Source organism: Chenopodium album, chromosome 18, assembly GCF_948465745.1.
Source record: "Chenopodium album chromosome 18, dcCheAlbu1.1, whole genome shotgun sequence".
Taxonomy (NCBI): domain Eukaryota; kingdom Viridiplantae; phylum Streptophyta; class Magnoliopsida; order Caryophyllales; family Amaranthaceae; genus Chenopodium; species Chenopodium album.
In genome coordinates, this window is record NC_137851.1 from 26842200 (window position 1) to 26914288 (window position 72089).

General features: G+C 36.0%; 2 protein-coding genes across 4 annotated transcripts; one reads left to right on the forward strand and one right to left on the reverse strand.

Moving 5' to 3' along the window:
* Positions 1 to 10565: 10565 nt before the first annotated feature.
* Positions 10566 to 10976, forward strand: LOC145592016 (uncharacterized). The gene has a single exon (XM_081648483.1). It carries the CDS (start codon positions 10566 to 10568, stop codon positions 10974 to 10976), a length of 411 nt encoding a protein of 136 aa, XP_081504609.1.
* A 58-nt stretch (positions 10977 to 11034) lies between these two features.
* On the reverse strand, positions 11035 to 39467 carry LOC145592339 (phospholipid-transporting ATPase 2-like). Of its 3 annotated transcripts, none has more exons than XM_081648785.1 (25): positions 39298 to 39467; positions 38877 to 39007; positions 36398 to 36611; positions 33651 to 33767; positions 32774 to 32866; positions 32506 to 32680; positions 29628 to 29794; positions 29396 to 29500; positions 28166 to 28263; positions 27947 to 28089; positions 26559 to 26655; positions 26316 to 26425; positions 26064 to 26228; positions 24970 to 25124; positions 24807 to 24887; positions 20352 to 20472; positions 17978 to 18084; positions 15930 to 16061; positions 15412 to 15565; positions 13637 to 13754; positions 13365 to 13538; positions 12860 to 12911; positions 12396 to 12523; positions 11879 to 12029; positions 11035 to 11752 (listed from the first exon to the last, which is right to left on the reverse strand). In XM_081648785.1, the coding sequence occupies exons 2-25, from the start codon at positions 38999 to 39001 to the stop codon at positions 11420 to 11422; spliced, it is 3315 nt and encodes a 1104-aa protein (XP_081504911.1). In that variant the 5' UTR covers positions 39002 to 39007; positions 39298 to 39467; the 3' UTR covers positions 11035 to 11419. The 3 variants fall into 3 exon arrangements, 2 of the variants coding, with proteins under 2 accessions (XP_081504911.1, XP_081504912.1); XM_081648786.1 differs by having other exon boundaries at positions 11613 to 11752; positions 11879 to 11937; XR_014102363.1 differs by lacking the exon at positions 11035 to 11752 and having other exon boundaries at positions 11890 to 12029; positions 12396 to 12539.
* Between the last annotated feature and the right edge of the window lie 32622 nt (positions 39468 to 72089).

The window sequence follows — 72089 nt, forward strand, 5'->3', positions numbered from 1 at the left end:
GTATGGAAAAGTATTATTTGATAAGAGTCAAATAATGATGACTCTTAGGCTAGGTAGGCTAATGATGTAAGGATCAAGCCCCCAAGTCTAGCTCTAAGTAAATAGGGATGAGCATTGGAAATCCCTTGATATGATCATGGTGTAAGTGTATGAATGTGAAAATGAATGCATTTTTATTATGGCCGCACCTCAATGTGAGGTTGCCTACGTATCCGTTAGGAATCAGGCCAAACGTAGCTCTAGCCGAACCTCGCACAAGTGTATGTATACCTCAAAAAGGTCTTTTTAAGGGTTGTAACGTGGTTAGGCTAAAGGTTAGAGAAGAAGGGGATAAAGGCTCAAGACCCTAGATAAGCCCCCAAGGTGTGCAACCTTGCTTTTGAATCTTTTTTATTTTTATGCTTGAGGTTTCTCATTTTTTGAGCTCTTTTTTTTGTTTATTTTTGCTTTTGCATTTTTTCATATTTGCATTTTTTTTATAAGTGTGGGCAATCCCGATCATGCGGTCTATCACTCACTTGGCATTCATGTTTCTCAGGCACGGTACCGAGCACTCGATAAGAAACGCAATCTGAGACATGTTCTTATCAAAGATATTTTTATATCAAAGACATTGGAACACTTGCTCTTTTATACACTTTTATTTATTTTTTGTATATTTTTATTTTATTTTTTTGAGATCACTCAAGCTTTCATATTTGGAACTTGCATAAGTTACACACCATCCCATCCCAAGGTTAGTAGATGTGGGTTGAAAAAATGAAAGGTCTATCGTTAGACGAGGCTCAAAGTGGTTTATCAAGAAAAAGATTATATATTTGAAGGGTGAAGATGATATGACATGGCTACAAGGGGTGCCTCGAATCATTGGTATACCTTGTGCTTAATTCGACGGTTTTTTTTTTTTTTTTTTTTTTAATAATGCAATGATCATATGCAAGAAATTAAAATGCTCATTTTATTAAAGGGGAACAAAATAAAAAAAAAAAAAAAACCTATGTAATAAATCTAAGATAGACAAAGGGTGCCTATGCTAGACTTATTGGGGAAAGGTTTGAAAAAAGAAGAAGAAAGCATGAAATCTTAGTGAGAATCTTGTCTTGTGTTTTGTCTCATCATTACTCCTTTTTTATTATTATTATTGTCAATCACATGACTCGAACTCGATTCAACATGCATAGATGGGAAGAGATCATGAAAGAATGAAGGGAATTATATGTGTGGAGAAAGTATGTGGAGAGTGGAAAGATGATGTAGATGGAGAAATATGGAAGAAAGTATGTGGAGAGTAGGAAGAAGATGTAGATGAAGAAATATTGAAGAAATAGGAATAGAATGGACCCCCACTCAAATGACGGAAAAATCGACTCATGCATGAACCTAAGACATGGTCATGGTAACATGTACAAAGTGTGTGCTAAGACTAGTGAGTGTAGGTGAAATGTTAAGACTTGTGTCATGACCATGTGGCTAGACTATGTGACTAGACTTAAGCAAAGACTAAATTAAGACTTCACGTATGTGCATTAGACTGGACAGGCTGTGGTATTTTAGTTGTAACTTTTAATCTGTGACTCTGATTGGGACGAAACTAACGCCTAATTAAAGATAAAACTCGGGGCTACAGATCCATAGGTTGTACGACTCGTAGTTCTTCCAAGAACTCCGGCTATGACCAAAACAAGTTGATGCATGTGCAGTATACGGGAATAAAAATCCGGGTTGACTTAAAGGAACTATGACTCGACTTTAGGCTTTTTTTTAATTCAAATTAATTAATTAATTAAACAAAGTCTTTGACTCTTAGTGTATGACCATTGGACTTTAAGTGCCTAAACTCAATTAAAGACTTAACATGGTTTGAACCATTAATAAATTGATAAGCTGATTAGCAGACTGACTCGTCGTGATGACTCGAGCAAGAAAACTGGACTGTCGCCAAAACAACAGGACTGTCGCCACTGTTTAGAGCCTGTCGCCAGTCGACAGACACTAAACCGCAGCGCCACAGTCCAAATTTCTGTGCCATTGCTGGAACATTAATCTGGACTGTTTCCAGTAATTTTACTCTAAATGGACATGCCTAAAGTCGTACTAAGCCGAATTGATTAATTTATTAGCCTTTAATTAATTCAAAATTAATTAATTAGACAAAGTCCTTTTAGTCATTAGTCAATTTATTTAGTCTTTAACACAAGTCAAACAAACGGTTAACACACATATAATATATACAAGCAAGGAGGCACAAGTAGTTCACATAGTCACAATATGATGAGTTTGCAACCTAACCATGGCTCTAGTTCTTTAAAGTTCGAAGATATGGGTTAAGTCAAAAAGGTCCATGGTTATGAATCCATATGCATTGCACACAAGCCTACCGGGAGGGTTGGAGCGAATGGACAGGATTCCGCGAGTTTGTGATGAAATCGAACTCGACTTCATGGTTTGGTGGATTCACAAACTTTGCACGTACCCAAATCTGAACTTTGCACATGATAGTGGGATATTCCATTGGGCAGGTGAAGCAGGAACCCCCAGAGGGTTATTTCCATATGTAGAACGCATATGGGTTAAGAAAAGTGAGAAAAGGACTCAATCAATAAGCAAAATCAAGCCAACAATGCTAGAAATGGTCAAAGCAAGAAGGCAGACCCCTGGCTCGGTATTGGAAGAACTTGGCGCCAGAGTACAGGGATTGTCGCCGCAAAAAAGCTTCTGTCGCCAAGCGACAGAACTGTCGTCAGGCGACAGAAACTTTTTACGGGCGACAAGCCCTGTTTTCTAGACGCTAGTTCCTACATGCCTTGGCAAGTTTCTGTGTTCTTCGAATTTTCCAGAGTTCGCATCATCTTTTCGATTCTAGTCATGAAAGATATTTCTCAAATTTCCTACGTGTAAAATTCCTATGGATTGACTCATAGGGTGCTCCCATGAGGACCTTTTAATGCATATGACAATAATGTTAATCAAATCACGCACATGAAATACTTAGAATTTTTCGAGTCTCATCCGCTCATTCTAAATAATTGCCAAAATTAAATAAATTTCAGGAATATAAATAGAAATCCTCCCCAGTGGAGTCGCCAAAAACTGTAGGGAATATTTCAAGCATCATGATAACCCCAAACTTGAACCCCACTGTGATCATACACTAAAGTACGGTGGCGTTCCAAAGGGAAAGAAAAAGAGCAAAAAGAGTCGCCAACAAGTTTTAGGAACTTGTAAACCCAAAAGACAATCCAAAAGGACCATCAACTACTCCATAAGGTCTTGAACCAAACAGGGTCCGGGGATGAGGGTACGAATCCAATCTACAAAAGAAAGGACCCGCCCTATAAAATAGGCCTCTACTTTGTTCTGCTTGTATTCATGTGCGCTTTTCGAATAACATACAAACATTAGGTTAAACCTAACCTGTTTATCTATATTGGTTGAATATTAATGCACAAACAAAACTATTATTGGTGATCACTTGAGTTAAAATCACATTAGCCTAAACCAAATTATTAATTATCTTATTAAGCGTGATTTCAAGTACAAATTCCCTTTAACAATCATAAAAGGTGTGATCAAGCAATAACAATAAAAAAATCAAGCAACATAATAATAAAGCAATAACAAAATAATAACGATGATAATAACATGATATAATAAAGCTTAAATATAATAGCAAGATCTTAGGCATGATACTAACAAGATTAATAACAAACCCTAGCATGTCACTAAACAATAAAGATCAAAGCTTTAAACCTAACATGGTACTAACATGATATCACAATATTAGAAAATAGTAAAGGCACCCTAAACATGATACTAGAAAGCATAAAATAACATCCTAACATGATACTAGGAATATTAAACATCCTAACATGATACTAGGAATCATAAACAATAATAAGCATGCAATCTACATTGTGAAAGAAATAGGAAGTAAGCTAATCTACTTACTTTGAAGCCTCGTACCTCTTTCTAATAACAAAATACACAAGTTAGTAAACTTCAATGAAAATAAATAAAGAATAATTAAAGAATCAAATTGAAATCAAGTTAAATAAAGTTTTGACTAGATTTGGACCAAACCCTCAGAAATTATCAACCCTTGCACGTCTAGGGCGAAGGCAACTTCGAACTTGGCTAGGTGTTTCAAGATCTTGTGAATGCGGAATATTGTGTGTAAAAAGCTAGTTTAGAAATAGGGAGAGAAAGAAAGCATATATTGCTTAGAGAGAGAATAGAGAGAATTAAGGATGAGAGTTGATGAGAGATCATGAAAGTTGATGAAAATTGAATAAAAACGGAGGTTTGAGACCCTATTTATAAGGAAAAAGTCCGAAAAATCATTGAATTTGATAAGGAATAAAACTCCACTCTGTCGCTAACAAACCGACCTTGTCGCCAGAAATTTATCTTGTGGCCAGGCGACAGAGTCTGTCGCGAGGCGACAAGCCTGTCGTTTGGCGACAGAGACAGTTTTTGCGGATTTTTTTTTACCATATCTTTTGATCTAGAAGTCCAAATAAGTCATATAATATGTCGTTGGAAAGCTCTTAAAGTCTACTTTCAAATGCAACTAGAATCAGATTATAATATTTTGTAGATAAAAAGATATGGTCGAAATAGTGAAAGGGTGTCAGTTTTGGATAGAGTTTCGTATACCTTTCATATCGTTTTCGTTATAGCTCGGATTTAATATTATAATATATCATTGGAAAGATAATTTCAAGATCTATCCAACCATATAAAATTTGGATAAAAAATATGAGGCACGAAAATAATATCTGACTATCTTCGTACATGTTCAAATCCGAATAGAATTAGGAAAGTTTTAAAAAAGGAAAGTTTTATTTAAATCAAATTCCATAATCTTATCTTTTCAAAAAAGGATAATTAAGATATTTTAGAAACTTATAGAAGATTCTAATCAATCCTAATTAGTTTAGGAATAGGATTAAACCTTTGGACCCTCCTCATGATCATTGGGTCGTAGGTAAAATCCGGTTTGGGCCCAGTTTAGTATTTTGGCCATAACTTCCTCATTATTCATCGGAATTGGGCTTATAATATATCGTTGGAAAGGTATTTTAAAGCCCCATCCAACTACACAATTATTGGACCCTTATCATGGACCAAAATAAACTGAATTGGACGTTTTCATAAAATAGAGTGGGTTTTCGAAAATAGAAAGAAGGATTTTAATAAAAACTAACCGCAACACTTGACTTTTCACACTTTCACCTCATTCGATTATGGTTCGACGCGAAAGGTATTCATCACTGGGTTTGGTTTTGGGGAGACACAAATGGGTGTCTACAGGTACCAACATACAATTTATTCTTCGTGTACATAGACACTTACATAACTCCTTTCTCATGCTTAAAGCATCAATAAAAATTATATGAACCATAATAACATTCCCTTTTTATATTCCAATCCAAATTAAACATTTAGTTTAATTAAACATGCTTTTTATCATGCCATAAATAAAAGTGTGGTTCATATTCAACATTCCACACTATTATTTTCCAACCATTAATCCATCACAAACAAATCATGCTTCATAATTCAATCACCAATAACAACCAAATCATAATTTCCATTCCAAATCTAGCATGATACTACTTGTAATCAATAAAACACATTTAGCATGCTACTACATCATCAAAATTATGCTAAGTACGCGAACGTACCTTGAATACGATCTTAATATCGCCACAACTAATAGAAATCACTCACTTCGAAGTCTCCTACAATTTAAAATCATAGAAGAGTATTAAAATCCTCTCTACACAAATTTTCAGCAATATATACTATTATTAAACCCCTCATAATTTAATTAAAATAAGCTGAAATCATACTTAAAACATCATACTTTAATCCCAATTAATGGGTAATTAAAATTCCTTAAAGAAGCTTGATTTTTAATGTACTACCAAAAATTCCAGCACTATATTTTAATGAAAACTTGCTGTAATTAGGCTTTAAAACACTTAAATTAAAGTTTTAAACCATCCTAAATCGTAATCCTTCAATAGTTAATAATTTATAAATCTAGGGTTTTAAAATTGGGCCTTTTTAATTAGAATTAAAATCTGAAAATTAAATTACATACTACTTATAATCAAACATCATAATATTAATCATAAAACTTATATTTAATAATTAGATCTAGGATTAAATCAATTTTTAAAACAAAATATTAATTTTTTTTTTTGTTTTCAAAAAACCGGGCAGCAGCCACGACACCACAGTCGGCTGTCGCCGTGCTGCTGGTGGTGCCGCTGCTGCTGGCGATGTCCGGCGGCTCACCGGTGGTGCGGTGGTGGCCTGTGGTGGTGAAGACCAAAAAAGGGGAAGGGGAAAAAGAAAGAAAAAGAAAAGAAAATAAAGGAGAAGAGAGAAAAAGTTTACCTTGGGTTTTCTCCAATCTGGGCAAAGGTTGATTTGCCCCAAGTGTTGAATATTTATACCCCTTTTCTAGAAACCCTTCTTCCTAAACTTTCCCTTTTTAATCTTTCCTAATCTCTTTCCTAATAAAACTTTACTAAAATAAAACTTTCTTAAATTAAACCCCAACTTAAATAAAATAATTAATTAAACAAACTTTCCTTTTATAAAATATTTCCAAACTTATTTAAAATAAATAATTAAAATACCGTAAATAAAACAATTCAAATTATTTAAATAATTCACAAAATACTTATTTTAAATAAAATACGTATAAAAATAAGGGATATTACAACCTTGCCCTGGCTGCCTGCGTCCCTGAGGGGGTCTTGGACGCAGATGTTTTGCGAGACTTGGACGACCCCTCTTCGTTTGAAGTTGGCGCCGACCGCTACCTTGCTGGCTTCAGGGTAGCTGACTGAGAAAAGAAAAATAAATGAACTTTAGTCTCACTTGCCGAGTAAGAAATCACTGAACCACTTTGCAATTCAAGTCGGTCAGCCATTAGAAGTTGGATCACCCTATCGGAGTAGAAGTGAAGGGAAAGCCCCTCCAAGGTGTATCCACTCGGCCAGGCTGAAAAACAATAAGGTTGTCCGAATGAAAATGAAAAGCACTCCATTCAGAGTATAGCAGGTCGGACGCGAAAAAAAAAAAATTGACCTGAAAACTCAACATTTTGACCAGAAAGCTCCAAATGCACGGTAAGATTATTGAAGATTCAAAGAAAAATCAACCTTCTCCCTTTAGAAGCTCTGACTTCTCTCTAGAAAGTAAAATAAATCAAAGTAACAAAATGAAGTTAAAACTTCGCTATTTATAGGCGAAAATTTTCGAAGGCGGGATGGTAATCACTTTTCCTGCCTAAAGAAGCCCAACAGTTAAACTTTCGAAAAATTTTGACCTAGAAGAAAAACGGTTAAAAACCGTTCAGTCGTTAAAGACGGGAATTCGGACGGGTGTCATAAAGACCTGTCAAAGTTAACGTTCCTCTTGGAACTTGAACCATCTTTCCGAAGAATCCGGAAGAGGACTAATCATTTTCCAAAGGCCATTCGGCTCACTCCGTCCGTCTGATTATCAGATAAAGTCCACCAAGGATATCAGGCGAACCTGACGAGGCATTTAGCCCAAAAACTCTCAGATGAATGGTCGAGTCTGTTCGACCTCTGTTAGACCTCCTAATGCTCAAAAAGCTTAAGCCCTCAGACAAGTAAAAGATTAGAGGTGACGACCCTCAGCGTACGAGACATCCCCTCTGAGGGGCAAATGTTTAGGGTGAAAATACCCCACAAACGTGGTCTAACCATAGAGACACGTGGCCTAAAGTTAAAAGCAACACGTGTCCCTATAGGAAGATGACACGTGTAAACCCTTAAAAGAGCACCTGAATAAAGAGAGTAGAAGGCCTCCTTACATCAGGAGGCCCAATTCCTACACAGCCGCAAAACGACATCCCCAACTGACACATGCCGCCATCTGATTGCTCAGCCAATCAGGGCACAAAAATTTAGAATACTAACCCTAAGGGACACAAATCCGACCCCTATAAATACCCCAATCATTTATGATGGGAGGAGTGAATTGTGACATAACATTCAAGAGCACTTAAAGCTCCAACTTCTCTCTACTTTCTCTCTCTAGACTTTCCGTTTTCTGGTTACTAACTTGACCGTCGGAGGAGAATATTCCGACAACGGGATATTTGTTATTTTGCAGGTGTCCGAGCCCATCTGTCCGAAGAGCGTGACCAGTATCCCAAGGGAAATCCAAAAAATCCCCAAAACTCACGACCACTAGCAATTAACCCCCTACACCACCTCATCAGTCATCACCAAACCTCCTAGAAATTTCAACATCTAAACTAACTTGGAGCTTGAAACTATTACACAATGGGCCATCATCAGTTTTTCAAATTAAGTTGGTCCTTTTTTGGTTCATTCCATCACACACTTTCTTTCTCTCTCTTCCCGCAAACCACCACGGACCCACCACCTCCAAACCGCCACACCACCACCACCACAGCCACAACCCCTTCCACCACCTCCTTATCACCCACCTGCGGTGTCCCCACCTCAATCCCCTGACCCCACCCATACCCCGTTTCGCTACCCTGCCATCAATCGCATCTCGCTACCTTCGACGCCTCCCATTTCATCTCTTCCTTCTCCGACCCCCTGTTCCTCTCTCCTCTCGCCTCTCCCAAATCACCTCCATTCTCTCTCCTCTCCTTGTTTTGTAGTTGGTGTGATTGTTGTCGGTGGTTGGTGGTGTTTGATGGTGATTCACGTTTAGGGTGCCCAACATGGTGGTTTCGATGGATGGGCTAGATTGGGTAGCCGGTAGGTGGTGAGATCAGATTTGGTAGTGGGAATTTAGGTTTAAGAGCAGGTGGTTTTTTAATGTTAAATAATCAAACCAATAATATGTTGATACTTTGCTCATTTTACCCGATTAATAGGTTAACAAAATTTTGATACTAATTTGAGAAGGAACCCCCTATAGTTGAGATTATTTTGATTTAAATCATAGTTGGGATTAAAATGTGAAGGAAATCAATAGTTTGGATTATTTTTGTTAATTTTTCCTAATAACTTTTCCTTTATTATTTCATTTATCTTATACAAATTACATTTTAATTTTTAATTCCACATTGCTACTGCCGTGCGATATTAATCTACCTTATCAAATGAGTAGTATACCTTATGAAATGAGTAGTTTACAATACGAATTGGAAGTGACAAGATTTGCGTTTTTTGTTGTATTAAATGACCGTTTAAATTACACAATCATAGCTATACTTATATGTTTAGATATCGCTTCATCTAGCTAGATGTGTTCATAAACAAGTGCAACTCACGTTGCTTAAATATAATGAAAATCTCGTCCATAATTCAAATGAAATGAGCCAAGCCGAGTTTATAGCCTATTCGAGTTACCTAACAAGATCAAATGCGAGTCACATAGCAAGATTAAGTTTAGTCAAGCTTTAATCAAGAAATATCAAGATCAAGTTATCAAGCAAGATCAAGATTAAGTTATCAAGCAAGATTAAGTTTAATCAAGTTTTAATCAAGCAAGATCAAGTTATCAAGCAAGATAAAGTTCAATCAAGCTTCTATCAAGCAAGATCAAGATCAAGTTATCAATTTTAATCAAGCAAGATCAAGTTCCCTAAACCCCTCTCCTTCACCAGCCACCGCTGCCAACTTTCACTTCCTCGGTTGGCGCCTCTCGCGCGTCCCCATTTCCCATTTCCCACTTCCTTGAACCAATAACCCCTCACCCTGAAATCTTCCTCCTTTCCCCACGGAACCCCCTAAAACTATCTCCCACCACCGAAAAACCCTAACCGAACCTTTCCCATCATCTCTACGGTTTCTGTTAGGGTTTTTGAAGGTGGGGGATGAGTTTTAGGGGGTTTTGTGGGCAGAGGAATGGTGGTTTCGGGATGGGTTGGTGGTTGGGCGGAAGAGGAAAGGGGGTCGGCGCCGGCACCGGGGGAGGTTGGATCTGCGCTGCCGGTGCCGGAGAGCAGAGAAGGGTGGAGCGGTGGCTAATAATCTTTTAAAAATTATAAATAACTAATCACATTAAATTGCTAAACCAATAATATTTTGACACATGTTCCATATAACCTGTTAATCAAGTCAATAACCGATTATAACTTGTTTTAGGCAAAAACTCCACAAAGTTTATATTATTTAGAAATAATTAAAAAAATTGACTTGTTTATAACGGACTGCTTAAATTTGTATTATTTTGACAATTTTCCAAAAAAAAATATATATATATTTTTATTGGCGGGTACTAATATGATAAGTTAATAATAACAATAGTGGGTGGGTTATTTCTAAAAAAATCCTTATTTTAAGGATATTATCTAAAAGCAACTGATTGAATTTTGCGATGAGAAGGAAAAAAAGAAAAAGTAACATGTCCACATAACATTAATTGGCTCGTATGCACAGGTATGTAGATGATTTTGGTGCATATAACAAGAAAATTTATACGCCTGCCCCTGTGAACTCAACTGCAACAGCAAACGATGAATAGCTCCTCCTAGGGGCATTGTCAAGGTGAATGCAGACGCTTCTCTAGCTGAGGATGGCTGGGCTGGAATGGGTGTAGTGGTTCGTGATGGTGAAGGAAAGGTGCTGTTGGCTACGTCCCATAGAGTGAGAGCTTGGTGGTCCCCTGAAGTGGCTGAAGCAAAGGCTTTGTGCTTTGCAGTCGGTGTTGCCAGGAAATATGGGTATAAGGATGTAATTTTGGAAACCAATTGCCAAGTTGTTGTGAACCGACTATCCAAGGGAGCGGTGTACTCTGATCTTGATGGTATTCTTGAGGATATTTTATTTTTATGTAATGATTTTTCTTCTTTTGCTTGGGCTCATGTTAAGAGAGATGGCAACAATGTTGCGCATCATTTAGCTAAATTAAGGCCCTTCGGTGTAGAGCAAGTATGGGTGAATCATTGTCCCCCGGAAGTTGCTCCCTATGTACTTTCGGACACTTTGTCCCTTGATTAATGATTACACCGTTTGGTTTCCCTCAAAAAAAAAAAAAAAAGTAACATGTCCACAAGAATAATAGAGAAAGTAATATATAATACATTATTAATTTTTTATTCAAATTTTTATTGTAATTACATTTTGATTTTGATTTTGATTTATCCCAATTAATACAAAGTTTGATCAACCACCACCACAACGTAGAATCCATGCGATGAGTGAAAAAACCACCCCGTAAGTATTAGAGATAAGCATCCTTGCGAATGTCACTCTGAAAATAGAATGTTATTACAAGGTTAAACTCAAAATTGTAACCCCATCCCCAAAAAATGTGCATAAACCCCGTTTTTTTCCCTCTGTACACATAATACTCACATTCTATATTTAGCCTAAATGATGATATTACAAACAATACAAGGGCTATTGTATGATAAGCTATACACTCTCATCATGCTGCAGAATCAATTCGTCTTACAATTTCTCGAGTAGTTAGAAGATAACCTGCCTTGTGTCTGGAAAAACTCAAATGGTGTCCCTGGGCCAAATGACCTTCTGGTGGAATTCGGCGAGCCAGGCAACAGAGGCTCAAACACTGGAGTCCTCTTCGGGTGAGCTACAGACATGGGTATAGCTTCATTCTCAATTAGCCTAGGCTGCGGTTCAATATTACCTAGAGATAAGATGGGGCCACCCAAGCGCTCAGCTTGCTGTAATAGGTTGATCTTACTTGGTCTATATGTAAAGCGGAAGTATTTTAGAGCTAGTATGGGACCCATTCCCGCAACAACAATTAGCTGAAACAAACACACAGGTTTCTGTCAGTCAAACAAAAAAAAAAAAAAACAGAAGTAGAAGAAAGCAACAGGCAAGGAAAGGTATCTATAGGGAGTCTAACAGATATCCATAGAGTAGAGACTTACAAACATAGTAATCCAGTACGATGGTTGCTTACACAACCGGAACATGATTGTGTGCATTCCTGAAGATGGAATAGTGCTGACAATGAGATTGATGATGTAGAAGGCAATCAAATTCCCCCATATTGCAAGGTGCTGTAATATCGTAAAAGAACTAAAACCAGGGAAACAAGAACATAAGTTTGACAGGATAAACTAACAAGGGGGCTAAGTAAGAAATAACAATACTATAGATCAACTCAATCGAGGTACATTACTGGGCCAAAGTGTGAACCACCCCAATCTCTCTTTTTAAAATATATAGCTCCAGAAATTGCAATTTAATAACTGCATTTAATGATGAAAGGTTTTAGAGACCCGCATTGGATCCCAAGGGAGTTGCCTGTAACTGGGGGGAGGGGGTTGGGGAGGAAGAAAAAAACCTACATCTTTTATTCGAAATTCCTCGCCAGCATATTACTTTCTTCAACCAGCATATTCTAAATCTAGCAATCAGAGACAAGTATTTTTTAGGGCTTACTTTGTTTCCAGTGCTACAACAAAAGCTTGCAGCCAAATGCATCCAGACAGCGCAACCATAGCTACCTGCTCCGTTTCACTTTTTTCACCAGCATATGCATTTAAACTGATAATAAATACAACAATAGCCTGCATATTGCATCAACTTGACCAGTTAAATACAAGCAAGAAGATGAATATATAGGAAATTAGCTCAATGGATAAATGCAACTTAAATACATCAGTCCCTGATGGATAACCAGTACCAAATGCAATCAGGAATTTACAGTGTGTGAATAGACTTTCCTAAGGTAGCAGATAAAGATGATCAAACTAGTGAAAATTGTCTCATGGGGGTAGAAATGCCTGAAGAAATTAATTGTTATGCTTAAAATTTGTGCACTAACTCACTAAGGACTTTCATTTCGTCACTATTCTCAATAGAATTACAACATTATAGACGCAAATGAGGATTAAAATACGTACATGGAAAAGAGACCGTCCAAACCACCCAGCAAAGGTACTTGGATTCAGAACCCTGTTACAAAGGAGCAACTATGAGACGCACAGTACACTCAGCTGATTATATATTAAATGCTAAATCAGATATTTTTATTTTTATAAACACTTTATCCCAATAAGAGTTATAATCAAAAGAATTGTCTTAAAATAACATAAAGATATAAAATCAATGCCGAGCAAATTCATATAATTATTGAGAAATATAGATTTAATCTGTCTCACCCAGTCTGACAAAAAACTTCTACTAGAATGTACCATAAGTTTTTCACCAACATATCCTGATCAGTCTTTTACCCATTATTCTGCAAAATTAAATGATTTCACTAGGTATTTAAACTACTCTTTCCATCATCTCTGAAGACATCAAACTAAACATGCATTTAACAAGGCAGCAAACCAACAAATTAATTGATATTTTTTATTTCTTTAGTGAACCATATATTTCAAGCTCCAAGAGAAAAGTGCAGACCTTCCAGCTTGACAGTAAAATAAGATCTGGGGATGCTGCATAACTGTCCTCTCATTTAGATCTTTGTCAAGGACACTAACTAGCACAGGAACACTTGTGTAGAAAACATTATAAGCCATTAAACTGACAGAATTGAAAAGGCTAGTTCCAGATATGCCTGAAACAAAAGAGTAACTGAATGTCCCAGAAGGCCAGAAGAGTTAGGTATATTGTATTAAATGAAGCCAAATAAAAGAAAAGTACAAAGATTAAGAGCTTTAAAAGTGGCGTACAATATTTGTATGAAGCAGATAATTAGGGACTTGTAAAAGGAGTATTGGGAAAGAAATGCAGTGCGGTTATATGAATAGCGTCCATGCACAAGAATCAATCTCTTTAAAAATTGGAATCCTGCAATTGAGATATTCTTGTGAGACACATTAACATAAGATTTTAGACCAAAGTCAAGCCTCAAAAACACATCCAACGTGTTTAAGAGGCTTCCAAGATCCATGTCAAAATATTTATCTAAGAAGGAACATGTAATAAACAGTTTACCATACTAATTAAATTCTTAATCAGAAACAATATGCTCCTCTTCCATAAATTAGCTTGAAAATGAATTATCTGTAATATGTATAAATTTTATAAGGTCAAAAGATGTTCAATCATCTTCAGTTAGAGAGATGATCCTGCAACCTACAATTAACAATCAGGATTTTTTTAATGTGTGGCAATATGGTAGTCGCTTAAAATCATCAAGACCCAAATATGGGCAACTGACTGACAGCCTGAGTTGATAAAATACAAAAAGAAAATGATATAAGAGGTGCCTTTTGGATAAATCCGAGTCTGAAAACTTATTTATGGACAAAGTCTGGACACAACTCTAAATCTTCTACCAAAAAAAAAGGAAACAATATTACTCATACATTTATAGGAAACTACCAATAGATCAAGGCCATGTTTATATACCTTGGTTTTCTCATTCCCTATATCAACTATTATCTTTCCATATTCATCAATGGATAATTCCATCCATTTACTTTATGTACTACTTCCTCCATTCTGGAATAATTGACTATATGTATGTGAAATTATAAAACTGTTAATTACACTTATTTAACAACAATTGACATGGTAATGCTTGTTTTGTTTTTTTTTTTTCTCTTTTTCTTTTAATAAATAGCTATAGTCAAAGTTAGGATATGAATGGAGTAAAAAGTCAAACTGTATTATGAGGAACGGAGGTAGTATCTAGAATTCTTAGAAATATTTAATTTATTGCCAAGGACCACTTGATACATCTCACATAGTAGTTCATAAAAAAACCCTCTAGCACAATTAAAGATGCATGTCTATCCATTATGTGTAACAGAAGGCTACATTGGGCACCTGATACAACTAAGCTGCCATGATCTAAAAGTCCTAGGAAAGTTTTTGTAAGAAAATTGCTGATGATTGAGGGAAAGGAAATAAGAAGATAAGCTTACTAACTTTTTTCCTATCTCATCAACAGATAATATCCGAAAGGAAAGGATAAGCTAGCCTACTTCAACAAAAGAAATAATTTAATGCAAACAAATACTTCCTCCGTATTTTAATACTTGCAACACTTCCCTAAAATGGAAATGTCACAATACTTGCAACACACTATAATTGGAAAGTTTTTTAGATTGAAAGTTGTACTATTACCCTTATTTAAAGGTCATGGCCCAGCCTCATTTTGAGTATATCAAATCATGTGAGGCCCACTATTTTTAATTACCATGAAAAAGTGTGTTGCAAGTATTAAAAAACGGAGGAAGTATATTTTTCAGACTAAACAAGCAATTGCTTTAACTGATAATTTTTTTTTTTTTTAAAAAAAAAAGAAGAGAGACTAAGAAGATTTTAGTTTCCCTAATGAATGTTAACTTTTCTTAATTAAAATTCCATAACTGGTAATAAAGATAATTAACTCGACACAGCAACAAAAAAAAAACAACAAAAGTTCTTGACTAAAAACCAAACCACAATTAATTATATGAGATGAGTAAAATTAACAAAAAAAACTTGAAAAACGTACTCCCAATGCTATAATCGGCTGCCCTTGCAGCCTGTAATCCTTCCCTCCCACTGATTCCAACACCAATATCAGCTTGCTGTATCATCTTTACATCATTGCCACCATCACCAATAGCCAATGTTTTATAGTCACATGACTTTAAGAGCTGTACAAGCTGCAATCAAGGGTCAAAAAATAATCACGATGCATTCACGAACACCCATACGTCCATGTAATATCAATTTTTAGATAACAATTAATCTTCCAGCACAAGAAGTTAGCCTAAATAGGTAAGATTTCTTGGGCTTCAGGGATACAGAATTCTATCAGTTTTGGGGCACCCATCTACCTTGTGCAAAAAGTGCATAGCCATGTTTTAAATTGTTTATGAGCAACAAATCATAGAAAAGTTCATCAAACTTCTTTTGTAACTATACTTAGGTTCGACATTAAAAAATCAATGGATGAAAGTGCATTGGGTAAGAAAATATGATGTAATCATGTAGAGACCACATATAGAAAGTCACAACAAACTGCACCTGTGCCTTCTGTGATGGAGTCATACGGCAACATATGGCAGTTCTTGACAGTACTGCTAATTCAGAGAACTCTTTTTTGCTATGCTTCAGTGCAATTTCAAGTGCCCAGCCATCTATTACAAAGGCTACATCCTGCATTAATAGGAAAAAAATGAAAAGAAAATATTGATGGAAGAACATAGAATGATATGAAACAGCCATGAGAAAGACATCTATTGCTTTCCGTCTCCCCTTCTTGCCATATTTTCTAAGGATAAATCATAAACAGATGACAAATGGTGGAAAAGCTAGATATATGCAACTATTACTGTGTGCAAAGCATTGTCAGCTGCACTGCATATATAAACTAAATGCTCTCCCCCTCACAAATAAAGCATTCTTCTAATTTCACTTTCAAATACAAGTGTATGCATTTCCAATTAGTACCTATAATTTTTATTCCCTTTAAGATGAAACACTTATAATCTTACATCGCACACAAAATTAATCTCATTCTTAGTGAGTTCTCAGTTAGATTTGTCTTCATTAATACTTTCCAATTACTATTTTATTTTATTTTATTTTATTTTACAATTTCACTTCTTGATAATTAAAAATATAGATGTTTAAATATGCATAAGCAAGCATGAACCAAGAGATGTTCATCTAAACAATTGGCAGAAGTACAGCATATCAGTAACAACAAATTTCTCATACTGCTAAAAAATTGCAATAGATAATTTAATGGAAAAATTGAAAAGAATAATCCCACCTTTGCTCAATCTGCTCAAAACGAGCCAACCTTTGCAAAATCTGGGAACAAGCCCACCTTCACCCCTATTTTCTCAAAACAAGCCTTTAACCGATTCTTTAAGTTAGTAACCAGATTTAGAAGGTGACTTGACACGTGTCACCTTCTAATTGGTTCAATTTTTTTAATAAAAAAAAACATTTTTTTTTAAAAAAAACTTTTCTCTCTCCAGCCTTCTCCTTCCTTCAGCCACTGCCACTACCGCCCCTCCCCCCTCCGCCCTAGCGGCCACCCCCTCACCGCCGCAGCGCTACCCCGCCTAAATGGCTACTCAAACCCCTTCCCGAAACCCCAGCAGCCAGCCCGAAAACTCCACCTCCATCTCAAATAAACCAACCCAGAAATTGAGACTCCTAACATGGCTAAGTGTCTCCTGCTTCAATAATGATAAAATCAGGTAGTTGTAAGAGAGTTTACTTGGATTTTGGATTTAAATTTATGGAAGAAAAAAGAAAGTAACTGTGCTGCTGTTGTTACCAATGATTATGAAATTGAAGAAGGTGAGAAGGTTTTTGGGGTGGCTGGATTGGGTATTTTGGGCTGGCTGGGTTTCAGGGTAGTTGGGTGGGGTTTCCGGGTGGCTGGGTGGGGTTTTCCGGGACAGAGGGCAGGCTTTCCGAGGTGGAGGTGGCAGGGAATAACGATGGGGGTGGGGCTGCCATTGAAGTTGGTGGACTGGTGGTTAGGGTGGGAGGAGAGAGATTAAAGGGAAAAATAAAAAATAAAAAACCAGCTAAACAAGTCAAAGGTAAAAAGGCTTGTTTTGAGAAAATAGGGATGAAAGGTGGGCTTGTTTCCAGATTTTGCAAAGGTTGGCTCGTTTTGAGCAGATCAAGCAAAGGTGGAATTATTCTTTTCACTTTTTCCTAATTTAATCTTCGACAAATCCATGTCATAAGAAATTTGTCGAGCGTCACAAAGTCAGCGAACCCATCTATGTATCAACTTATTTCGTTTTCACATTTTTTTTCTACATACATTAACTTAAAAGTAGGTTAATGAATCAAGAGACAGTTGTAAATGAATTTATTTATATATTCAAATAAACAATTCATAATCGGTATATTCCTTTAAACCAGCCACTATACAAACTTTGAAGATCATTTACTTGAGTTATTGATCAGAGGAGCCATAGCTTCTAAAAAAATGAATGGATTATTAACAGTTCACACAAACAGAAAATATAGAGTAACAAACACAGTGGAGACTGGAGAGTCCTATCATCAGACCAAAACCACTAAAAATGATATAACAGTACCTTTGGCTCAGCAGTTGTTTTTCTCATTGTACGCAGGACCCTTTCCAAGTTTCTGCGAACTTCATCTGCTGTCTTTCCATCAATCAACAGGAGCTGACCTTTTGGTTCTGTCCAAAGTTCAGAAAAAGTTATAACCCTTATTATTGAGATGATAGACATGATACGATCATCTCAGTATCTGTAGATAGGAAAAGAAAGCGAAGCAAGTGAATTCCACATATATTACATGGAAATGAGGTCATGTATTCAACAAATGCTGAGCTAAGTATCTAATCCTTCTGATGAAAAAAATTGGAACAGAGCAACTTGGATAATGATAAAGAAAGGGAGTTAGTATTCACCTTACTTCCTTTTATTCTCTTTTGTCTTTTTTGGGGAACAGTGTGCAATTATCTAAATATTCAATTTATGAGTGATCCTCAAGAGAGGGATTAGGTGAACTCCCTATCCTACTGACCTTCCTTGAATCTTGATGGCCCTGACAGTGATTATATATTGTTGAAAGTTGATATTGTAGATTGAATAAAGCATAAGGATAAAGTGTCCTCACAAAGTAAACAAATTTACAAATAACCCCAACTCCTCGGTTACCAGATTGAGTAATACTTGAAACCCCCCAACTGCCTTGGATCATATAGATTAAATTATTGCGAAGTGGTACCCAAGAACTGTATGCCCTTTGTGGCTCTCTCTAAATAAAACCTATGGCCAGATTTGCTACTAGTCAAGGCATGTCCAAAAGGAAAAATTGCCCGAAATAATCCTACCTTTGGGGCATCCGCTAATAATAATCCCACCTTTGGGTTATTTTTAAATAATCCCACCTTTAATGTCAATTCTCTTTAAATGGTCCCAACCGGTCAACTTATTATAGCAAGTTACCTGACACGTGGCGGCGTGTGATTGCTTCAAAAAAAAAAAAATTATAATGAAAAAAATAAAAAATAAAAACAATTAAATATTTAAAAACCACTCCACCGGCTGCCCAAGCCACCTTCCCCCCGCCTGACTCCATGACCGCCCACCCCCAGCAGCCCAAAGTCCTGCCTGCCCCCCGGCACCAGAGCGCCGCGCCGACCGCCATCCCCCTTTCCCCTTGAACCGTCGACTTTCTTCTGGGACTTTTGATGGGCTTCATTAACAAGCTTTTCAAGGTCCAAATCGATTCTGGTTGAAGGAAATCACTGGTATGAACTTCATGGGTACCACTCCAATTAGAAACGGTATGAAGATCATCAAGAGTTGGGCTTTGTTGTGCTTGGTGTTTTCAGGGAGAGGGAAGGAGTAGTAAGTTCCAACGCCGCAGCCGAGGAGGAGTGTGTAGCCGATGTATTTGCGGGTTTTGGCGGCAGAAGAAGAGGAACTTGGCTCAGAGGAGAGAGAAGAGAAATGGCGAGGGGTTAAGGAGAGAGAATTTGTGGGGTCCGTTGGTGGTGGCTGGGGGTTAACATGGCCGCCGGCAACTTGGGTGTAAATTAATTTTAATTTTATTTTTTTAGAAAAAAACTTTAAAATAGTTAATCAATAGCTAATTACTAATAATCATTTCTTAAAACAAAATTAAAATTAAAACTTATTTTTTGACAATCACGTGATGACACGCGTAAATTAATTTTTTTAAAAATAAAGTTTACCTATTCAACCGGTTCCAAGTAAAATGGGACCATTAAAAAAGATCGGGGGGTAAAGGTGGGATTATTTTAAAATAACTCAAAAGTGGGATTATTTTTAACGGATGCCCCAAAGCTGGGATTATTGTGGGCAATTTTTCCAATCCAAAAAGGGACATTTTCTTGAATTTGGTGACGGACATGACTGACCAAACCTCTCTTATTCCTTTTTTATTCACTTTAACTCAACCAATCTCCACTATCTTAATGTTTTATTACCATCTAATAAACATGTGCATAAGGCATATAGGGCGTTTATTGGGGCACGCAAGGATTAGAACGCATCTAGCACATGGAAAAGGACGCATTGAAAGGCTGTTCATGTAGATTTTAAGTTTTTGTACCACACATATGAGATTCATATTAGCATGAAGCACTTTAAACATGAGGAACCATTTATAAAAGTTATTGTTGCCAGAATAAGAAATTACAGAGATTCAGGAAAAGAGTAGGCTCTCTATCCAATGGATCATTTGAGATAATGTATATTAGACAAATGAGATAGTGCTGATGTTCTATTACATCAACAAATAGATCCCCAAAGCAGAGGAGGTGTCTGTCTATAAGATATTGAAAATGTATGTGTGAAACTTCTGAGATTTGAGGCTTCATGTTTTTCAAGATTGGTTTTCATATCTCTGGGGCTTTACCCAATTTATATACCGATATAAAAGGAAAACAGCAATTAGCACAAATTAAAGTACCTGGGGATACAAAATTGCAAGAAAGAGCAATTTGAATAGCAGTTCCCTGCTTGTCTCCAGTTAACATCCAAAAGTTTATTCCAGCTTTTCTGAGAGTCTCAATGGTTTCTGGTACCCCATTCTGCACAACACAGAAGCATACCAATAAAAAGAAGTACCAATGCAGGTTTTGCAAATCTTCTCTGTTTTTTCTCAAATAAACAAATCCACAAAGATACGAAGAACGCACCTCGTGTTAAGCATTTACTTTCATTATTTACTAGGGGTGAGCAAAAATTTAGGGTACCCTGGAACCGGAACCTGCTCGAAACCGCAGGTTCCGGAACCTGAGACGGGTAATAAAAATGGGAACCTATTGCAACAGGTTCCGGTTCCGGGTAATAAAATTTTGGACCAACCTGCAGGGTACCCTGTTAGTATAGGTTTCCTATAGGGTACATGAAACCGGAACCTATCATTTAAGCCCAAGTATAAAAGCCCTATATCAAAATTGTATAATTAATGGTATTAATATAAGTATTTGTAATTTTGTATTAAATATTTAGACAATCAAGAAACTATTAAGCTTAGTTTGAAAGACAGGGTACCCTGTTCCGGAACCGGTTGGTTCCGGCTCCCAATTTTTAGGAACCTAGTTCCAGTTCCTATTTTTAGGAATCTGTTGCAACAGGTTTCGGTTTCGGTTCCGGGTCCTTACAGGGTACCCTGCTATGCTCACCCCTATTATTTACTCACCTCGTGCTTTGCAAGCTTTACTTATTTCTTTTGCTAATGTTTTCTCAATTTCTCATACCTTAATGTTTTTACTAGCATGTTTTTCCTCTCCTTCTAATCCCCTTACCACTCTTTTAAAACTCTCGTAAATTTTATTTGTATACTCTTTCTGTTTTTCACTTTACACACTTCTCTAACTTTTCTTCAATTGATTATTTTGCTATGCTCTTTTTCCTTTTCGGACGGTTCCTTAAGAAGGTTCCTTAAATCATTTTGTTGATGTTGTTGTAAACAACAAATCCTAAGTATGCACGACAAAGAGGCCTGGATCTAATAACAAAAACAAAAAACAAAAACAACTGAAAACCAGTATCAAGTCAAAATCTTGTAATCCCTCAGCACCACTATAAAGTTTCTATTCAGAATAACAGAATGGAGGATAATGTTAAGAAAGAGGAGTTTAATTGATTAATTTCAGGAAAAAACAGCAATAACAAAAGGATATTCAAACTTCGACAAGTTTGATTCTCACCTATTTAACAATCTAAAAGCAAACTTAAACTCTCATCAATACTCAAGATGAATTTCCACCCTCCAATCTTCCCTATAATATTGCTTCCCCTCTAGATAACTACCTACCTATTTCATCAAGCAAACTATATTATAACACCACTACGTAAGTAACCCCCCCATCCCACTCCACCTTACTTTGTTGCTTATCACAACCTAACTCCAAACTTTCACCCTGTCCTTTCCTTAAGGTAGACAGTAGTTCGCATTTGACTCCTGGCCTAGGCAACAATGATCCACATCCCACTTGTCGCTACACAAAACCGAGATAATACATCAGCTTGACATGAAACTACCCAGCAGTAAGCTTTTATCTTTTCTTTCAATGGTTGAGCCATGAAAATTAGTTATGAGACTTCCATGGAATGACATCAAGAGTAGGATGGGTTTGGTGCTGGAATCTGGTGAGTTGGGAGGCATAATAAAAACAATTTCTGTACAAAAGGTTAGATATGGTTATGAACTGTTGTAATGTCCAGGTGAACTTCTTAGTGCTTGCTGTTGGGTTTGCAATAGGATGAATGAGGCTAAACTGAGGTAAAGAGGTGGATAGGTGCTGGAGTTGGAGTTTTGTGGGCTGAGAATGGGTGAGAAGGTCGGGTTTAATAATGTTGGAGTTGTAAGGTGAAGGATGGAAGTATGGGGGCTGAAAGTTTTAGGCATTGGGTATCAACCTAGTGGGGCTCATGCCCTCTCTTTATGGGCTTAGATGAGCTACTAATCAAGGGATTAATGTTTGATATATTTGTGGGGTTATCCAAACTTGGGTTGGGTTTATAGGTGAGGTGAGGATTGAAATAAATGGTTAAGAGAATGTCCACAATCCCTTGCTTTACATCTACAGATAAATGAGTTGTCATTCAGATCCTTTCCCATTTTTCCCAATTTAATTGCAAGCTCCTTATCCAACCTCAAGGTGTGTGATCAAATTACCCTTAATAATGTCTGCAGAATTATTCTCTAGGGCAGCAACAAAGTCGATGTTATCCCTGTCACTTCCTTAAAGCTTCACTAATTTTTTCTTCATCATGATGACAATTTCTGACAGAGACATCACGGCCATCACCGCAGCAACCTTCAATGACAAAATTGATAACACCCAGACCATCATCATACCCACTATCATTGGCAGTTCAGCACTTGCACTTAACCCTTTGATTCACCAAACCGTCAGAACCATGCCCCACCAGATGCACAAACCATTGACTATCCTGAGTGGACGATTTACCCTCTTTTGATTGCTTATTCCTCCGCCCATGGAAAGGATAGTAATTTTACCCGCAAGCCTCCAGGTCCGCCAACTAAATAATAGCTGTTTTACTTATTTCACTTTTCAAAATACTAAGCATGCATATGTGATAGGCATGCAAAAGCAATGACCTTGTTGCCAAGACAGTGAAAAAAAAAAAAGTTAACAATAAACACTATAAAAATCCAAGAATTCCCTATTAAAACTGTTTGGTTCAACTTATTTTATCTGAAGCACAACAAAAGTGCACCACAAAAATGAGTTAATAATGGATATGGGAAAAAATGAGTTAACAAAAAACACTATAAAATCCAACATTTGCCCTATTAAAACTATTTTTGGCTCAACTTATTTTGTCTAAAGCACAACAAAACTGCACCCAAAAAAAAAAGACAAAAACATACATTGTTTGCTCTGATGCATTTTATCCACATCATCTATATAAAATTGCACAAAAGATACCCCTGGATTTATTTCTTCAACTTTTTTTTTTTTTTTTTTTTTGAAACACTTCAACTTTTTTTTTATTTTGACAAAACAAAATGATAAAGACTAATAATCTAATGTGATATCTGGTTTGGACCAAACACCACATTAAATTGCAGTTTGCAGAGCGGTTTAACTCCAAAAAAATTTAGAAACAGCATCAAAACCACAAAACTATAATCGGCTAAAATTCCCAAACCACTAATAAACTATTTGGTTTGCAGTTTGGACTGCACTCTGAACAGCCCCAAGCAGTTCATCAGAATCAAAGTATCATAACATTATAAGGACTAAAGAAACTATAATGGTTCTAGCTCCTTATTTACTTGACATCAAAAAGAACCCAGTTGCAAAAAGCATATGCTAATATCATATCTGGCCAACCATATTATAGAACTAGTCTTATGAAAATTTCTTCCACCATTAAATAATCACAAAAGTTCTCTCCAACAAATTATAGCTATGTTTCATTATCCACTACCATCTTTACTTCCTACATCTCTCAGTCTTCATCTTCTCCATTCTACCCTACCACCGTGCCGTACCAGTACCACATCAGCAACTCCTACCCCATACCCTATAGTGTCATCAACCAAAAACTCATCCTTTCCCACAGCTCCGACAACCAAATTCACATGTATAACCAATCTAAGCTTCTTTGCTTATGACATAGCTTGAGTAAATCAGCAAAATAAAGTACTTGGTAAGTCGGAATTGACAAGAGGTTACGGATCAATACCCAAATTCAACCACCAAGCATAGTTCATTATTTCTTATTGATTGTATTTTCTCTACCGATTCAAAATTTTGTCAAGTTTTCTCATCTAGTTGCTAATTTGATGGGTTTTGCTTTGTAGTTCTTGTTCTTTCATATATGTTGAGTGGCTTTTTATTTTAGAATTGGTTTGAAATGCTACTATAATCTTTGCCATGTTTTTATTAACATTATTTTTCAATTAGATGTTGGATTCAATTGTGGTAGGTTCCCAATCTCTCTTTAAATTGTTGGATGTTAGAGGTATTGTGGTGGTTTTGGGGCAATGAAATTTAAGTGATTGTGGTAGTATGGTATTGGTGGTGGTGGTGGTGGGTGGGTGATGTAACAGTGGTAATAGTCATGATATCTATGGCCATGCTTCCCAAAATGACAGTGGGTGCTTGGTGTTGAGTGCCAAGGGAAGAACTGTATTTTTGACATTCTCTCTCCATTTCCTTAACATATTATCCATTCAGAGATGGTACGACTATTTATGAACAGAAGACGTATAAAATATATGAACTTGCTCAGAAAGGGCACAAAACCAAGCAAAAAAAATAAAATTATATGAATGCAAAAACAAACAGCAATAAACATGCCATAAGTTTGCAATCAAAACTTAAGTTTTTCCACGCCGAAATTAGAAAAAAACTTAACGTCTTCATAATAGGGTACTTACTTGTAAACAGTCTTCTATTGCAGTCACTGCAAGAATTTCAAGGTCATGTTCTATTAATTGGCACACTTCAGCTATCCGCCACTGCAAATCAATGTGTATTATATTCAAGGAAAACAAGATATTGTTATATAATCATATAGATAATGGTGAGATGTAGAGTTACCTCCCTATCAACCAAAGTACTACTAGCCTCCTTAAACATCAAAGACCATTCATGATATTCATCCTCCTTAAGCTCACGATATGCCAAACATAAAGTCCGTAATCCCAGTTGAGCGTAATGTTCAACAGCTTCGGTAAATGTCCGTATATGTTGACCTAGTTTCAGAAAGCAAGCACTCAATAAATTGGCAAAAGGAATATCATGTCTATAATAAAAACAGCAAAAAATACCGTGTTAATCCTGTGAAGGCACATCTCTTGACTACAGAACCAAGGCCCACACTAGCAAGCATGATGCACATCATCATCAGAAATAAAAACTTCATATCAAAATAGGTCAAAGAAAAAAAATGGCATTTAAGTTGGGTGACATTATGAAGAAGAATTTTGAGAGGTTTTAAGACAAAATAACTCACTTCAACACCAGGGAAATTTTAAATTTTTAACAGGTGGCGATTACACCACACTAAAAACTATTAACAATTATTTCGTGTACAGACATGAGAGATACTGAAATTGAGAGGAAAAAAAACATTATTCAAATATTTGAGAATATATATTGAGAGAGAGATTAGAATCCAGGTACTTGTCTTTTCACAACTCCCTTTCTTGGTCTGTTTATCAACTTAATCTAATTGAAAAGACTAGGTCAAAACTTTACATAACCAACTCGTTTTAGTAAACGCCTACTATAATGCTCCATGTTCCACACAATTTTCCATGTCAACCATCTCGAAAATAAGACCATTAAAAAAACACTGCATAACTGCATTCACAAACACACCAAACATCACTCAATACCGTATCTTTAATATAAGTGTTATGTGAACCATCTCTACAACTTTGACAGGCTATATTAATTGTCCCTCTCAAAGGATCATGAGATTCTATAGCATGATTTCCAATAAAAAGATCAAGACCTCCCCCCCCCCCCCCCCCCTTAGTTTTTGCCACTCAAAAATAAAATAATATAATAAAATATATTAAAAGAAGAGGACCTATTATTAAACCCACTGAGGCATGATCTTGGATGGTCCAAATGGGAGCAGCCTTACCCCTACTATTCAAAAAAGAAAACCAAGGAAGGTTTTTTACCAGTATTTGCACAAGGGAAAATTGCTTCATCAGCCCCTTTCAACAATAGCATAATCTTCCCATTCTGATAATCTCTCACGACAACTGACATTCTCTTCCTATCAGAGGTGAACTCCAGTACGTCCAGTAGTTCATATTGTATCAATGACCCATTGCAATTGATCTCTGGAAAAAAAATTCAAATTATGAGCCTGGCAGATATATAAACACCTGACATGTACTTATATAGATAAGACAGAAACAGAATGATACCAAGAACATTTGCAGCCTTATTGATTAGAACCATATGCAGTTGAGCAGCAGCATGAACTAGGGCCTCTTCATCCTGAGATTGTGACTTATACACAACATCTCCCCTTTTACTGAAGATTGAGATAGACAAAAACGGACAACACAGAACTTTACCATAAGATCAAACGCAAACCTCAGCAGTACAAATCATACAAAAGGAAAGAGCCTAATTAAAGTGACATTCAATTCAAATATAAAGGTCACCTCTTTGTTGGTATAACTGTATTACATATTGCCATAACAGTTAGAGATCTGATGATATCTGAAGAGCCACTGGAAACAGCATCGAGAAGTGCAGCATCTGTAAAATATATGTAAAGAATTAAGATCCAGCACACAAACCCCAAACAAATTTATACACGATCAAACCAGGCTTCCCATGTAGTTTAACAGGTTTAGGAATATTGAAGAAGCATTTACCATGAGGACAACTGGTGTAATCACAGAATTATAGAGGAAACATTTATAGGTAAAAATAGGTCTGATATTTAAACATCCAAGGAATAAGCAGTAAGTCTATTGTGTTTTATTATCATGCCATACATTTGCTGCTTCACACATTACAGAATTGGCAGTTATGAGAATACAATTCAAATAAAAGCTGCACCCAAATAAATTATATTTAAATACACAATAAACCAAAACATAAGGCTATACCCCTTTCCCCTCTTCCACACCAACTGTAGTCAAGTAATGCAGGGACGACAGGAGATCTTTTTCCTAGAAAACCAGAAATCTATTTCTTTAAACCTCTGATTGGAAAAGTAGCAATTGTTCCGCTAATTCAACAGCTATAACTTAGGCCAGATTCCTTATCCTTTACTTGCACAAAATTAAAACACTGCTAGGACGATCAGGCAATCAGTAACCAGTTTAACAACAGTATATGGTACTCCACCAACCTTAACAACACATGGATTCTGCGGCCTAGACTCAACACCAAGTACTAAAGAGCTTAATTAGCCCTCAAGTGATCCTCATACACAAGAATCCTCAACCTCGCTGAGTTTTTTAACATTCTGTGAATTCACTCAGTTTTTTAAAGATATGAAATTGCCTCATCATTTCCCACAAAAAGCCTCTTGCTTAAAATACAATCATATTCTCTTACTTGGAGTCACTCATCTTAAAAAACCTATATACTTCCTTTGTTCCAAATTAGCTGACATGTATTCCTTTTTCGGAATTTTCTTTTTGGTTGAAATGTTTCTATTTTAGGTAGGTTTTAAAAAGTTCAATTCCTATTTTTCAAAATTTCTAATCTTTTAAAAGTTGATAAGTAATTGTCAGAGGAGATTTTTATTCATTAATAAGACCTATAGAAAGTAAACAGACCTGGGCCACCTGGCAATTGTAGAAGCCAGAATAAAAAATCTCAAACACACCATTCGTCATTTATTTATTTAATATCCCAGGAAAGCCAGTTTCAGATTTTAACAAAGGAATACTCTGAAAAGATATATTTTGAAAACACCCATATAGTACCTGTGAATGTATGCCACTACAAAATTTGAAGACCTAATGCAATACAAATGAAACTGAAACAGCAAATTACAGATAACAGCATCACAAATTCCTTGCCAAAAACAAACCTTTCAGGGCATCCCCATTCTCACTCCCGTAGAAAACTCCACCAATGCAGCACTTCTTGAAGACCATTTTGTTCTCGGTTAAGGTGCCAGTTTTATCAGTCAAAATATATTCAACTTGTCCCAAGTCTTCACTAATTGCTGTACTGCAAAAGAAAATACAATTATATCCTTCCACATTCATTGTTTATTGGACTTATAGAGCAAAGAATCATATCTTACTTTGCTGCATGAGAAGGGACACCAGTTTTTTGGTCAAACATTTCAAGATCCCAGTCAATAAACTTAGCATATAAACTCTTTACCAGATCAAGAGATACCTGCCAAAATCAAAGTATACAAACTTCACATATAAGACGCACTGCACAGAGTTATACATAACTAATTATTATTGTTTCAACACCAGTATACATGTTCATCAGTCCAAAGCCAGTATACATGTCCGTCTAACTCCAAAATCAGAATACATGCTCATCTAACTCAAATTAGAGTACATATCAAAGTTTTGTACGTTTTCAGATACAGACATCTACACGACCAAAACTTCTGTTATTAGTATGTCATTTTCTACGGTTATACCTGTCAATGAACAGGTTTCTCATAGTATCTCCATATAATCCTAATCACTACTTCAGTTACAGATCTAAAACTTCGAAATAAACCAAAGGACAGTTTACAGTACCAGATACTCATTCTATATGGCCCAGTTTTTCTTGATGCCCACTTATTGAAAGTAACAGTAAATACGAAGAGAATGGCATAGTCTAGGACTTGAACATAATCAAGAACCCACCTAACCATTAAAAAATATTTTCAATTGAAAAGGCAGGCAGTTTTTAAAATGTGAACCAGGCAATAACCCCCAGCCACTTAAAATGAAACTTGAATATTGAGTGCATCTGTGCAAAGGCTTATTCCTATTAAGTGATACAGAAAATAAACTAGACAGACACCAACAGGATGTCACATTGTCACCCATATACAGAGGAAAGATGAAGATTGAAGGACTCATTCAATCAAGCTATTGTGAAAACATTTATCTAAGTAAGCAAAAAATGCCAAGTGTCACTCAGAACTTAATACTTGACAACAGCTACATAAAAACTTCAAAGAAAGGAACCATGACATGCAAACAGCAGAGGACAGAAAAACAGCAATAAGAATGAAATGGTTTATAATATCACTAGGAGAAGCAATGTAGAAGGAAATAAAGAGGAAAGATCAATTAGGAGCAGAGAGCTCCAAGCAATCCCTGAACAGAGCACGCCAATATGATACATATAAGGAGACACGGGAAAGAAAAGAAGGGGATGATAAGTTGAAAAAAGCCACAAGGGTAAGCGAAACAAAAAATGACGCACGCAGACAATTGAAAAGGGTATCAAAGAAACATGCTAACCCACAAAAGCAAGTTCGTTCAAACTTACAGGGGAGGTAAAATAAGCTGCCTACCTTTATTGAAATGGGAATCATTATGGAACATAGCAGCTCAAACCGTAAAGGGATAATCAGCAGTTCATACCATGGGCTCTCCTTGGGATATAAAACGTACCATTGCTGCCAGAGAAAGGAGAAGAAAGGAGAAATATAAGGCAGGCACTAATTTTTACAACATTTTTCTAACTTATATAGACACAAACAAACAGTTAATTAACTTATACAACATTTGCAAGCAGAAGCAGACCTTCCTTGCTTCACTATCCTTCCAGACATTTCCAGCTACACCAAGAACAGTCACAACCACTATCTGGAAAACAAATATTGCCCCAGTCAACTTGTCAATCATAGCATCAACAGCAGTTAACTTGGGCTCAGGGATCCCCCGGCTCATTCCAAGCTTGGTTTCATTGCCTGGATATAGAAAATGGGGGAAATGTCAAGTAAAAGAATACAGCAGCTTCAATGTATCTTTTCAAAATCTCAAGCCGTCACTAGAAAGTAGAAACATTGCACCAAATATTTGAAAATCACAAATTTTAATTTTCTCCACATGAACTCAAGTGGCAAAGAATTTAGATAATCAACATCACCTAATGGCCTTATGCTTGATATTGATCTATTGTAGTTCAAATGTTGTTCACATGATATCAACCAAAGATTCAGCATCAATTGTTGATGTAACTTTTAGAATAATAATCAATTACCCAATAATGGTTGAAGTTTACAAAAGACACCCGAGTCTCAAAATTGGTTTTAAATTGCATATACAAACTTATTAAATTCTTGTTCTTGTAACTAGGGGTGTTAATAAGCCTTACAAGTTCGAAAACTTTTAAAGCTCACCTTGAAAATTTTCACGAGTTGAGCAAAACAAAGCTTAGCTCAAAAACCTTTGAGTAAACTCAAAATGTTTATTTACTTTTATTTACTATTGTTATTGTATCACACTTCATGCGTTCTTTTTTACTTGACGCTTGCCAGTGCATAATTTTAATTGTCAATATCTTCAATTCTATATTATATGTAAAAATTAAAACAATCAGATAACATGATAGGATATTTTGAGATGATTCAAACAAGATCTCACATGACTGTTTTTCTAATGTATAAATCACAAAAGTCAAAGGCGCATGTGTGAATAGTGTAAAAGTCAAAATGGTCAAGAAAAAACGAACGGAAAAAAGTAGATAATAAAATCTAACTGGAATCTTTTGTTAAAAGTTAAGACCATATTGGTGGAAGATCAACAAGATTATAGCCCGAAGAAAGTTATAATTTTTAAAATCAAGTTGAGTTTTATGATAATATAAACTTAAAAGATAAAGCACAACAAAGTTTGAGATTAAGTTCAATTAAAAGTATAATGAGCTTTTCCAAGATGAAATAATCATGCATAAAACTTTTAAGCAAACATGGATGTCAGGAAGGAACTCTCAAAAAAGAAAAAGAAAACAAAAAAAAAAAAAAAAAAAAAAAATGGAACTCTGAGGTCCTTTGACTATCAAATATAACTCCCTTTCTTCCTCATCTCCAATCAAGATTACGAATTACCTAGTCAACTTAGAGATATTAGTGGTTCTACAGTATTTTAAACATTTTTTCCCCTCTCCTATAGCTAGATTTCATCGTGTTCATTAAGTCAAAAACCTACCACTTGGATAATACCTGATTCTATTTGTAGTTCTGTACTGCCTTGCACCAGCAAGAATGCACTGTACTGGGAGCGGCTTGAGTTGAAAAGGGGCAACACCTCTGACTCTCAAAGTGCCGTAGACCGTGTGCCTAGGCATGCTTTTGAAACTCTTTTTTCTTTTAAGTGAAAATACCATCAGCAAACCTACCATGTCACCCGTGCAGTATAGGCAAGAGCTAAATCCATCACAAAGCCACAGACACACTTTAATGAATTACAAATATTTTTGTCCACAAATCAAGGTGCAGCTCCATATAAAGCACTTGACTCTACCTGTAGGCTATACAACAGCATCAAGAAACATATCTGACAAAACAAGCTTTCCTCAAAGATCTTTTGTTCAGTCGGTGACAAGTAAATGTGTAGCCACAAGATCCTCAAAGAAACTCTAATATCCATTCAATTTTAAGAGGAAGGCTGTGTTTGGTAACTAGCTTATTTGACCAACATTAGCTTATTGTCTATTAAATAAGCTAATTCAAGGTGTTTAGTGGGAAGCTTATTTAATGAGCTTATTCCACTAAATAAGCTCTTTTTCAAAAGCTCCTTTTAGGAGCTTTTTCAATTAGCTTATTCAATTCTTATAGTGAAATGACACTTATACCCCATTTAATTTAAAATCCTATATGAACTACCTACCCCACAATTAGCTTTTTGGTCATTTAACATAATCAATCAGCTTTAACCAATCAGCTGTTTACCAAACATTTTCATACAATCAGCTAATAAAATAAGTTAGTCAAATCAACTAACACAATCAGTTTCAGCTTTCAGCTTTTCCCCAAACACGGCCAAAAGCAAAATTGCACATCAACGTTAAGAAGGAACGGTATGCTGAACAAAACGTCAGTCATACAGCCGAATAGTACAAATCATCAAAGGGATAATTGTTTCTAACTCCCACACCCGCTCTCTTCGCTTCTCTTCCCCTCTCCAACTCAGACTTAAACTCTACATGACTACCTGAGTTAACAAGCCAATCACCCATTTCAAACCAGGACTAAGCAATGACCACACACTTACACTTACTCTTCACAAGGAACTAGTTATAGCAGTAAAAAACACCTTCTCATATTGATAGAGCAAGTGAGAGTAACGGGGGTAACAAATGATAAAGAAGGTAATAAAAGACGTAAGCGAAAATCTTATAACACATAATTTTTCTATGTTCTGGAGAGCAAAACTTTAAGAAGCGAATAAATCTACATGAGACAGGATAACTGATTTTGTGCTTGTATCAGGTAGACTATAGACTTATAGAGAACTACATCAGCGAAGAAATTCTTCGTTTAACCCCACAGCCCAGATAAATTTGCATAAACAAGGATTGCTTGTCGGCAAAGAATACACAAATAGTTTTTTGCAAGAAAGTATAGATAATCAGATCATCTTCTGTTTGTTGAATAACAAAGTAGGACTGAGGACTGACCAGTGTAGACTGCAACTCCACAAGCCCATTCTGTATTCCTCAGATAGCATGACTGAAGAATTGTGTTATCAATTGTTAAAGGGCATAAATCATTGTCAATGAATGGAGGAAATAATCTGAGATTTGCATCAAATCTCATAATATCTTTATCTGGATTAGGGCACTCAATGACCCCCTGCAAATGGTAGAAAATGAATAACATTAATCATGATGTGATTTCCCATCTAAAAAAGTTAAAGGCATAGCTACACTAAATAGGAGATCATGCCTTTATCTTTTGTAGTAGTTCAAAGTCTATGCCCATGCAAGCTGAGGGAACGACTCTTCTCTTCAAATCAGTTTCGCCATCCAATGCAGCAGTCTGTAGTTTTGTTGAGTCAAGGAAAAGGCATCGTAGTTACAAACTTACAATATCAAAGCTATCCTGACCTTATTGATAGATCTGAACATGATATAACACAAGTACTATGATTACTTCTCTTATACATGGATGGGACTCCTTATACAACAAATTAAAAAATAAAAAATAAAAAAAGCATTTCAAAGTAAATGGGCTGACTGACAATTATGGACTTATCAGTAAGTAAAAGACACCGCTTCAGATTCAATTCACTATTGTAAATTTGTGTTTAGGTATACAATCCCAAGAGGTCATTAATAATTTAGGTAATCCCTTAATAATTCAGATTCAATTAAGGATCACTACAGACTAATTCATTTTTTTTATTATACGTAGTAATATAATTTGGTTTGTGCAATCCCTTTGACACCCAAGGATGTTTTTGTAGTTTTACACACATTGCTTTTTACTCGATCTCTTAATCTATTATGTTCAGGTAGACCTTCAGAATAGTTTTTCGGTTGTCAAAGGGAGTACAAAATTTGGGCTGTTCCAAGTCTGAAACAAAGTGGATTTATATTATGTCAATCACTATTGATTCACCGCAAAATTGATTCACTATTTGGATTTGCTTCATATTACAAATCGGTTCATATTACAAAGACAAGCTTCTTTCATAATCAGCTTCACACATTGATTTATTCTTATTCATTAAAAACAAAAAAAATATAAAGTCGTAGTAATAATTGTAATAATGTAATTTAAACAAACAAACTTGAGTGTTGTGAATAGATCAACAAATCACCTCCACATAACATGTTCCTTGCGGATCAGAAGAACCAAGCAAAACAAGATCACATGGAACTTCATCATTTTCACGAAGCCACACAAGATTGCCCACATGAATATCTTGAGATTGAATCTGAAAAAATAAAGTTGCAACAAGGAAAACATCAAATATCAAGTGCAATACATCATACTATCTATTAAAGGAGATCTTAACATATTTGTAGACTTAGTCACCATGACTTATAAGTTATCGTTTCTCATCAATCATAAAAGCCTTTTTGCAATACCCAATTATCCTTCTATTCATAGTTGTTTTGCCTCTTCTAAGGCTCAAGTCAAAGATAGCTTAAAGTTCATAGTCTCAAATTTTGTCCCTGATGGTTGTTAGAAAGAAGATTTCTTTAGCTTAAGGTCTGTTAGTAGAACAAGCTGAAATTGTGAAATCGATAAGCTGCTCAAATCGGTGACTTTTGGTGAAATATATTTTGGTGAATTGTGAAAGAAATAGCCAAAAGCTGAAATATACTTGAAACAATAGTTAACAGCAAACATTGGGTGAAGTTAACAGATTTTGAGAAGCCATCTCATTAATTGACAAGCCAGCTAAAATGAGGAAAGCTGACTTGAAAACGTAAGTTAGCTGAACTTATAATCTATCAGAACAGAAATGCTTACCAAATAAGACATCAAGTTGAAAAGAAAAAATGTGGGGTGAAATACTTGCCGAATATGTTACATAAAATTGGTAGTTAGCTATAGCCTATAGGATTCATAGGAATGCCACATGAGTATGAACCCAAAACGAAATGCTAATACAACACATGCCCCCGTAAAGTAACCAAAGAAAACTCCGCAATCCTATCATTACTCTCCAGCCAAACAAGTGAACTACCCCTTGCGTCTTTCAAACTTCATAAACTAACTGTGTACGGGATCGGAACTTAGGGAGTGTTTGGTGTGTGGGAATTAGAGAGGAGATTAGGAAGCTTGGTCCCAATTTGTAACAAATCCAGCAATGGGATCATAAGAGGGAGGGGGGAGGGATTGAGAACAGAAATTCCTAGTTCCCAGAAATTAAAACCCAGGGGGGCTGGTAATATGGAATGAGAATCAAGAGGGGAGTTGAAATGATTAAATTGTCATACAAGAACAGGAAGAGGAAGAAATGTTGGAAAAGGTATGTAATCTTGTAATTTATCCCCATAATCAATTTCTAATCCTCATCCTACTCTAATTCCCAAACTCTCATTCCCACATACCAAACACCGCTTGAACAGCAAAACAGGTTATCCAATATAAACCCTATTAAAGCAAGTAGTCTTCTAAAACTTGAAATGTTACATGATTACTATGTCTATATTCATGTATAGCTAAGGATGTTGGATGTTGTTTATTCTAGCACTTAGGTTGCATTACCTAATACTCTAATAGGTATTAAATCCAGAACCACTAGGCTCCTAGAGTCCTAGCATAATTAGAACATGCTGCATAATTAGAACCACTAGGCTCCTAGCCTTATTGTCCTTTTATCCCTTGTAAAAGCTAGAGAAAAATCTGTATTTGTAAAAGAGTATACAACTGAGATAGAACTAAGTATGATACTAAAATTCTAGAATTCCATACATCTGAACAAAATATTTTAGACAAAGCGCCAAAAGCATGGGTACATGTGGCTAGAAAAAACCTTAATCCCACAAAAGATTGGTTCAGTTGATATAATATTCCTGACTAGCCACAACAACCAAAACATAGTAATGGAATCCCAGCCCATAAGTAAGCCTCCCATGATGTCTTATAAACTCAAATAGAGAAGTACAAGTTTACAAGGACTGTAGCTAGGTGTCTGGGACAACCCACTCTTCAACATTTAAGGTCAATTCCAACTAAAAACTAGCTTTTGCAATGTAAAACAAAGGAATAATCATAACCCTTAAGCACATAAATAAAGGAACGACACTACATTTGATCATTGAAAAAACACTATAAAAATCGTAGTAAGGTTCTTTAACATCAATCTCCAAGGTAATAAATATCTTTATTTGCTAAGGAACATTGGGCTTCCAAAACCTACAGGTGAAAGGTGAGAGTGAGGACTTCTCCATAGGATTATTATGTTGCATCTACTATAACTCTCCTATCTAGAAAATATCGATGGTGAATCAGAACATATCTCAGTCTAGGTCATTTTTCATTAATTGTATATTCAGAAATTTTAGAGGAATAATATTGACATCCTCTACCCCAAAAGAGAGGGAAAAGCGATGATGCAAGAGTGGTTAACAATGGGTTCAAATAGATGATGCAAGTGAAGAGAAAGAGTAAGCTCCCACCAAAACATTCCCAATTCCAAAAATAAATATGACCTCAATTCCACACCATAATTCTTGCCAAGTAAAAAATATATAAATAAATAAACAAATAAAAATTTTTAAAAAAAAAAAAAGAAAGAAACTTAATCAAAGACACAAAAATTCAAGGCCAAAGTTGGAAGAGTGTACAACTGCAACAGCAGCACAATAAATCCTCTAAATCTAATAAATTTTACAATTATATAGACTTAGAAACCTGAATTAAACCCAATTGTCAATTTTAACTATATATTTCTAGATGCCAGCAACCTAGTTTTACCAAAACAATTTAAATGACAGGTAAACTTTTACTTAATTCAACTTTCTGTATGCTAGTGGCTTTTAGCCAGCTATACTGGAGAATCTCTAGAGAGGAAAATAGCTACGCAAATATATGAAGTGATGAAATTCATACATGCTTTCTAATGCCATTCCTAACAACCCACACTTCTTTCTCGTTTGCATTTTTGTCAGAAAGAAATCGATTGTAATCATCCCATGCTTCTTTTGTAGCTGAAACTGCAAATATAAATATAAGTGGACCCCAGGTACTGGCAGGATTAACAGGGGTGATGAGTGGCCATAATTGAAGACAAGCAATCAACAGAAAGTACTGGTTCATAAATCGGCTGCAATAAAAAGAAGATACAATCATGTCAGCAAACAACCAGAACGGCAGAACCTAAGATGGCCAGTTTCATCTTTAAGTACAAAAGAACACCTTATATTTCACAATTGATTTAAAGGTGCATATTGATGTATGCAGCTGAGAAAATAAACAGATTCCATGAACTTAAGCATAATAAAAAGAGCTAAATAATAAATTATGTCACCTCATAGTAATGTAAATTGAGTTCATTTTACTGAGGCACATAAGAAGGTGTCCACATAGGCAGGGAATTTTATGATGAATTAATTAGAATTTTGATAATTTCTAAAAGATAGCTCTGTGTATACAGTTTTGACATAGTTCACATATACTGACATACATAAAACTTTTTAAGATTCTTTTATTCAATAAAAGTTAAATGCTTGAGCTTAAGCTGTGAAGGTGAATGGTACTAAACCCAAAACTTGTTCATGGGTATTATTATATTAATCTATATGCATTTTAAATCAAAGAGACTCACCAATTAGCCCAATAAATAATGGGGACATGTGAAAAAGAAGAGAGATAACAGCCATCTCCTCCCATTACCAATAAATTGGATAGGTACCCTGCTTGGGTTTGCAAGTGCTCCAACTCTTTACAACATTTCTGGGAAAAATGAGCATTTCCTCTATTGTCTGAATTCCTTCCACTAAATCCCTTCTAATCTACCAAAAATTCTTAAGTCTAAGTTTCATATTGATATTTGGTAGCAATACATAGATCTGATAGATGCCAATCATAATGGTTGAAGATAGTATAGAACTCCAGATACTTTCTTGCAGAGTGGTAAATGTATTTGAGATACAGACATGTCCCTCACCATGTCTATAAATACTTTCTCATAGTTGTAGATTATTTCAAAAGAACTTGGTTTTTTGAGCATGATAATAGCATTCCAAGTTCAAGTGAAATGGAAGGAAGTTGTAAGTAATAGGAATGTCCATTATTCAAATTAAAACCGAAATCCAATCCAATCTAATCCAAACCGAATCATCAATTTGGATCACTTTAAACCATATTAGATCAGATTGAAACTTTTTTTAAACTTCAGATTTTTGGAATGGATCATATTGAACCTAATTGGAATCGAATATCTTTCTAAAGTATCACCAACTAATAATGTTTTTTATGATGGTTCCATCATAAATAGATTGGCAAAGACATAGATGAAGCTTAGCCAATAAGAAGATAATAAAATCAAAGAGAATGAAGTAGTAAATAATGATAAAAGAGGGATACAACGTGAATGCTCCAATAAAGTCTAAAATATCGTGTGCTTGACCTTATTTGTTTATTTATGTCTGAAAAACTAGTTAGTTTATATGTTAAACTATTGCTTTACTTTTATTTGTAACATATAATTAAATTAATTTAAAATGTTAGTTTTTTGGGATTTATTATCGTGTGTGGTACAAGACATAAACTAGTTTATATTTATCTCTAAACTCTTTTATCTCTCACTCGGGACTTACATTTCATTAAACCATTGCACATGATCCAATTACATAAGAGCATTTTCGTAGACACATAACTTTCTTTCCCGATTAACTTTTCACATGTCAGGTATTTTCTTCGACACTTTCCTTTTTTGTCATTTCTCCCTACATGTTAGAATAGTCCAAAATGTTTGAGTTTTACACTTACAGTTAAATAAACAACTTATCTATTAATCCAAAATAATCTTGTAATTCTACCCTCAAATACTTCATAATAGAAGATCATTAAATCAATTTTACAGTTTTACTTGTCTTTCTTAAATGCCTGACCGCCCAATCCATAAGCCTAGTATCTAGTATACATATAATTCAGTTCTGCTTGGAAGTGTAGTGCTGGACGCCTGGACACACTCATGCTACAGCTGTTAATACGTGGCAAAGTTTGTAATGACTTATGAATTTGTAGTTTCTTAAATCAAAATAGTTCTCAGTAATAAATCTAATTATAGCATATATAACAACATGACATTATCACATTAATAGTATTCTTCAAATACATATCTTCACATAACCAACAACAAATGAGGCAACGAAAGTGAGAAGTCTACTAAAGAAAATTACAAAGAAAAATTGAAAACGTAAGCACTTACAAAATTACAGTCAATAATATTGGCAACAAAATATCAACCAAAGAGAGTTGATAACAATGTCAAAGTTAATACCTACTTAAGCACATCATTGAGAATGCAAGAACAAACAGCTTCGAAATACAAAACCCCACAAATTAGGAAAAAAAAACACATCACCTGAACTGTTCCAATAAGTTCTTTGGGAGGAAGTTGAGCAATGTGTATTTCCGATTCGATACACGATTATCACAGTAAAGTTCATGCACAGATTCATCATCATTGATATAAACATAGCGCTTCATCGTGTTCTGTAATCATAAAATCATACGAACCACATCAATAGCCATACCCAAGCTAACATTACAGGTTTAGACAGAAAAAGTCCATCGTTCAACCCCAACATCAAAGGTTCTACAACACATTATCAACCAAATTTGATTCAATTATCAAATCAAGCTCGAAAAATCACATAATTCAATTCAATTCGAATTCTAAATTACTATACTGACAATTAAATTCAATTCAATTCAATTAGATCAACGATTAAACCTAGATTGTGAAATTGAAATGATGATTACATACAGAAACAACAATTTACCTCAAAAGCAGCTTCAATGGAGGATAGAAATATTAGAAGCTGCTTCAATGGAAGATATTAATATTAGAAGGCGCCTCAACGGAGAGCGTGGAGCGCGCTTCAATGGGAAACTGAGGAAGAGAGAGACGGAGATGGAAGAAGACAGGTACGTTCCACAATTTTATTTTATTTTTTTTTTATTTTTTATTTATCCATTAAAGTGACTTGTACGCCGTATAAATGTATTTAGTATTAGATCCCGTTTACTTCACCCTACTTTTGCAGAACTGAAATTATTTTTACGGAACTAAAATTATTTTTATTGAACTGAAATTAATTTTATTAAATTGAAATTAATTTTACTGAAATAATTTTTTTTTTGTTGAACTGAAATTAATTTTACAGAATCTCCATTATATTTTTTCTTTACATTTACTCATTTTTACTGAACTGGAATTATTTTTACTAAACTTGATGTGAATCGAGTCCCCTTTCTTATAACTATCTTTATTGCTTTATTTAGGTAATCTCTTGGTTTTACCTTACTTTTAAAGTTGGGGTTTTACAAGTGAGTTTTTAATAATATTTTTATTATTTTCTTAGTAGTAGTTATGGGGTCTTGAGCTTCCAAAGTTGTGTTAATTGGTTAGTGGGCTATTTTGGTTCATTAATTAATTGTTAGGGATTTATTTAGTTTGCTTGCGGAGCAAGTAGGATAGATTTATTTTTCCTATATATATTAGTCATATGTCAATTATTTTGAGAGAATCTGTTTTAATAAAAAGTTGAGTTTATTAAGCTTTTGCTTGAAGAGAACTTTGCTAATGTTCAAACTAGTTGTTAACTAGGGTTTTGGGATCGTTGCTCCTAAGATCAAACTTAGAAGTCATTGCCTTCTAAGACTATCCTTCAAATTTTCATCATTAAAATCACTCAATTCCTTCCATCAAATAAAAGCCATCAAAAATACGCATCAAAACTGAAATTATTTTTGCTTGATTAAATTTATTTTTGCTGAACTGAACTTATTTTTACTAAACTAAAATTACTTATACTGAATTTATGTTTTTTAAGGTGAAGTGAACAGGCCTTATACTAACAAGCTAATAAACGCAGAAAATCAGGGATAAGCTCAAGTAGTTAGAACTTGAGACTCTCCTCTAGGGTTTGCTTAAATAACAATAAACCTAAATCTAGAATATTTCGGATCGATACAAGGAGGATACTGGATATCCATACAATATTTCATAACACTCCTCCTTGATGTCCATTATCGAAGATTGTGCCTCGTTAAAACCTTATTGGGAAAACCTATGGGATAAAAACCTAATGAAGGAAAAAGAAAACACATTCTTCGTAAATACCCTCGAAGTACTTCCTCATTAAAAACCTCACTAGAAAACTCCAATGTGGGACAAAACCATGGTTAAAAGGAAAAAGAGTGCAGAGTGTAATGATCTCCCCCTGTTAAAATATATAACTTGAGACCTTTTATTACAATAAGTCCAATGTCGCTAGGTAACTTTTCGTTTGTAGCAAATAATATTCCTTGATAATTGATCCTCCGAAATTGAATATGAATCTTCAAATCTTCGCCTTCAAATCTTCGCGTGAACAAGTGAGATGTCTTCTTTTATCATACTCTTAAAATGATACAAGTATTAAGAACAATTTCCTTTTTAAGTGAGTTTAAAGATCTAAGAAGTTAAGAATTTATGTAAAGAGTGTTCAACGATAACGGGTAACTTACCACGTCCTAAAGGTTGCCTATATAACACCTCTTACGTCCAGATCCAGTTCCCTTTATTTAGCTAAAGAGATAGAATTTTTTAAGAGCTTTCCAACCATATCTCACAATATTTTTTTCGATTTTTCTATGATTTTTAAAGATTTTTTTCGTTCAAGCTATTTAAAATGATAAAAAAAAAAAAAAAAAAAATAGGCACGTTTTTTTTTATTCTCTCTTAATTACTTTTTAAAATCGTATTAATTTATTTTTAAAAAAACTAATGGTGTCATGAAACCTATATTACACTATATTATGTAATTTTAAATTATAGAACTTTAATTATTTTGTTTTTTTATTAGAATGTCTTAATTTTATCTAAAGATGACTTTCGAAATAAAAGAGTTTTAAGGAACTTTAATTTTATCTAAAGATGACTTTAGAAATAAGAGTTTTAACAAACTTTAATTTTTGTTCTGAAATGATTGTTTTTGAGGAAACTTAATCTTATATTAAGACGACTTCAAAATTAAATGATGCTCTAAAAAACTTTAATTTTATTTTAAGACGATTTTAGAAATAAAATCTTTTATAATTTTATGAACTTCTTTATTTCAAACCCTTTTTATAACACAAGAATGAATCATGACTTTGCATTCTTGGTTTTTTTTTTAATTAATGCAGTACTACAAAATTGAGCTTAAGTAACACTCGTTGGGTATCACTTAAAAAATTTCATGATTGTTTTCTTTTTAGGTAACACTTTTGTAACATTGTAGTATTAGGTAACAGTTTTTGTAACACTTTAATATTAGGTAGCACTTGATTGTAACACTTTGATATTAGGTAGCACTTGATTGTAACACTTAGATTTTTCTTTTTTCATATTTTATTTTATATGCTCAAATAGTACTTCGTATTTTTTTTCTCCGTGTAACTTTCTTCCTCCTTATTTCTCCCTCAAGCTTTTACGGTCCCTTTGTTTACACCGCACCTCCTTAACTCCTTTCCTCGGCTTCTATCGTTACCCCCTTCTTGCTCTTGGTACTCTACTATAGCCCCCATCCGCCACCACCTACCTCTATTGCAACCCGTGCTCCAAGTCGAAGACTTAAACAACAAGCCGCGCTTCAAGTTGAAGAGACACCGATTGCCACCTCTAAGGACAGCGATTGCAACCGTTTGGCCTCCATTATTGGCAGCTTCCACCTTAAAGTTAGGGTTAGGGTTAGTTTAGATCCCTCTCCCTTCCATTATCAGCAAGAATTTGAGCTAGGTGAAGTCTGGTTTTCAAATCGCTCTCTCTAATCTTGTTGATTATTTCTTAATTTGATGTTGAATTTGCCTATTAACAAGTTTAATTTCCCTATTTTCATATTGAATTTTGCATGCATCTTAATTGGTTGAAGTATACATTTAGATGAGTTTGGGATTTTTTATTTTTCTTCTTTTCAATAACTGTTGATTTCATTTACCTTATAATTTGATCTTTGTTGACTAATCTAACCAATTTTAATTTAATTATTTTCTTTTCTGAATTTATTCCTCATAAGTTTGTGGAGTATCCAAGTAATTTTGGCGAAAGGAATGCAGAAATCAATTTTAATGGTGTTTGATATTCAAGCATGGTGATATTCCTACTACTCCGAAAACCACTACTCCGGGAAAGTTGATGATCAAGCTGGTTGATGATTGAAAAGGGGTGATATGACCTCTTTTTATAAGGAAAAAAGGAGGGTCGAAGGATTAAGAAAAGAATCCATATTTGAATCGGCATAAAACTCGATGGACAGAAGTTTTTGCGGTTTTTGTTTTTATCATAACTTTTGATCCAGAAGTCGGAATAAGATAAATGTATGTCGTTGGAAAGCCCTTGAAGTCTACTTTTGAACCCAATTAGAATCCAATTAAAACCTTTTATAGAATAAAAGATATGGCCGAAATTGTGGAAGGGTGTCAGTTTTGGATAGAGTTTCGTATTTCTTTCATATCTTTTTCGTTATAGCTCGGAATTAACATTATAATATATCATTGGAAAGATAATTTCAAGAGCTATCCAAAAATCTAAGATTTGGATAAAAACTATGAAGCACCAAAATAATATCTGAATATATTCCATTTTGCACAAAACAAGGACTCTAAAAAAAGAGGAGTTTTATTCAATTTAAAATTCTTTGATTTTATTTTTTCAAAAAAGGATAATGAAGATCTTTTAGAAACTTAAAGAAGCTTCTAAAAAATTCTAATTGGTTTAGGAATTGTATTAAACCTTTGGACCCTCCACATGATCATTGGGCCGTAGGTAAAATCCGGTTTGAGCCCAGTTTAGTATTTTGGCCATAACTTCCCCATTATTCATCGGAATTGGGCTTATAATATATCGTTGGAAAGGTATATTTGAGCTTATCTAACTACACTATTATTGGATCCATATCATAGATCAAACTAAATTGGACTAGACATTTTCATAAAAAGGGTACGAAAAGAAATATTTTGGAAAACAGAAAGAAGTATTTTTATTGAAAACAAGTTCATCACGAGACTCTTTCACATTTCACCTTGTTCGATAAACAATGTCGCAAAAGATATTCATCATTGGGTTTTGTTTTTGGGGAGACACAATCAGGTGTCTACAGAATCCCCCACTTTGACTGAGTTTAGGGAAACAGAAGTTTTGAAAACAAAAGTCAAAGTAGCGATAGGGACGGAGAATGATTTAGAACGTTCTGCGATCCTAAATCATTCTTTTAACGCCGATACCTGCAAACTAGCGTTATTTAAATAGATAAAAGAGTTAGAAACGCGTATCTTGCACCGTCGAGCACACGTCTCCGGAGTAACCAATTTTGGTGTTGCATTTGTGACGACCTTCCTCAAGCCAGGGGATATCGCCGAAGACCACTCCGCTGGTAGTTGTCTTCAATTTTTTATTATGACAGTCCTCCGCAAGCTAGGGAACACCATCGAAGATTGCTCCGCTTGTAGCGATCTTCTGCTATTTTGTGACCATATTCTGCAAGCTAGGGAACATCGTCGAAGATAACTCTACTTGTAGCCATCTCCCATTTTATGACAACCTTCCAGTCGTCGAAGGTGACTCTGCTTGTAGTCATCTTCAGTTGTTTGTGACAACCCTCTACATTCTAGGGATAGTCGTCGAAGACTATTCTGCTTGTAACGATCCTCAGTTTATTTGTTGTGACAATCTTCCATATCCTACGTAACATTGTCGAAATCTGCTACATCATGAGCTATTTTCTCGAATCAAGGTGAAAACCTTCACAATCATAGCAAATGTCATCGAAGACCGCCTCATCACAAACCATTCTTCTCAAATCCAGGTGACAACCTCCACAATCATTGCGAACGTCGTCGAAGACCGCCCATCTCGTACCATCTTCTCAATTTCTAAGTGACAACCTCCTCAATCTTAGCGAAAGTTATCAAAGATCCCCCATCTTGTGCTATCTTCTCGAATCAATGATAACCTCCACAATCTTAGCGAAAGCTATCGAAGACCGCTTCATCTTGAACCGTCCTTCTCAAATCTAAGCGAGAGACCCTTTTAATCCTAGAGCCTCCTGTAGAAGGCTTCTTCATCTTAAGTCTTCAAATCTTCTTGTCTTTACTCCTAGAAGTAATTGACCTTTCCATATTTGGAAAATTCATTTCAAGAACCATATCTAAGATTCTTAAAGTCTTCAAATTGGTTTGTAGAAATCCTCCATCCTAGGAGTTCTTTGTGATTATAATCAATCACTACTCAAATGTTCTTAATCAATTTTCAAATCTGCTTCATTTGATCGTCATCAGGCAGATCATCAATCAAATTGTAATCGAGTTGACTACCTATCAAAAGTGTTCATTCAATATGTAATCAAAGTATGATCGTCATCAGGCCGATCTATCAAGACTGTAATCGAGCCGATTACCAATAAAATATCTATCAATTGTCTAAAAAGATCGAATGCTCATCAAGAGACTCAAATGGATTAGTCACGGACCAACCAATCCAGGTTGTGAGACCATCAAAGGCTGACGCTGGCAAATCAGAGCCATCGCGCAGTGACAGGTCTGTCGCACTGCGTCATAGTGTATCGCGGTGCATTAGGGTGCCTCGTGCTGCGTCAAGGTGCATCGTGCTGCGTTGTTCATTTTGCAATGCGCTTGAATCCTATTCAGAGCTTTTTTAGCTTGTTCAGCTTTAAACTTAGGCCCTGTTCTTTAGAGCTGCACTGCTCTGCTCTGTTCTGCTGAAATCTGCTCTGCTCTGTTCTGCTGAAATCTGCTCTGCTCTGCTCTGCTATGCTCTGCTTCAATCTTCTCTGCTCAGCTCCGCCTTGCTCTGCTCTACTCTGCTTAAAAATAATACTTAATATTGAATTATTATAATAATAATTAATATTTAATAATAATAATAATAATTAATATTGAATTATTATATAATAATAATATTTAGTATTTAACAATAATAAATAATTAATATTTAATAATAAAAATACTATTAAAAATTAATGTTTAATAATAACAACAAAAAATAATTAATATTTAATAATAATAATATTATTAAAAATTAATATTGAATAATAATAATAATAAATAAAATAAATAATATTTAATATTAATAATATTATTAAAAATTAATATTTAGTAATAAATAATTAATAATAAATAATTAATATTTAATAATTAAAATAATAATTAATATTAAATAATAATAATAATAAATAAATAATTAATAATAATAATAATAATTATAAATATTAAATAATAATAATAATAATAACAATAATAATGATAATAATAAATATTTATCAATAATAATAATAAATATTTATAAATAATAATAATAATAAATAATAATAATAATAATAATTAAATAAATAAATAATAATAATAATAATAATAATAGTAATAGTAATAATAATAATAATAATAATAAATGTAATAATAATAATAATAATGAAATCTGCTCTGTTCGGCTCAGCTCGGCTCTGCTCTAATTTGCTCTACTTCAATCTGCTCTGCATTGCTGAAATCTGCTCTACTCTGCCCAGAAGCTCAAAAGAATAGGGCCGGTGGTGCGTGTGTGTGCACGGTGGTGCACGATGGTGGTCATGGTTGTTTGTGGCTCGGTTTTCTCCTCCCTTCTCCGTAGAAGGTGGTTCGAAGTGTTCGTGCCCAACTACCTAGCAGTAGTGGAGGTTCAATCCTATCCCGTGGACTAAGTAGAGGAGCAACGCTTGGGGCTCTATTATCTCCCTAATTGACAGTCAATCGTATGTATTATGTGATTCTTTATGTGTTATGCTTATAGATCCTGTTTAGATGCGAACGAATATGATTCGTGAAATTCCGCATTATAGTACCTAAAATCCTACAATGGATAATTGTTAAAACCTTATACAACTTAATAATTATTCTTAACCTCAAGTTTGGAAATGAGGCCATAACCTTATATTAACTATTATCACTAGTACAAAACTAACCTTATGTAATACCCAAAAAGTGTTACATAAAGTGGTAAAAGTGTTATTATAGACAATAGGTAACACTTTATTGGGTGATACTTCCGCCCAGGTTACCTAAGGTCTTATGTAACACTTTCAAAAATGGTTCTACAACCCCTTTTATGTAACACTTTTTATATTATTAGCATCATCTTTAAAGTGTTACTTTTTATTTCTTAGGTAACACTTACTTATCTTAAGTAACATTTTTCAATCATATAGTATCACTTTATCCGACATTATGTATCACTTTTCGAACAATTGTAACATCTTGTTGATTATTAGGTATCATTTTTTTTTGTATATAGTAGCACTTTATTTGATATTATGTATCACTTTTGCAAACTAATATAACACCTTATTAAATAATAGGTAACATTTATTTAATTATTATTATTATTATTATTATTATTATTATTATTTACAATATGCAACTTTTTTTCTTTTCTTAAATATTAAAATAATAACATTTACAACAACCATAAATGTGAAATTAACACATACAATAGACAGTAATTTGGATTGATAAAATTTCATAGTTTCTTTGAAAAAAATCCTTAAACACCAATTTTTTTTGTTTGCCTAAAGTCCTAAACAATTCCATAAACAAAACAAAAGGAAAGTGAACTTTAGTCTCTAGCTTAGACCACCAAATTTACAAACATGCTAAGCAAAATAAGTTGGCGCAGTAGAAAATAAACAGCAGCAGCTAGCAGTAACAACCGATAGCAGTCCCTAATAGTAACTGCATTCAAGAGTACCAGGCTAGCAGCAATAGTGGCTAGTAGCAGCTTGCAATAACAGCAATGTAATACCCCATATTTTTATACGTATTTTTATTGAAAATAAGTATTTTGTGGGGTATTTAAATAATTTAAAATGAATTTTTTATGATATATTAATTATTTATTTTAAACAAGTTTGAAAATATTTTATAAAAGGAAAGTTTTATTTAAATTAATTATTTTATTAAGTTGGAATTTATTTTAGGAAAGTTTTAGGGATTAGGAAAGATTTAAAAAAAAAGGGAAGTTTAGGTAAGAAGGGTTTTCTAGAGAAGATACAAACATTCAACACTTGGGCAAATTAAACTTTACCCAGAGTGGAGAAAACCCAAGGTAAACTTTCTCTCTCTTCTCCTTTATTTTTCTCTTTTTTTTTCTTTCTTTCTTTTTCCCCTTCCCCTTGTTTCCAGATCACCACCGCCGGCCACCACCACCACCGGTGGGCCGCCGGCCACTAGCAGCACTAGCCGGCAGCTGCGACAACCACCAGCGGGCTGGCAGCAGTAGGCAGTGGCGCCGGCCTGCTGTCCGGTTGCTCCTATTCACGAAAAAAATTAAATCTTTGTTTTTGAATCTTGTTTAAACCTTAGATCTAATTATAAATCAAGGGTTTTGTGTTAATAATATGATTGGTATTATGTATGATGCAATTTAATTTTCAGATTTTAATTCTAATTAAAAAGCCCCAATTTTAAAACCCTAGATTCTTCAATTATTAAATATGGAAGGATTGTGATTTAGGGTGGTTTAAACCTTTGATTTAAGTGTTTTAAAGCCTAATTACAACAAGTTTATATATATATATATTGCTGGAATTTTTGGTAGCATACTAAAAATCAAGTTTCTTTAAGGAATTTTAATTGCCCATTAATTGGGATTAAAGTATGAGGTTTTAAATAAAATTTCAGCTTATTTTAAATAAATTATGAGTAGTTTAATAAGAGTATATATTGCTGGAAATTTGTGTAGAGTGGATTTTGATGCTCTATTATTATTTTAAATTGTAGGAGACTTTGAAGTAAGTGATTTCTATTAGTCGTGGCGATATTAAGATTGTATTCAAGGTACGTTCGCGTACTTAGCATATTTTTGATGATGTAGTAGCATGCTAGATGTGATTAATTGATTACAAGTAGTATCATGCTAGATTATGAATGGAAATTGTGATTTGGTTGATATTGGTGGGATTGAATTATGAAGCATGATTTATTTGTGATGGATTAATGATTGGAAAATAATAGTTTGGCAAATTGAGTATGAATCACACTTTTATTTATGGCATGATAGATAGCATGTTTAATTAAACTAAATGTTTAATTTGGATTGGAACATCAAACGGGAATTTTATTATGGTTCATATAATTTTTATTGATGCTATAAGCATGGGAAAGGAGCTATGTAAGTGTCTATGTACATGAGGAATAAATTGTATGTTGGTGCCTTAGTGCACTTAAGGTGTTTTTAACACCGAGGGATAGGATTTTTTGCACATTAAGCGTAAGGTGTCTTTGACACCGAGGTGGATTTAAAAAGGGTTCAACATTAAACATTTTGTGGTCACTAATTATTCAAGAATTAAATTTGAGTGTTTAATTGTTTTAATAATTATAATGTTTGATGTTATTATGATTTGAGAGTCATCACCAAGTTTAATAATATGTAAAGAACGTAAAGTGAAAGAGATTACGCACCAAAACTCTTGGAACGTATATACCTTGAGTATGAACATATGGGGGAGTTATACGACTTTATATTTGACCATAACTTCTACTGCGAGTACAGGACGCTGTATTTTCCTTTTTATTATTCGCAGGAATTCCGCCACTTACGAGTGGTTCTTTTATACTGGCACGGTTAGCTCCCGTGTTAGTACCCCTTTATTGGGGCAGGTTAAGGGAAACCCGTTCGATGTGTAATCAAAACTAAATAATTTATTTAGTTACTTAGTTGAGGATTTTTGTTGTATGTTGTGTGCTTGAAAACAGGTGCAACAAGGTAAGTTGTGTGTTGATAGGTAAAAGCATGTTAGTGTGTTTAATTATGCTTATGTAGTCAGCTTTGTTGATTGTGTGTTTGTTTTTTTGTTGGTCTTGTCTTTACCTTGGCCTTATGATGACCCATTTTTAATGAAGAGTAGTGGAAACAAGTAGAGAGAAGCTTTTCAGGTGATGAAGCATATTCATGATGGGCATGAGAGAAGAGAGAATCATGCTAGTTTTCATAAGTTTATGATGTGTTATTGCTTTAATTATATTATGATATTTTTGTTGCGAGACGAACGTAAAGGTTTTTAAATTGAATTGGTTTTGTTAAGGGCCTACAATGGTTCCAAGTTATAGGTTTGACTTTATTTTACTTTGGTTTGACTTTACTTTCGTGAGTTGACTTTTTAAGTTGAGTCGTTTTAAATATTTTAAAGGAGAGTCTTCCGCCGTGTGTCTTTGATAATTGCCTTAGCCGTTTTCACGGTGGTGGTAATATCTTAGATTTTCCTATTTAAAGTTTTAAACAGGGCAAAACAGGTATTTTAAAAGAAAGGAATTTCTAGGGTGTTACACAATCAAACCATCATCATTTTTTTAGTGATCATCTCCCAAGCGAAGACGATTCACGGCGCAAGGTTCCCCGATAAAAAGAGACTTGTAATCTCATTATCAGACAAGTTTTTCCTCAAGCATAGAAAATTGTCGGTCGTTACCACTTCTCAAGACGAAGAAGTCAGCGATTATATCATTTGTCGACTTTCCTCAAGTGTGGAAAGTATCACAACAACCATCATCCGGTGGATTTCTTCAAGCATAGACAGCTACCAAACTCATTTGCAGAACGTCTTAAATCATTATCCGTCCCAAATCGACTACTTTGACTATCATTTTCGAAACTATAGTTTTTGAAACTGACGTTTCTACAAACTCAGTCAAAGTGGGGGCTTCTGTAGACACCTAAAAATATCTCCCCGAAACCAAACCCGATGATGAACAACCTTTCACCGCCATTATTGATCGGGTTAAGTATTTAATTTCGGGAATGCTTAAAGTCCATGTTCAATCAAACTCAGTTCACAAAATAGTCAATGGATCAGTCCTAATGTTTAGTCAAAGCATAGTCTAATTTGTATTTTTGCCCAAACCTTTTGTAATTCATTTTATATTATTTATTAATTTATCCCAATTAATGAATAATAAACCTAAATAGCCCGAAATTGTGAAACGACACTTGAAAATGCTGAGCGTAATTAGGTTAAAAATGAATTTGGACGCAAATATGGAAAAAATGTACATCGTGTCACGGGGCTACGTGCCGCGCCACGGTTGAAATTGCCGCGTCGCGGCATTTTCTATCATGTCACGGTACATATGCTGTGTCACGGGAGTTTTTCGTGTTTTCTCCGCATATACTTGCACATGCTTTATCCATCTGAACATGTGTTAGGGCAAAAAGTGTCCCGCGTCACGGTAATATATACCGTGTCACGGCAACCACTGCCGTGTCGCGGCAACCATTGCCGTGTCAAGGTGCCCAAAAAGTAGGGTTTTATCTTTTTAGGGTTCCATGTGTTCCCTCTACTCATTTTCTCTATAAATACGACCCTCATTTCTGCAGTTCGGGGCATCAAAGAATCTGTATTCTCTCTTCTGTGCTCTAGCCTAAACACTAGCCTACCTTATTCTTCCACAATACTTCCCCTAAGTACTCCAAGGAGTCCGTACTTAACCCGAGGTTCCATCCTTAAACCAAGGCGTGAAAGGTAGAACTGTTTGAGGGTTTGGCCCCAAATCAACTCTATTTAATTTAATTTTAATTATTGTTTTATTGATTTCCATGAAGTTACTAACACATTTATTATTTTATTGTTGCAAGCAAACAAAATCAAAGTAAGGAATCATGTTCCTTTCATTTCTATTATTTTTCGAACGATTTTTATTATGTTTGTCATACATTAATTGTTGGATTGTTGTTAAATTGCTTCCAATATTAATGTTGATTTTATTATATTTGTTGATCACTATATTGCATGTTTAAAGGGAATATGTAATTGAAAATCACGCCTAATAAGATAATTTGGATGACCGGTTTAGGTTCCTTTTTAATCTTATTATTAATTAAAGTGATCACTAATATTTACAATTATGTGTTGCATTATTATTAAACCAATTTAGCATATTATAGTTTGGAGCGAATTGAATATTTTTTTTGCATGCCTTTGAGATCGCAGGAATCACTTTTCACTATAAGAATCGAGTAGAGGCCAATACGGGCGAATGTGACTCCATGACTCACTTCATCCCTGATCCTCCTTTCGTGGTTTCGAACCATATGGAGTTAGTAATCTCATGGTTATGAATGGGGTGTAACCTTCACGGGTCAATCACTGTTGCCTTTCGTTGTCCCTTATCGTGGTTGCCTTTTGTGATCCGTGAACGGTTTGCAAGTTCCTTAAAAACTTGTTGGTGGCTCCCTACTTTCCTTGTCCCTAATCGTATATGTCACTTCCCACTTTCTATGAGTGCCAAGCATATTCACCACATGCTTAACGTAAGCGTACTTCAAACGACGCCTACAAACCTGCCAAAAAAATATGCCTCTACTTTATTCCTCTCATATTCATGTGCGCTTTTTAACTTACATCCAATCATTATATTAATCCTAAACCTGTTTAATCTATGTTGGTTGAATATTAATGCACAAATAAAAATATTATTGGCGATCACTTGAATTAAAATCACATTAGCCTAAATAAAATTATTAATTATCTTATTAAGCGTGATTTCAAGTACAAATTCCCTTCAAACCTGCAACAGAGGACGTGATCAAGCAATAACAATAACATCAAGCAACATATAAATATAGATACAACAAATCATCATCATAATAATAATCACATCAAAGCATAATAATAGTAGCAAGATCCTAGGCATGGTACCAACATGATTAATATCAAATCGTAGCATGTCACTAAGCAATAAAAATCAAAGCTTTAGCCCTAACATGATACTAACATGATAAAAGAAATTAGGAAGCAACCTAAACATGATACTATAAAGCAATAAATAACATCCTAACATGATACTTGGGATAATATAAACATGCTAAACATGATAATAGAAATTAATATAAAATTATAAACATGATTTCTACATCAAAAGAAGAGTAAGTAATCGAATTACTTACTTTGATGCCTCGTATCTCTTTCTATCAAAAGAATACACAAGTTAGTAAACTTCAATAAAATATTAAATCAAACAATTAATTTTAATAATTGAAATAGGGTTCTGGGACCATACCCTCAGAAATTATCAACCTTTCACGCCTAGGGTGAAGGCAACTTTGAACTTGTCTTGATGTGCTAGTGTCTCGTGATGGACGAATGGTGTTTTAAAAAGGGTAGGCTTAGAAAATCAAGAGAAAGAAAGAAAGAAAAAGCTTTGCTTAAAGAGAGAAGAGAAAGGTCGATTGTTGGTGATCAAGCTTGTTAATGAAAGTTGATGATCAAGCTTGTTGATGATTGAAAAAGGGGTGATATGACCTCTATTTATAAGGGTAAAAGGAGGGTCTAAGGATTAAGAAAAGAATCCAAATTTGAATCGGAATAAAACTCGATGGACAACAGTTTTTGCGGTTTTTGTTTTTATCATAACTTTTTTTCCAAAAGTTGGAATACGTTAAAAAATATGTTGTTGGAAATCTCATGAAGTACTACTTTCCAACTCAATAAGAATCAGATAAAAATATTTTGTAAAATAAAAGATATTGCCGAAATAGTACAAGGGTGTTAGTTTTGGATAAAGTTTCGTATTTCTTTCATATCTTTTTCGTTTTAACTCGGAATTAATATTATAATATATCATTGGAAAGATAATTTCAAGAGATATCTAAAAATTTAAGATTTGGGTAAAAATTGTGAGGCACAAAAATCTCGGAATTAATATTATAATATATCATTGGAAAGATAATTTCAAGAGATATCTAAAAATTTAAGATTTGGGTAAAAATTGTGAGGCACAAAAATAATATCTGAACATATTCCATTTCGCACAGAACAAGGACTCCAAAAAAAGAGGATTTTTATTCAATTTCAAATTCTTTGATCTTATCATTTCAATAAGGATAATTAAGATCTTTTAGAAACTTATAAAAGCTTCTAATTGATCCTATTTGGTTTAGGAATGGGATTAAACCTTTGGATGCTTCACATGATCATTGGGCCGTAGGTAAAATCCGATTTGAGCCTAGTTTAGTATTTTGGTCATAACTTCCTCATTATTCATCGGAATTGGGCTTATAATATATCGTTGGAAAGGTATTTTTGAGCCCCATCCAAATACACTATTATTAGACCCATATCAGGGGCCAAACTATACTGGAATGGACATTTTCATAAACAGGGTACGAAAAGAAATATTTTGGAAAACAGAAAGAAGTATTTTTATTAAAAACAAGTGCATCACAAGACTCTTTCACATTTCTCCTTGTTTGATAATCAATGTCGCAAAATATATTCATCACTGGGTTTTTTTTTGGGGAGCCACAATCAGATGTCTACAGAAGCCCCCACTTTGACTAAGTTTGGAGAAACATAAGTTTCGAAAACAAAAGTCAAAGTAGCGATAGGGACGGAGAATGATTCAGAATGTTCTGCGATCCTAAATCATTCTTGTGACGCCGATAACTGCAAACCATCGTTAGTTAAATAGATAAATGAGTTAGAAACGCGTACCTTGCACCGTCGAGCACACGTCTCTAGAGTAACCGATTTTGCTGCTGCATTTGTGACGACCTTCCTCTAGCCAGGGGATATCGCCGAAGACCACTCCGCTTGTAGTTGTCTTTAATTTTTTGTTGTGATAGTCCTCCGCAAGCTAGGGAACATCATCGAAGATTGCTCCGCTTGTAGCGATCTTCTGCTATTTTATGACCATCTTCCGCAAGCTAGGGAACATCGTCGAAGATAACTCTGCTTGTAGCCATCTCCCATTTTATGACAACCTTCTAGTCGTCGAAGGTGACTCTACTTGTAGTCATCTTCAATTGTTTTTGACAACCCTCCACATTCTAGGGAACGTCGTCGAAGACCATTCTGCTTGTAACGATCCTCCGTTTTTTAGTGACAATCTTCCACATCCTTGGGAACATCGTCGAAATCTTCTACATCACGAGCTATTTTCTCGAGTCAAGGTGACAACCTTCACAATCATAACGAATGTCGTCGAAGACCGCCTCATCACAAACCGTTCTTCTCAAATCTGCGTGACAACCTCCATAATCATTGCGAATGTCGTCGAAGACCGCCCATCTCGTGCCATCTTCTCAATTTGTAAGTGACAACCTCCTCAATCTTAGCGAAAGTTATCAAAGATCGCCTATCTTGTGCTATCTTCTCGAATCAATGATAACCTCCACAATCTTAGCGAAAGCTATCGAAGACCACTTCATCTTGAACCGTCCTTCTCAAATCCAAGCGAGAGACCCTTTTTATCCTAGAGCCTCCTATGGAAGGCTTCTTCATCTTGAGTCTTCAAATATTCTTATCTTTACTCCAAGAAGTAAGTGACCTTTCCATTTTTGGAAAATTCATTTTAAGAACCATATCTAAGATTCTTAAAGTCTTCAAATTGGTTTGTAGAAATCTTCCATCCTAGGAATTCTTTGTGATTATAATCAATCACTACTCAAATGGTCTTAATCAATTTTTAAATCTGCTTCATTTAATCGTCATCAGGCCGATCATCAATCAAATTGTAATCAAGTTGACTACTAATCAAAAGTGTTCATTCAATATGTAATCAAAGTATGATCGTCATCAGGCCGATCTATCAAGACTGTAATCGAGCCGATTACCAATCAAATATCTATCAATTGTCCAAAAAGATCGAATGCTCATCAAGAGACTCAAATGGATTAGTCACGGACCAACCAATCCAAGTTGTGAGACCATAAGGCCGACGCGGGCAAATTAGAGCCAGCGCGCAGAAACAGGTCTATCGCACTACATCATAGTGTATCACATTGCATCAAGGAGCCTCGTGTTGCGTCAAGGCGCATCGTGTTGCGTTGGAGTGCATCTTGTTGCGTTGTTCATTTTGCAATGCGCTTGAATCCTAGTCAGAGCTTTTTCATCTTGTTTAGCTTTGGACTTAGTGTACCTGTATCTGTATTTCGGATATAGGACTTTGCTCATGTTTATAATTATCTTGGGGGTTGACCCAAGGCTTGGCGTGTTTGACTCATTGTGTGAACTCAATTTAATGTGTTTTGACACATACGACTCAACATGACTCAAGGTGCAAGACTCCAATCGACGTGATATGACATGACATGACTTAGTGTACATGACTCGTGTGTTCATTGTATTGTTATGTGCTTGACTCAAATGCAGAAAAGCAAAAAATTTTCGTCATTTTTTTGGAGGGTACCGACTTTCTCCCGAAAAAGAAAGATGCGAAAAGGAAAAAGTGACGTGTTTGAATCTTCCTTAAAAGAAACAAAAATACAAAGGATTGAATCTAGTGATGATGTATGTTGAATGAGCTTAATCGAACGTATGCATCGATGTTGTATCTCATGGTGCAAGGATTGTAACATCCTAGGTTATCTCAATTGTTGACTCGATGATGAAAGTATTTAGGTAACTTAGGCATAGAGGCTAAGTACTTCATACTTTGTGATGCAATGATGATTATGATAATGAGTGATCTTGATATGACAAAGCCTGCTTCAACATTGTGTTAAGATTTCATGAAAAAGGGCTCCTAAAGGAAGGATTATTTGGTCATGTATCCGTGATGTGTGTGAAAATGACACTACAGTTAGGCCGCAAAGGCTAAGTGTATGGAAAAATATTTTGAAAAGAGTCAAATAGTGGTGACTCTTAGGCTGGGTAGGCTAATGATGTAAGGATCAAGCCCCTAAGTCTAGATCTACATGGATAGGGATGAGAATTGGAGATCCCTTGATATGAGCATGTATGAATGTAAATGCATTTTTATTATGGCCGCAACCCAGTGTGAGGTTGCCTACGTATCCGTTAGAAATCAGGAAAAACGTAGCTCTAGCCGAACCTCGCACAAGTGTGTGTATACCTCAAAGAGGTCTTTGAAGGGTTGTAACGTGGTTAGGCTAAAGGTCGAAGAAGAAGGGGACAAAGGCTCAAGACCCTAGATAAGCCCCCAAGGTGTGCAACGTTGCTTTTAAATCTTTGTATTTGTATGCTTGAGGTTTCTCACTTTTGAACTCTCTTTTGTTTATATTTTTGCTCTCTATTTTTTTTTTTTTGCTTTTGCATTTTTTTTTAAATTTTGATAAGTGTGGGCAATCCCGATCATGCGGTCTGTCACTCACTTGGCATTCATGTTTCTTAGGCATGGTACCGAGCACTCGATAAGAGTTGTAATCTGAGACGTGTTCATATCAAAGATATGTTCATATCAAAGTTGGAACACTTGCCCTTTTGCACACTTTTATATTTTTTTGAACTTTTGAATTTTTTTAATTTTTGTAAAAATCACTCAAGCTCTTGTATTTGTAAATTGCATAAATTGCACACCATCCCATCCCAAGGTTAGGTGGATGTAGGTTGAAAAAAGAAAGGTCTATAGTTAGACGAGGCTCAAAGTGGTTTATCAAGAAAGGATGTATTTTTGAAGGGTGAAAGTGATATGATATGGCTACAAGAGGTGTCTCAAATCATTGGTATACCTTGTGCTTAGTCCGGCGTGAAATTTTTTTATTTATTTTTTATTTTTTTTAATCCAATGCGATGATCATATGCAAGAAAAGAAATGCTCATTTTATTAAAAGGAAAAAAGAAAAAAATCCTACATAATAAATATAAGGAAAATAAAAAGGTGCCTATGCTAAACTTATTAGGGAAAGGAGGAATAAAAAAAAGAAGAGGAGGTCATGAAATCTTGTCGTTGAAGCCCGCCTTGTGTCTTGTGCTTTATCATCCCTCGGTCTTCTTGCCAGCAGGAGGTACGGGAAGCTTGTTATTATCAATCAAATATTGGATGACCTCTTTTAGCTTCCAATGGCTCTTAGTAGTATGACCCCTACCTTGATGGTACTTGCAGTGTGGATTTGGATTCCAACTAGGAAACCTCTTTTTAGGTGCGAGATCTTAAATAGGTCCAATAGGAGTAATGAGTCCCTTGGCATGGAGTCGATAGAAAGCAGTATCATAGCTCATCCCAATAGGGGTGAATTCTTTCCTTAGTTGCTTTTTAAGTCCTTGATTATCCATGGCTAAGACTTCATTGAAGTCAAAGGTACTAACATTGTTACTAGAGTAGGTGTTTTCGGAAGAATAACGATTGTCGTTCTTCTTTCCTTTCCAGCCACTGTTGTTACTATTGGTATTAGTTTTTTGTTTTGCAAGGTCATCTTCAATGTCAATGCCTATGTTATAGACGGCTTTGAAAGTATTCAAGTTGTGTTGGTATTTCAGGTGCTTTGAATACTTCTCTTGGAGGTTCTTGATGAACATCCTCACATATTCCTTTTCAGTAGGAACTTCTACCATCCTAGAAGATGTTTCCCTCCACTTATTGAAGAAAGAGGTGAACCCTTCGTTTTCCTTTTGCTTTAGCATCTCAAGTTCCCTATGGTTAGTTTCAACTTGAATGTTGCACTTATATCTATCAATGAAAGCGTTTTTTTATAGAATCCCAAGAAGATATTTTTTCTTTATCAAGGGAGAAGAACCATGGTTGACAAACGGTTTCTAGAGATAGTTGCTAAAGTGTTATCTTTGTCGAATCGGTTTATTAAAAAGTAGGACTTGGATGAAAGTGTTATCTTTGATTAGTTACCCTTCTTTCCATGACCAAGTGTTGTGGAAAGGGAAGTCATGGATATTTATTGTTAATAATTTGACTCAAACTCAATTCAACATGCATAGATGGGAAGAGATCATGGAAGAATGTGGGGAATGATATGTATGGAGAAATCATGTGGAGAGTGGAAAGATGATGTATATGGAGAGATGTGGAAGAATTTAGGAATACAGTGGACCCCCAACTTAAATGACGAAAAAAACGACTCATGCATGGACCTAAGACATGGTCATGGTGTGAAGTAAGGTGTTTTTATGGCTTAATTTTTTTTTTAAGTTGCTAATTAGATTAGTTGCTCGATTTTATTAATTTTAAGATCGTATTAAAGCTGTCTTCAGCCCAGAACCCAGATTTTCGCCCAAAAATAGTGAATTTTGGGTGAAAAAGGTTTTCTAGAAATGGTTTTATCCATTTTGGGATGTGTTTTTAGCCAAAAAACGACCACAAATGCTTTTTTCGAGGAATTTTTCGTTTTGACGAAAATTTTTAAGTCTTTCTAACCTTGAATCTTAATGGCATATTTATGGTGGTTATGTATTTGGTACTTTCCTTAATTTATATGCAATTTTAATCCTCTTTAAGCATGGTTACTTGGTAGTAATTGGTGCTTGAAAGTTTGGTTTTTATTTTCACATAATTGCAAATCCATTGCATTAAAATGTGAAAAATTTGTTCTTTGTTGCCTCTAAGTACTAAAGATTCAATCTTTAATTGTTTTAAGTGATTGAAACTTTGAGTTACTAAATTCCATGAATTTTTGGTTGAACTTTTGATTTAATCATGTGTTAAGTTGATTGGAATCATAAAGTTTGAATCTTGTGATAGAAATTTCATTTATCTTCATAGTGAAAGATATAATTTTTCAAGGATTCACAAGTGTTAAAGTTAGAATCTTTAAATTGAACTTTGTGTTAATATTTCCAACTCCCTTTTATTTTGTCAAAATCTCATGATTAATTTAAATTAATTAAATTAATATGTGTTATTGCCCTTATTTATTTTATTGCACCAAGTTAAACCAATTTTATTAAAGAATGGTTCTTGAAAATAATTTTGGTTATATGCACCTTAATGAATTTTTAATTTAAGTTGGACTTGTTTAATTTTTCATTTTGCTCATTAAATTAGTTCTACAATTAATTTAGAATTAATTATTTAGTCAGGCAAAAACTCGGATTTTAAATCCCGAGAGTATGGCACGCAAACTAAGGCAACACCCCTTCGGCTAGCCGGGCTGTTGTGCAGCCTGCATGTGGCCGCCAAGGTTGGTGATGCTTGTTGTGCGCCACACACTAGCAGCGTGGCTAGTGCGCCTAGCCGTAGCAACAACACAGCAGCACCAGCGCGCTGCGGCTGTGCTGTGTGCATGGCTGCTGCTCGCTGCCAGCATCATGGCGTGTCAGCCAACAATGAGCAGCAACATGGTGCGGCAGCAACATCATGTCGTGCGTGCTGCTGTGCTGCGCGTGGCTGGCTGTGGCTGGTGCAAGCTTGAGCGAGTGTGTGCGTTTCTTGGTGCTTGGTGCGAAGGGGCAAGCAGCCTTAGTGCGTGTGCCTTGCATTAGGCAACCCGTAGCAAACGCCACTAGTTTCGGCCTAGCTAGTGCTACGTGGGGTGGTGTAGGCACATGCACCAAGCCGTATAGTCCGGGTTTGCTAGACGACCTTGGCTTGCATATGGCACGCACTTAGTGCGTGAGCCACTTGAATGTGGTTGGCTTTATGTTAGCTTATTTTGCCGTTTTAATTAATTATTTTGGTTTTAATTAATTTTAATTAAATTTTGAGGCTAGGCCTCGGTTTTTTGAGCGGCATGTGCAAAATTTAATTTTGGCAAATATTTGGGTTTACCAGCTTAATTAATTGGATTAATTAAGAAGGATGCGGAATTTAGTGGGATCTTCAACTAGTAATTGCGCTAAATTACATAATCAATTAAACAATTTTGACTAGTTTTAATTAGGCATGTTAATTGGATTAACGACCTAAATTAGTTACTAGTTTACGCGCGTTTTATGCATTGTTACTTGTTTTGTCATTGTAAAATGCATGGGCCATTCACAAATAGTGAATGGATGAATGGAATGTATATTCTCTCACATGTTTTATAAATGACAACTAGTGGGGCCCGATTAGGATAGAAAATACGGACTGCGATCCGTGATATATTTTTGTAAATCTAAATATGGTCTGCGAACCGTTGAGTATTTTTGTACCTTAATATTTAGATTAGTCCTAATCATAGATACTAGTATTTGCATAATTATGGTCATGTCTTGAAGACGGAGGTTCTTGGAAGACGAAGCCATGAAGTTGCAAAAGCCGTCCCTTGGAGAATTGAAGACTCAAGGGGTCATGATAGTTGCCAAATACATCTTTATTTATGTTTTTGATACATATCTATTTATGAATATTTATATATGAATTATATGTTAGATGCATGTTTAGGATTTCAAATGTTGTGATGATTAATTAAGTTCACTTAAATCTACCAACATAGAAACCCTAGGTCCCTAAAATATTGAGTGAAATTGCCATTCCAAAACAACACTTATCGTCCTATTGAGAGTAGTAATGGGGTACGCCAAAGCGAGGCATCACTATTACTCCCTAGGATACATAAGGCATACCGGGTATGCAAGTTGGTTTTGGTTGTACTCAACGATATGAGTGATGGAGTCCTAACATGTCATGGCAAAGTGGATAAGTTGTTGAGAGAACATTAGATGCGACGATTTATCCAACCAAGAGCGGCTTGGAGCCATTAGCAAAGCGTTGCTTACCTAAGGAGATTGAGTGTTAAGACAAGCCAAAGCATGCTTAACCACTCTTTGTTTCTTTGGATCTTGGAATCGAATTATTCTCACCAAAATAGGGACAATATTAATGTGTGAATAAGACGTTTAAATAAGTTTGATTAAAATGCATGATTTCAATCTTATTTAAGTATTATGAATGGTTTTTCATTTCAAATTCTTTCAATTGTAGAATCGTGTCTTCAACTATCAACAACAATCTAATGTGCCCAGAACTTCCCGAAAAGTTACCATTTTGCTTGAATTTGGTGAACTTTAAGGAATGGGAAGAAGAACTCCGAAGGACTCTCTAAAATTGCTACCTGGAGCATATTCTGGATACGCCCATCCCGAGTTTCTACTCAAAAGGGGTTATGAGCGATGAGGCTCATGAGGAGTGGAGTTATGATTGCAAGAGAGTCTCGCGACTCATGGCAAACTCCATCCCAGAACAATGGAATGGCATATTCTCCATCTATTTTCCGGATATGCTCCTCAAAGCTCTAGAGGATGTAGTTAATTTGATGGTCATGAAGAGCGTCGAAGGCAACTATGATGGTCTTGTGGAGAAGGTGACTAGGTCACTCTCTAACATGAGGATCAAGCCACCACAAGATGGGTGTCTCAGCAAAGAGAGGCAAGAAGTATGGGCTAGGGTCTATAGTGCAAGACTTAGACCCGGGATGCCACTTCAAGCCCATGTGCTTAAGATGACAAGGTTATTCACCCACTTAGAGCTAATTGGAAAACCGGTGGAGGATGAGCAAGCAGCTCACATTCTTCTAAGTTCACTCCACTTGGGCTATGTGGCATTAAAGATGCGACTTACCGCCAAACAGAACAAACTGTCCTTAGAGGAAGTTATCCAAGAGCTTTAGAAAACCTATTCTTGCAAAGGGGCTAAGTTTGCTTTGAGGCCTAAGAGGAAGGAGTTCAAGAACAAGCTAAGATGCGCTGCATCTATTGTAGTAAGCAAGGACACTACAAGAGAGAATGTAGCATGTATCTGGAAGATGAGGCAAGAGGAAAAGGAGCCTCAATCTCAAGTATCATCTTTACACTTGAATATAAGCAATTTATAAGGTATTAGATATCGGAAAATTGACTCACTATGTGCTCCTATTTCAGGAACAAAGTGAGCGGTGCTTTTCAAGTGGATATGAGTACACAAGTGGAAGATGAAGATAATCTTTCCAAAGAAAGCTTGTTATCTCATGTTTTGTCTAGATTTAAAACTTGTTTAGTTTTATCAACCATACTTTGATCTTTTGGCGTTGGACGTCATTTTGACTTTGATCACAAGACTTATATTTTATGTCTTGCTCATATTTATGGAATGACACGTTTATGTGTGTTTAGATAAACATGTTTATAATGATACCAAAACTAAGAGTCAATCGTACTTGTGGCATTGTTGTCTTGGCCACATTAACATCAAACGCATCAAGAAAATTCTAAAGGAAGGTATTCTTGACTCTTTCGATTCAGAGTCGTTTGAGAATTGCGAAGGATGTTTATTAGGCAAGATGATTAAACATCCATTCTCCAAGTTGGGAGAAAGGGCAGGAGACTTGTTGGGTCTAATACACACCGATGTATGTGGACCAATGAGCTCCGCCACAAGGAACGGACATCGATATTTTATCACCTTCGCAGACGACTATAGTAGATATGGCTATATCTACCTCATGTCGCACAAATTTGAATCGTTTGAAAAGTTCAAAGAATTTCAGAGTAAAGTTGAAAATCAGCTTGGCAAGAAAATCAAAGCCCTTCGATCGGATCGAGGTGGTAAATACTTGAGCCAAGAATTCGATGACCATCTGAAAGAAAAGGGTATACTTTCAGAATTGATATCTCCAGGAACTCCACAATGGAACGGAGTATCCTAAAGGAGAAATCAAACCTTATTAGACATGGTACGATCTACAATGGGTCTTAGTGATCTTCCTATCTCTTTCTGGGGACACGCACTTCTAATTACGGCACTAACACTGAACCGTGCTCCATCAAAAGCTGTAGAAAAGACTCCATACGAATTATGGACGAAGAAATCTCCTAGGTTGTCTTTTCTAAAGATATGAGGATGCGAAGCATATGTCAAGAAATTAATTTCTGACAAACTTCTTCCCAAATTTGACAAGGTTTATTTTCTGGGCTACCTAAAAGAAACCAAAGGGTATTACTTCTATAACAAATCGGAGAACAAAGTGTTTGTTGCTCGCGATGGTGTCTTTTTGGAGAAGGAACACCTTTCCAAAATGACAAGTGGGAGGAAAATCGAACTCGATGAACTTCGAGAGGACGAGCAACAAAATCAGAATGATAGTCAAAGTGCTCAAACAACATCTATTGACACTGGTCAAAATGATCAAAATGTGCAAAGTTAAACCGGCAATGCAAATGCTCAGTCCGTTACCCTATTTATGTCTTAGAGGCCGAGATCTCAACCTGATAGATATCTTGGTATAGTACTAACCGAGAATCAGGACATCCTGATTATGGATGGAGATGAAGTGGTAACCTACAAGCAAGCGATGGCAAGAACCGACTCTACTAAATGGCAAGAGGCCGTGAGATCTGAAATGGATTCCATGTTTGAAAATCAAGTCTGGGACTTGGTTGAGTTACCCGAGGGTTACACACCTATCAAATGTAATTGGATTTTCAAATTGAAAACCGACAAAGATGGAAATGTATTCATTTACAAATCTAGGTTGGTAGCAAAAGGTTACAGGCAAGTTCATGGTATTGATTACGATGAAACCTTTTCTCCAGTCGCAATGCTTAAATCCGTTCGGATCCTCTTAGCGATTGCTGCATATTAAAATTATGAAATATGGCAAATGGACGTCAAAACCACCTTCCTCAGTAGTATTTTAGAAGAAACTGTGTATATGACATAACCTGAAGGTTTTGTCAACCAAAACAATGCTGGGAAAGTTTGTAAGCTTAAAAAGTCAAGGGGCTGAAGCAAGCTAGCAGGAGTTGGAATCTGCGATTCGATGAAGCCATCAGTACGTTTGGTTTTATCAAGAATCTAGATGAATCTTGTGTTTACTAGAAGGTCAGTGGGAGTGACATCGCCTTCCTAATCTTATATGTCGATGACATATTGCTCATTAGAAATAACACTCCGTTGTTAGAGTCTGTAAAGGCCTGGCTCGAAAAGTGTTTTTCAATGAGAGACTTGGGAGAGGCTCAGTACATATTAGGCGTCAAGATCTATAGGGATAGATCGAGAAGGATGATTGGACTGAGCCAAAGTACTTATATTGATAAGGTACTAACTCGATTCAATATGGAGGAGGCGAAGAGAGGTCACCTATCCATGCCACATGGCATAACCTTGAGCAAGAAGCAGTGTCCACAGACACTTGATGAGTGGGAAAGGATGAATCAGATTCCATATGCTTAGCTCATTAGATCGATCATGTATGCCATGACATGTACTAGGCCAGATGTATTGTATGCCTTGAGTGCTACGAGCCGTTACCAATCAAACCTAGGAGAGGCCCATTAGACTGCGGCCAAGAATATCCTAAAGTACCTGAAAAGGAACAAGGATAAATTCCTGGTGTATGGTGGTTAAGAGGAATTAGTTGTTGAAGGTTATACCGACGCGAGCTTCCAAACAGACATAGACGATTGCAAATCGCAATTTGGATATGTGTTCTGTCTTAATGGAGGAGCGTTTAGTTGGAAGAGTGCTTAGGAGAGCACAACTACAAATTCTACAACTGAAGCCGAATACTTGGCAGCTACTGAAGCGGCTGTTTGGATTCGTAAGTTCGTTGGTGAACTTGATGTTGTACCCTCCATCAAGGGTCCAATAGCCCTCTATTGTGACAACAATGGAGCTATTGCTCAGGCCAGAGACCCAAGGGAACAACAGAAGGTCAAACATGTCAAGCGGCGGATTCACATGATTCGAGAATGGAAATCAAAAGGTGAAAATAGAATTTGCAAAGTTGTATCAGATGACAATATAGCCGATCCACTTACTAAAACTTTGCCTCAAGTGAAGCACAACAAGCACATTAAGGCAATGGGAATCAGGCTTGTTGGAGACTGGCTTTGATTTCCCTGTTTAGTGTTTTAGTTAATTTTTTAAGATTTTAATCTAAGACACCAAGAAAACCATTCAAGTTTTGGAGTAATTTAAATTTCGTGCAATATTTTATCACTCTGTTTGCTATTTAATTTTGGTTTAGGATTAAATAATGAATCCATTCGATTATGAGAATATTCAAAATAGGGTATCAAGACCAGTCTTGGTAAGGAAACACCTATTAAGTGAACATTGAATATTATAATCGAGAATTATCCCTAATCAAGATCATTTAAACAATGGACGATTAATGACAACTTGAGATTAGTGTGTAGTTTGATTTATAGCACCGTTTCTTTTGCTACAAGGACACGATTGTCATAAATCATTTGCACAGGTATTGGTTTAGAACCATACTGGATCGACCTATGAGAATACATTAAGAGATTAAAAATCGTCATAAGTATACTTCTCATTACGGCTATCGGAACCTATTCCCTCGACCATGAGTATTGTGAGTTCTCTTGTTTGAGTACTAGTCCGCTTTGATGTTGTCAAACGTCTGTCGTAAAAAGGGATTATAACGGCAACACCCGGGCGGATAGGTTCTCTCAGTAAGAAAAGCTACATTACAAGACTGGGAATGTCCCGCTACTAAAATAGGGAAGGTGTCTTTGTTGTTTACAAGGCCTCTCGAAGAGCGAGACTGTAAAATGCATGGCCGTGTGTAGGGAATATTTCAAGCATTATGATAATCCCAAACTTGAACCCCACTGTGATCATACACTAAAGTACGGTGGCGTTCCAAAGGGAAAGACAAAGAGCAAAAAGAGTCGCCAACAAGTTTTAGGAACTTGTAAACCCAAAAGACAATCCAAAAGGACCATCAACTACTCCATAAGGTCTTGAACCAAATAGGGTCCGGGGATGAGGGTACGAATCCAATCTACAAAAGAAAGGACCCGCCCTATAAAAATAGGCCTCTACTTTGTTCTGCTCGTATTCATGTGCGCTTTTCGAATAACATACAAACATTATATTAAACCTACCCTGTTTAATCTATGCTGGTTGAATATTAATGCACAAATAATACTATTATTGGCGATCACTTGAGTTAAAATCACATTAGCCTAAACCAAATTAATAATTATCTTATTAAGCGTGATTCCAAGTACAAATTCCCTTTAACAATCATAAAAGGCGTGATCAAGCAATAACAATAAAATATATCAAGCAACATAATAATAAACAATAAGCATAATCATAACAATCATGATAAGGCATAATAAAGCTTAATAATAATAGCAAGATCCTAGGCATGATACTAACAAGATTAATAACAAACCCTAGCATGTCACTAAACAATAAAGATCAAAGCTTTAAACCTAACATGGTACTAACATGATAACATAATATTAGAAATAAGTAAAGGCAACCTAAACATGATACTAGAAAGCATAAAATAACATCCTAACATGATACTAGAAAGCATTAAATACATCCTAACATGATACTAGGAATTATAAGACAATAATAAACAAATCTAAACATGCTTTCTACATTGAAAGAGAGTAATAAGATTACATACTTTGAAGCCTTGTACCTCTTTCTAATAACAAAATACACAAGTTAGTAACTTCAATGAAAATAATAAACAATAATTAAAGAATTAAATTAAAATCAAATTAAATAAAGTTTTGACTAGTTTTGGACCAAACCCTCAGAAAATATCAACCTTTCACGTCTAGGGCGAAGGCAACTTCGAACTTGGCTAAGAGATTCTAAGTCTTGTGAATGCGGAATATTGTATGTAAAAAGGCGGTTTAGAAAGAGAGAGAAAGAATAAAAATTAAGAAATTCTTGAGAGAGAATGGAGAGAATTGAGAAAGAGTTGATGATTATGAAAATTGATAATTGTGAAAATTGATAATTATAAAAATTGATAATTATAAATAGCGTCGTTTGGCGACAGACTTGTCGTTTGGCGACAGCCTGTATTAGCGCGTTTTTCTTCACGCGGAATCCGATCTTTAATCAACTTGATCTACGGAATCCGTACAGAAGATAAAATATATTTTTAAGATAACAAAACGATATTTTATTCCAAATAAAAATCTATTAAAAATAATTAATTATTAAATCTAATAATATTAGAATTAAAAGGAACCTTCTAGAAACTTCTAGAAAACTATAATTAATCCTAATAGTTTTAGGAATAATAATTAACATTGGGCCCTCCTCTAGATCATTGGGCCGTATTTAAAATAATTAACCAGGCCCAGTTTAGTATTTTGGCCATAACTTCCTCAATCTTCATCGGAATCGATCTTATAATATATCGTTGGAAAGATCTTTTCAAGCCCCATCCAACTACACTATTATTGGACCTTTATCATGGACCAAACGTAAACTGTTTCGGCTATTTTCAAATAAAATCATTTTCAAAAACAGAGAAAAGAATTTTATTAAAACTAAACCGCAACACTCGACTTTCAAACCACTTTCACCTAATTCGATAATAACACAACGTGAAAGGCATTCATCACTGGGTTTGGTTTTGGGGAGACACAAATGAGTGTCTACAGAAGCCCCCACTTTGACTGAGTTTGGAGAAACTTATGTTTCGAAAAACGAGAGTCAAAGTATCGATAGGGACGGAGAATGATTCAAAACGTTCTGCGATTCCAAATCATTCTTATAACGCCGATACCTGTAAACTAACCATTAGTTAAACAGATAAAAGAGTTAAGAAACGCGTATCTTGCACCGTCGAGCACACGTCTCTGAAAGTAACCATTTGCTGTTGCTTCATATGTTGTTTGTGACAACACCCACAGTGCCTCGTGAACGCCATCGTTGAAGATAACCATATGTCGTCGTCTTCAATATTCTTGGTGACAATACTCCACAGTATTTCGGGAACATCGTCGAAAATAACTGTATGTCGTCATTTCCAGGGTGTGGCAGTATTTCGGGAACAATCTCTTCTTTACCTTGAGGGACTGCCGAAGTTGACCTTGCTTCGCCATCTCCACTATTTGTGACACTACCTCGCCACGGCCGTGCTTCACAACTAGACAACTCCTCTCTATGTTGGGACATCGCCAAAGAATCATTCTACTTATTGACCCTTAATATATTGTTGTTACTATTGCTTTTGTATATTTGTGCCAGTACTTTGGTGCTTTTGCCTTTGTGAACCATTACTTTGGTGCATCTATTGAACCATTATTTCGGTGCCTGTTGAACCAATATTTCGGTGCCTTATTTGTTGAACCAATATTTCGGTGCCTTATTATGAGCCAATACTTAGGCGCTTTAAGCTAAGTGAGACGATCTTTCATCAAGTCGATCACTCAGTGCATTGCAATCAAGCTGACTAAATCATGTCAATTTGCTTAAAGGGGCTAACTGGCGTGCCAAGGAACCCAAATTACTAAACTAGACCCACAAAACCACAAGGAGAGGCCCAGCACTCTGTCGCCGCTCCAGCGCTGGCCAGAGATGCCTGTCGCGAGTCTTTTCATCTATCGCCGCGCGACAGAGTCTGTCGCCTCGCGACAATTCTGTCGTTTGGCGACAGAATCGGGGTTTTAAACCCGTCTTCTTCTTCATTTCTATTTCGCTGCTCTGCTTCTCAAATTTTCGCAAAAAATTCAATTCACTCGTTCTCGCTCATTTCTCAACCAAATTCGCTCAAACTTGTTGCAAATCGAAGCTTTTCTCATCTATTTTCCCGATCCATGTAAGTTTTGCTCAAACTCTACTCGGTTTTTTTACGAATTATGCATTCTTGTTCTCGAATTTTCGAAAAATTCGAAAATGTTCTTGATTAATTTGCTTTGTTTGTTGAATTTTATGCCTTGAATTTGTTTAATTATGCTTGTACATTACCTTGGGAGTATTTTGAGACTTGTTTGACTCAATTTGGTGAAGAAACGAAGGATTCACGATTGTTGGACCTCTTGAGGTCGTGAATAACAATGGGGAGCGTTCTTTGCATTTTTACTGTTTCTACTTGTACAATTTGTCACAATATTCATCACATGTTTGCAAGAAATTGTTTATTGGCTGAAAGAACATTTCCATGCTTATTGCAATTTTGCTCTGTTTTAGTACTACGTACTCTGTTTTCTTTTTTGTTTTGCGAACATAGTATCATGCGGCCTAGGCGAACCTTAGATACTGTAGAGCCTTAAACTTAATTACTTTTACATACTTTAGCATGGCTAGACGACGTGGTTCCGGTTCTCGGTCGAGGGAAACGCGTCGAGAGGACGAGCCCACTAGCGAGGGCGAGGACGTGCCTTCTACTTCCGGGCTGGGTCTCATGCCAGATTGGGACGAGCGCACCCTGTTTCATGCGCCGGTTCATCATTTGTCGGAGCGGATCCGACGAGGTCTTGCGAGTGGGAGGACCCGTAGCCATGGCTCGGGTAATTCCACCATCATTTCTCTGTACGACAACTTCATCAGTCGCGATGAGGGTCTTCGTCGTCTTTGGGAGTCATGTGGGTTGACTCCTCTACTGCAGGCCACCCGAGCCATGTTTTCATACGATGGGGGTAACCTCGTCGTCCGAGCTTTGGTGGAGTTCTTTTGGGACACCACCAACACCTTTCATTTTCCCTGGGGTGAGATGACAGTCACTCCAGTTGACTTCAGCCTCATTACGGGGCTAGAGTTTTAGTCTACTCCTCTGCCTTTCGATGCCGGTGTTACTGTCTATTCGCCAGAGGTTCAGGAGCTATTGGGGCCGATCGTTGTTCGGGCCCAGGCTGAGGCTCAGTCGGGACAGCTGAGTTCCCGATGCATTCGTCGCGGCACGCTGGCTGCAGCTTTTGAGGATGCTGCTACCACCCGAGAGCAGAGGGTGCGCATCTTCGTACTGATCTTGCTATCAAGGACGTTTTCCCCTGATCGAGGTAGTAGAGTACTACTATACTACCTGTCTGCTATTCGCGACCTCCAGTTGGTCGGGACATATGACTGGGCCAGCATGGCCTATGCGGATTTTCTACTGGGCTTGCGGCGCTCCTGTCGTCACAAGGCCTTGTCTAGAGAGATAGCCCTTTCCAGTTTTTGGAGGGTCGTAGAGGTACATATCCTTTCCTTTTTGAGGTTTTAACTTTAGATTTGGAAGCACAATCTTTACTAATTTTCATTTGTTCCGTATAGATCTGGTTCTACGAGTACTTTCCTTCTCTTGCACCTGCGAGACCTTCTTCCCGCGTGCTCCCTATCGCTGCCAGTTGGGGAGGCGGCAGAGGTCCGCCGGAGGTGCTGCGCCTTCGAGAGATGATTCTCACGGTTGGTTTCTTCAATTCATACTTTTTCTTTTATCATATTTCGGTGTCAGTATCTTACTTAGTAATGTTTTCAGGAGCCTAGCCCGGTCTATCGACCTTGGGCTGCTTTCCCTATCTCTGCGCTGGCGGCGCAGTATACAGCTGAGCGTCGTTACTTTCTGGGGACATACGACGCGGTGGTCTACCTAGGGGAGAGGGTAGCCATCCAGCACTCCTCAGATACTTTTGTTGTTCCCGCTCCTCCACCTAGGCATATGTTCCACGATGCCTCACAGCGGGATCGTGCTGGTGGACCTACTCGGGGTACTCCTTGGAGGTCCTACGTTCTCCTTGAGCAGAGCTACGAGGAGGACCTGCTGCCGTTGCTAGCGCCGACTCCTGTCCTTTCAGAGGAGGCAGCGGTATGCTTTCATTTATTTAGTTTATCTTCCTTTAGGTAGCCCCCAAGTATCTTTCTAATCTTTTCATTCTTAACAGGCTGGCCCTAGGGAATTCATCCCTCCGAGGATGTCCATACGTTACCAGGGCACATATGGGCCGATTGAGGAGCTTATTCCGCCAGCTCCAGAGGGAGAGCAGTTTGTGGAGCGGTTTATTCCTCGTCACCAGACTCGAGTAAGTGGTTTCTCATATATCATCTTTATATTTGCTTCGTGATTGTTATTGACTTAGTCATTTTGGCAGTTTTCTCGCGAGGTGGTGACGGCTATGGCTAGGTGCATAGACGCCTTTCGCAGCCAGCTTGTGAGGTTGCGGAACCGGGCTACCTGTCGTAGCAACGATGCTGAGGAGGTATTGCTTTTTACTTTCATCATTTTTGACTTTATTTTTTCTTGCTCTTGCTAACTTTAATTTATCTTTGCAGGGGCAGCCTATTCCTTCTCCACGCACTCGGTCGAGACCCGAGCCTAGGAGAGAGACTACTAGGTCCGACTCGAGGCGTCGCCGGATTACTTCAGGTGGCCGGGGTGGTCGTTCTGAGGCCGCAGCGGTAGAGGACTCGGCGTCATCACCTGAGGAGGTTCCGACCGGGCCAACCGTTCGAGGTGGGATGGGTGGTGGGACGTTTGAGTTTGGCTCGTCGTCGCAGCAGCCTTTGCAGCCTCGGCCTCTTTCCGTCGGGTTTCAGGGTGAGGTTAGGTGGCCTGGCCCTGAGTTGCAGTTCGCGCCGCTTGGTGGTTCAGGGGACGATGATGGACATACTCCACGGAGTAGGACATTTTTGATACATTCAGCATCCCTCGCGACTTGCGAACTCCGGCGCCATAGCTGTACCTGTGTTTATTTATTTTTGACTTTTGTAGGACTTCGTCTATCTTATTCATATGACTCATGTATTAGACACTTGTATATATGCACTTTATTATTTATTAGTGTGAGAAAGTGTAATTTTTGCGCGAAATTTCCGTCATTTTTAATATTAGTGGAGGGTACCGACTCTCTCCCCCAAAAAAGAAGTAAAAAAGAAAAATGAAGGAAGAAAAAATGATAAGCCTAAAATAAATTAAGCTTAATATGATATATGATAATAATAATAATAATAATAATAGTGATAATAATAATAATAATAATGATAATAGGGGTGTATGAATAGGAATAGAACAGTAAGTCAAGTCAAAGTCGAAATCAAGTACGTAAAAACACGGTTTCCTACGCGTAATAGGTGTCGCTGCAAAGAAATAGACTGCCGCGTAATTCATCCTGTCGCCACGCGACAGGGTGACGCGCTTTCCTGTTTCCTACAGGATTTGAAGTCTGTCATGAAAAAGGGTTATAAATAGCCCCCGAATCATCCGTTTACTGCA

Coding starts and splice junctions, on each gene's coding strand:
- LOC145592016 (XM_081648483.1), top strand. CDS start 10,566: ATGGGTGTAGTGGTTCGTGATGGTGAAGGAAAGGTGCTGTTGGCTACG.
- LOC145592339 (XM_081648785.1), bottom strand. CDS start 39,001: ATGAAGCGCTATGTTTATATCAATGATGATGAATCTGTGCATGAACTT. Junction 36,612..38,876: donor AACTTATTGGAACAGTTCAG/GTGATGTGTTTT, acceptor TTTTTATTGCAG/CCGATTTATGAACCAGTACT. Junction 15,566..15,929: donor CTCCATCACAGAAGGCACAG/GTGCAGTTTGTT, acceptor CCTTGATTGCAG/CTTGTACAGCTCTTAAAGTC.